The sequence below is a fragment of the Dicentrarchus labrax genome, unplaced genomic scaffold (genome assembly GCF_905237075.1).
Source record: "Dicentrarchus labrax unplaced genomic scaffold, dlabrax2021, whole genome shotgun sequence".
Lineage (NCBI taxonomy): Eukaryota > Metazoa > Chordata > Actinopteri > Moronidae > Dicentrarchus > Dicentrarchus labrax.
The window spans coordinates 21,466,144-21,537,384 of NW_026136705.1; the positions used below are offsets into that span (position 1 = coordinate 21,466,144).

Below are 71,241 nucleotides of genomic sequence, written 5' to 3' on the forward strand. Positions count from 1 at the left end.
TACAGTAAAAATATAAAGTATTATAAAATTAAAATACCTCAGAACTTTATAATGTGAGAACGGAGAAGGGAACAGGAGCTACAGATGGACAGCAGTTACTGCTATACCTTTGTAAGAGACATCCATCACACTGGCCTCAAGTTTCCAGAGAGTAACACAATCTCACTGTGTGTGTGTGTGTGTGTGTGTGTGTGTGTGTGTGTGTGTGTGTGTGTGTGTGTGTGTGTGTGTGTGCAGACTGCAGCAGTAGGTTGGTCCTGAGCTGGTTTGGCTTCTGATGATAATAGAAGGTGACTAATAGAGAGCGCAGAGCTGTCTCCCTTCGCTCTGGTCACATTTTCATTTGTTGCTTCTGGCACTGGATGAATTATTGAGTTCGAGGTGTTTGGGGCTCCCACCCCTCCCCTCACATTCCCTCACTCTGCTCCCAAGAATGACAGCCACCCTGTATGTGTGTGTGTGTGTGTGTGTGTGGGAGAGAGACACTATGGGTATATATATGTGCATGCATATAGCAATTAAATGGAGCCTCATTCTGTCAAAAATGGTCTTCCCTGCATGAAAACATCTCAAGCAAGCACACACATCTCTATTTTTCTCACACCGCTCCTCTCTCGTTCTCTCGCTTTCTCTCTCTCTCTCTCTCTCTCTCTCTCTCTCTCTCTCTCTCTCTCAAGCACTTTATCTCCTTTTTTTAAAAATGTTTGATTCTTTTTCTCTTTTTAATTTCCACTCTCTCTCAAACCACTCCCAAGCTCCTAAACTCTGGTTATTCACAGTTGTCTTAACTGCAAATCAATTTGCATAAGGTCTGATTCAAAGCCAGTTTTCATATTAAACATAATGCACAAATTGGCCCAACACACCTCCATTATTGCACGAGAAAACGCAATATACCTTTCAGCTGCTGCTGAATAATTGAAGTGCCCTCAGTCGCCAAATGCTGCAAACGCTCACAAGCCTCCAGCTCAACTTACCACACAGCGAGCACGTTATGATATCAATACGGGGTATTACAAAGATCAATTATTCACACGGCGACGCTCATTTTTTTTAACCTTACATTTCTACACTTCATTCAACACAAACATGATGCGTTTGAGGGGCCTTTGGCTGAACCAAGTCAAATATTTCATAATAAACACGCCATGAAAATAATGTGATACCGTTTTAGAAAGCTTCATGACAATTATTATCCGCAACATTTTTATATCCCCTTCCCCTCCCCAAAAAAGAAAAAAAAGAGACATATTTAACGCCATAAATTAGTCTATGGACTGTTATTAATTGCCTCGGCATCAAAGAGAATATTAATAAGAGCCACAAACGTTTCCGTGTAAAGTATTGATCCCCTGGCTGACAACAACCCGCCGACAGTCTCACTGGGAAAATCACACAACCGCAGGGTCCTGTTTGACTGAGGGAGGATTCCGGTAGAAGCTTTTTTTATTTATTTATCTATTTATTTAAAGAAATGTTTGGTTAATATTAGGAGAAAAGTGGCCACGGCTGTGCGCGCATTTTACGCAGAGCACATTGTGAATACAGTTTTATTTTAGCAATGTGAATAAAGTGGGCCTCGAGTGGATTCACTGAGACAGGCGGAACAATTTAAATGCAATGAAGAGTCACACTTATTTTCAATAATAATAATAATAATAATAATAATAATAATAATAATGATAATAATAGCGTGGTATTTTTTTGTTAAATAAAGAATAAAACAGACATTATTCAAAGTGCCTCTAATAAAAAGTCAAATGAAATCAAAATAGCCTATAATATTAAAACATACAACACATAATAACATCATAAAGGAGGAAAAATACTCACTTATTGAAACGAAAAAACAACAACTATAACAACAACATAGGCCTACTTTAATTTCTCCCTCTTTCCTCGGTTAACCTGTTGTGTCTCCAGTTCGTCTCTCCCTAGAGTTCCCAGTCAGACTTCTACTCCCAGCTCCTCCACATTACTTCGTTTTATACCAATATATAATTAATATTGCATCGTCATTACTTAATAATTTCAAACCCCACGCACGACATAACCCGGTGACATGAGGGCATCCATAATTAAAAACTGCACTAATTAAACGGAGGAAAGGGGCCATTAGCAGGCGTGTAGAGGAGGCACATTCTGCGCTCCTCCGTGTGAGAATTGCTGTGAAAATGGAGGCCCTTTTTATTTTCTGTGGTGCTTATATCATGTACGACAATACATATTTAATCCCAGCAGAGCTTTGGGGGGGTTTCATGAATAAAACAGACGAGCGAGTTCCCCGAAAAACAAACAAAGATTTGATCGCCCATTGGATACGTTTGGAAATGTATTAGACAGTTCATGAAAAAAAAAAAGAAAGAAAACGATAGTTAAACAATTTGTATTTGTATGCCGAGTTTATAGGCATTAATTAAAAAAAAACACAACTTAATAAAGCACAAAAATAAAGTCGCTGCTTCAGATAATTTTCTTTAGAAAATAACCAATAATTTATTAAGTTTAATCTTCACACATTTTTTTTCAAGTGAAATCAAGAATGACAAAAAATTAAATACTTAAATTAGGTGATGTAGGCCTGTATATACTGTATATATATCTGGGCTATATAATAATTATATAGCACACCTGTAATGCTCCAAAACATGTTCACATCAAAATAGTAAAATATAGCAGCAGCTAAAGCCACACACGGATGTGCCTCATATATGACGGTGTCATTTCCCATTTTTAAATAATTCAAGATAAACCGACTTAGTGTATTTATACCTTGTGAAAGTATTACGGTAAATACTCATATTTGTGCGCAAAATGACTATCACACTGTTCACGAAGAGGGCAGATTCGTTTGAAAAAAAAAGGGGTTTTAAAGAGGTGGGTGATTCTTTTTTTTAACCCCTCAACATTGAACTCACATTACTCGGAATTAATAGGGAAGAAAAGTGAAAACACATTTGATATGATGGTGTACTTCTGCACATGTGAGCCAGTGAGGTGGAGGATAAAACGCTGATCTCAACCAACATTACAAAAACAAATGAATTATCTTTTCACTAAATACTAATTTCTTTCTCTTAACACCGCTGACAATTAAACAGCACATAAATGTAAGTCTCCACACTGGTGGTTTAAAAAAAAAAAGAAAAAAAAAAGAAAAAGTGAGTGAATATCCCTGAATGTGACAAACTGTCAGGGTGGAGAAGTTCGTTAGTGTGTGCAAGATACATGATCAACAACATCAAAAATCAGCCTCCCCCGCAGATCTATAACATTTATCAGTCCCATATTAATAACAAAATCGAAAAAAAAGTGCAACAACGAAGAGTGAATGACACGAAATGAAAAGTGGAATTAAAAGTCTTTTTTTTTGTTTGTTTGTCTGTTTATAATCCCAGACGAGACGTGAAGAGCTGTTGATAAAATCCCTGTTAGTTAGGCTACTTAGGCTATTATTAATCACTCGATCAAAAATGTAGTAGGCTATTTTATTCATGATGTGTGAAACTCAGTGCACCGCAGAGTATTTCATTCGTTTCTGTTTTTGCCGCTGGTTGCAAAACCACACTCGAACCACATTCTTTTTCAGGTCCAGTTTTTCGGCGATGGCCGCAATTTTTTCCGAGGAGGGCCGCGGCTGGATGGCAAAGTAAGCCTCCAAAGAGCGCTTCTCCGGCGCAGCGATGGAGGTGCGCTTTCTTTTCCTCTCGTTCCCGTTGAAAAGGTCCGGCTTGCTGCTTTTCTCCCGGTACGCAGCCTCTGCTTCCTCCAGCCAGGCCTGGAGAACCGGCTTGAGCGCTATCATGTTGTTGTGGGACAAGGTGAGGGACTCAAACCTGCAGATGGTGCTCTGGCTTAAGGACCCCACTCCGGGGATCTTGAGGTTGGCCAGCGCAGACCCGACGTCCGCCTGGGTCACTCCGAGTTTGATCCTCCTCTGCTTGAACCTCTCGGCGAAGGCTTCCAGCTCTCTGGGATCCGACTCCACGTCGTTGACGCATGCCATGCCGCCGTGCACAGACAGAGAGTGGGGGTGGGCCATGTTGGCCATCGCCTGGTGCAGCTGCCCCATGGTCTGCAGGTGGTGGTGAGGGTGCTGGTGGTGATGCGCCGTCGTGGTCATCCCGGGAGGCTCCGGAGCGCCCATCCCGGTCACGGCCAGGCTGGTGGAGAGGTGATCCAGGAGGTCTCCGGCCTCCAGGGTCTGTCCGAGGTGGTGGTGGTGGTGATGGTGAGAGGCGATGGTGGAGGGGACGTGGGAGATGGGCACGGTGGTGGAGGAAGAAGAGGAGGCTGAGGTGCAGGGGACACTGCTCATGGTATGGTAAGTCACGTCTGGTTTGAACGGGTGACTCTTGCCGTGAGAGACAATGCTGTCAGCAGCCGCCAGAGCCTCTGCCCGTGCCAGCAGGCTCTCATCAAAGCCTCCGAATATATTGCCCTGCAGCTGCAAGCAAGAGTGCGCATACTGGAGTCAGTGGGGAATTGTGTCAGGCAGCTCTCAGGATCTAAAAAACATTTTCCAAAGGCAAGCAGCGCCGAGGAGAGGAGAGAACCCTCCTCAAAGCGCAGGTCATAAAAATTAATATGAAAGGAAGAGCATTGCTTGAATAGACATGTGGATGAGAGAGGGGGGAGGAAGAGGTGGAGGAGGGGGTTTGGGAGGGAGAAACACAGACAGAGGGGAGAGAGAGAGAGAGAGGGAGATAGCGGATAGAACAAAGTCCTGTCAAATCAACTTTACAGACATTTCTAGTGTGATATTTTCCCCCTCCTCTAACTCAGTATACTCTAAAGCCATTCTCTCTCTCCCCCCGACCTGAACGTACCTGCGGGGCGGGCAGACAGACTCTGCGCATGCCCTCCGAGCCTGAATGCAGGCCGGGATACTTGGGCTCGTGCAGAGCCGGGTGCATGGAGAAATGCTGCTTGCCGTTCATGGTCATCATCCTCCTCCCTGCAAGCACCTCGCGACCAGTGTGGCCCCTGACATGAAAGCCGGGGAGCGGACAGCTACAGAGCTCCTGTGCTCTCCTTCACCAGACTGAGCTGTTAACATTGGAAGCGCCTCCCGGCGTCCCTCTCTTCCCCCCTCTTCCTCCCCTCCTCCTCCTCTTCTTTCAGCCTCCCTCCTCCTCCTCCTCCTCCTCCTCCTCCCCTCCCACCTGCTCCTCTGCTCAGCTTACTTGTTGCAAAATGTAGTTGTGCGCAAGTGTCAAATAATCCCTATATTAGTATAATAAAACATTGTTTATTGATGAGATGTTGGTTTAACAATGAGTTAACCGTTATTATGTGAACCTCTGTAGCCTATATTATTATTTCTGTTTAAAAAAGGTGCTCTGAATCAGGATTACGCACATCTCGCCTCACCTTTGTAACCCAGAATGGGTTAAAGGTGCCAACAATGGACTACAAAATGACACAGCGTTAAAAGCCTTTGTTGAGCCAATTGCATTTTCACGTATTAAACAGCATGAAAACACCAACAGCGACCACACATAGTTCAAGCGCCATCACTACAGCACCATGGACAGGGCCCAGGGGCCCCGCAGGTTGCTGACCCGGGGGCCCCTTCGCCTTCCTCTCCTCCCATGTGAGAACGCCCAAATCCTCGGGGCCGCCTTACAGGCTTCTCATGTGGCCGCCCGCCTTAAACTCATGGAACCCGGGGTTGGACGGGCCGAAAGAGGAGCCAGGCGGGCAGAGGTGCGCTGATGACACAGCGGGTCCATCCGATCCTGCCGGCCGCCTCTCTGGTTCCCCAGACTCTGAATAATTCAGCAGCGCGGTGGCAGGCATCCATTACCGCGTTGGCATGTTCTTATTCATTACACAGATTAAAACAGCCAAGGTCTTTTTTTTTTTCTCACCATGCAAAACCTGTTGCAAGATTGGGGAGCGAAACTTTTGAGAGCATGCATGTAGGCTGGCTATTTGCACGGCGATATAAACACATACGGGCTTTGTGCGCATGTTTCCATGACCTAACACACACATATGAAGACACTTTTTTATAAAGTTTGGTCGTTTTGATTTACCTGTTTAGCCTACATAAGAAATGCAACCACACGCATTAATTGCATTAATAATAAAATGGCCTAAAGAAACAAGGTGAGAAGCTGTGCAAGGATCCCGCTGGATTTAAGATGTTGGAAGTCCCTTACCTCACCCTCACACCAGCTTTCCCCCTTTTTCTCTTAATAGCTTTTGTATTGCCGGGGCCATTCATCATTTAGTGTTCATTGTTTACAAGTCTGTCATCTCTGTGCTGTTCATATTCTGAAGATTGCATCTGACATGTCTTATGGAGAGTGTTGTCATATCTGTGGCCAAATGACAGGCTTACACTCCACCAGGATGCCCTAACTACTGTCACTGCATTCATTCTTTGACCCAGGCTAAAGAGTCATTTCAGTAAAAACTGAAGCCTGCTTCTCTCTTGTGTTTACAAACTTTTAGAAAAAAACTGTTTTTTGTATTTCTTATAATGGATCAAAGTCAAAATTCAATTGTTTGATTACCTCTGCAAATATGTGGCCCACCTCCCCCCAAAAATATCATGAGTTTTCATGATTAGAACTCATAATTGAGATGATTTTGACTTGTAATTTTCTGAAAAAGTTGTATTATTTAACTCATATTAGTATTAGAAAGACAGCTCATTATTATTATTTTTTGGTCAAATTACTTTTTAATTATATTTCTATATTTATACCAATGTCAAATTTTAATGGAGCCCAGTTCCCCCAGTACTTGTTTCTTCACTTCCCAGTCACCGGTCCGCCACAGGACCTGCCACGAGCAGTGTGCCACTCAGGCCCCAGTTTGAAATCTCTTCCCTCTGGGAGAGCCGGAAGTCCTTGCATTAAACCAAACAGACTCTGAGTGTTTTCACTTGACTTCCTAAAGTAAGAAACGCTCATGCATTATTCAGTGATATTTTAATATGTCGTAGTCGCTGGGTGCTGTAATTAAACTGAGCATTGGAGGTCTTTTCCTGTGAGGTGGTGGGATTTGTTTGGGGGCATGGGTGTCAGTGTGAGCGCCTGTGAGTACAATGATGGGCCTATTCTCCTACACAGCATAGACACAATGGAGGGTGTAGAATTATGTTAACTCTCCAGTTAGATTTATCTTATATGTGTGCCCATACCCCACACAGAACCCCACACATACTTTGTTATAATTACGTTCATTGTGATTCAATGTTGAGAATCATTAAACCATGAAGAGGTCCTAGGGGAGAAAACACTTTCCAAGTATTGAACCCCATTAGTGATTACAGCAATTTTAGAAAACCTCTCATTTCTCACGTTCATAAAATACAGAATAAGGGATGTAAACTAAAGAATTAGTGATGGAAAATGAACAAATAAATCTTTTTGAAGAACTCTTTTGTACCAGGTCATCCTGTCGAACATACCGAGTGCTCACTGCTTATGAACGGCCTACTTTTCCCACTCGTACTGCCTACTCGCTGTTATTGCAGGGTACCGCTGTCACTGCCTGCTGGTGGTGCAGTCGCTCAAAACATAAGAAGTGGGACACCCAATGGATGAGAAGAAATCATGGACGTCAGTGACAGGCCTTTTCCACCAACGGGGGAACCAGCTCTGTTCCAGTTCAAGACCTAGTTTTGAACAGATCTGAGCATTTGGACCAAAACTGAATTGGTTTGAAAAGTTGGTTTCCAGTTGGAGCCAAAAAAACCAGCAGGTTTTCCTTGGGAACCAAAGTGGTCGTGTCATATTCTACAGGCTGTTGTGCATTGTGAAGTGCCCTCTGATAATGGTGCATCTGATTACAATGGTTCCACTCAAAACCGGTGGAAACACGGGCTGGTTTACTTGTTCCACGAATCTTCAATCTTCAATAACCAGAACTACATTGGTGTAAAAAGGGCCTGAGTGATTTAAGTCTTGTCCAGCACTCCATCCAGAGCCTGGCAGTTACTCTCTGACACTGAGCAAGACTGAATGAACCATTCACTCGAACTGGGAGGGAGTGGGACATCTGCTAATGACAAGTTGATGCAGTCAAATCACATTTCTGTAACATCGTGCATTGGGCTTACACAGCCTACCTACATACAAGTGGGATGCTGAATCTATGCATTAAAATGAATAATTTATCTTTATTAATATAACACAACATGGTGACTGGTAATACATTTGAAGAGGTTTTGTGGGCCAGGCAGCACTACCATGGCGGAGTGTAATGGGAAAAATTGGCGCCATGTTTTGGGAAAAGTACCAAAATTCGAAAAAGGTTTAAAACATTTACGTGAATCAATTCGAAGGATTGGATTCTGTGCAAAGGATCGGTAAGCACATCATTACAGAAAATAAGTAACTTTTGAGAGTAGTAGCCTTTTCTTGGACTTCCTACAACCAGCCAACTCTGATTGAATTAGAATTTGAACGCACTGCTGTACTTGAGTATTTTGAAGAAAGGTAGAATAAAAGTGGCTTTCAGTTACGCTGAGCCTCGTTCCTTTCTAAAGCAATTGAAGATTAATTTCCCAGGTACAAACTTAAAATATTAAAAGCCAAAATGCAATTTTTATGTGACCATGTGTAAGCAAATGACTGTCTGAAGTAAAGCTCTGTAGTATATGTAGTAAATAGTTTTATATTTAGACCTGGGGACTATGGGTAATTGTGCTCATATCTGCACTGATGCTGTGTGACATAGTGTTCTTTCCACCCTTTAGCACCATCTAACATGTTTCTATCAAACAACATGCAAAATGAAGGAGACCACACAAGAATTTAAGGTAATATTTTCTGGAATGCTTTTGCTCGTATTTTTTTTCCCCCTTGCCAATGTTGACCTCTTTTTGTCAATTTTCTTTCTTTAACTTAAGATTTTCTTTTTTTTCTCCTCTCTCTTCAAGATCCAATTCAAATTGTATTTTTTTCTTTTCTTCTTTTTTATCGTCTTACAAGCTCCCCCATTCCTCCATCTTTATTGGCAAAAGCAAACATGCTAGTAAATTAGAAATCCATTTTTTACAAACAAAATACATGAAGAAAATACATCCACATCCTGCAAATATAAACAGTAACAAATCCAAAACTATTATTCAATAAACATTTTACATTTTTTTTTTACACCATTGTGTGATAGTAGCATACAGAAGTACAAAAAGTGGGAGACCTTCCCTGAATCCTCACTTACACAAGCAAGAACCCTGCCAGTATAGGTTTATCCTTTTTAAACTGCCAGTGACCTCATAAAAATAAAATAAAAATAAAATAAATCACATGAGAAAATCATATTTAAGTACTAAGTGCCAAAGGGAAAAGCTTCAGCTTTCCATCGCACACCTAAACCTCATTTTGACTGACACGGTGACGTCAAAGAAAAAAAAACAAAAGATTTTAGTGGGGACAATGAGGTCACTGGCAGGAGGCTTCTGAGTAATCAGTCAACAGTGAGATATGCAATCTAAACAAGAGAACCACTGACATTAGGTAGGTGGGAGGAAATCACGTAATGGGTTTCAAACAGTTCTGCACACTTTTAAATACGGCACTAGTACCAGGAAAAAAGGAGAGAATTACTGTTACAAGTTCTGTTACTGACTGTATAAACACACAGGCATAAATCTGCGTGTATATTTACATCCAGATTTGTATATGCATGCAGATTTCTGCCTGTATGTACAGCATGTACAGCTACAAGTTAAAGTCTCTCCTCCTCTCTCATATTGGTGCTTCTGTGTGACCGGTTATGTTAATGGATATGATCAGTTTAGTTGATTTATGATAAGCATACATCAAATAACACTTAATTAGGCTGCATGTAAACATAGTTATTGGTTTCAGAAAAGCAACAAAAGTAAAAACTTTAACTTTCAAAAATGTATTTTCTTGCATCGAGCATATTTCCATATGAACTTTAATGAATTTCTTTCCTCCCACCTTGAGGATTCTAAAATACATGTAAAGAAGGCAAAACGCAAAATCAAATGTGATCTCATGAAAGGTGCACATTGTGGCTGCACTTGTAGAGTGGGTTTAGAGCATTGCCTGACAATACTCAGATGCTGGCAAAGCTGCACTAATGCACAAATAATATTGTGAGGGGGTGTGACTCCTTATGCCTTTCAGTGTCTTCCACAGCAGCTCTGAAAGTGTCTTTAAAAAGAAATGCGCTACTCAGATGACAAATTTAGTGAAATAACAACATGGACTGAGTTGAACACAAATGCACAACTCTTGTGAATAAGCAGAGACACTAAGCACTCTTGCTTGACCTTTCCTACCTGACACACAACCTTGTCATCCATTTAAAATGACAGAAAAAGAAACTAAAAGAATTAAAAAAAAAAAAAAAGAATGTACAACAGTAATTTCTCTTTCAAGCATTTACAAAATTTACAAAAGTAAATCACAAATCTTGTAAAAATTCAGCCATCCGCTGATTGTGTAAGGCAAAGAAATTATTTATACATATATATTAAAATCAACTGTTCAGTATTACATTCAAACACCTGTCTATGGATCTCACATTTTTTTTTGAAATAGGTGATCTGATCCGTGTCCTGTCAGGCCCTTTGGACGGCCGGGAGACAGAATTAAACAAGTGAAAAATGTTACACACTCTTAGAAAATGTAGAACACCCATGTGGGTGCTTATATTTACACAGAGTGGCACTGGACACTTTAGGGAGCAACGAAACACAAGTGGGGAAAATTTGAATATTTACTACGAGGACTGAATCTGACGTGCATGGACATGGCAATTTGTAAACATAGTTTGGATTTATCTATTGCACTGGTATCCTTCCGTACCTGCACTGGCTCTAATATGGTTATGGTACAGTATCAGCACCCTTGGGTGCTGGGCAGGGGAGGCTCTGTTTATTTGGGAATACAACATGCACAAACTAGCATGTGTTCATGCCAGGACAGAGAGCCACAGTTAAAAATATTTGAATCCTTTTTGGGCAAACCCATACCAAAACAAACTGAATGAAATGGGAAACCACACCATACTATGCCAATGTAGGTAATGCACAGTGCATTTATGCAGTGGAAAAATAAATAAATATATCTCTGGTAGCAACAGAGAACGTTCTATTGGTGAAGGAATGGCTGCCCCTGAACTGAGGACAAGATTTTTCAAAAACTGGTGAGAAAAAGAGCTTAAATACAGTATGTATAAAAATACCTATTCACAGTAGACACAAATGTTGTGCATTACTGATATTTATCATCTGGTAAGCACACTGAAACTTACATAGGTTTTTCTATCTATAAGAACAACTTAACATTTTTCTTTCTCAGCAAAAGTGAGATGTTTTAAATAATTGTTTAGTCGAGGGATACAAAAAAACGTTAGCCCTCTAAACTTCTTTTCATGTACAGTAAAGTAAAGATGTTTTTACTTTGATTAGAGTCTAAAATTACTTCGTCTGAAAATACTGGAAAGGAAAAAAATGAGTTCTGTATTGATTTTATGTGGGGGAAAACAACGACTGCGGCTGCAGAGCAGGTAATGACCAATCACAATGCCTTCATCGTCTCCAAGATCGGCTCTCGTACTCGTCATCTTCATCGTCATCCTCTTCCTCCTCCTCTTCCTCCTCCTCACCAGGCAAGTAAGAGCTAACTTCCTTCTGTTTAAGTAAAAAAAATTAAAATAAAAACCCACAAATCTCCTGTTTAGCTGTGAACACTTAAACTGATGAAGTGATGGGTTTTTTTAATACATTTTCTTTACACAGCAAAGGGTCTCTTGTCAAATATGACTTCTCATGTAGATCATTGTCAAAGCTGTATCACACACAAGAAGGTTTCCGAATGAAAATCTTTCATTTCAACCAAATTGGCCCCCACCATCTGTTTCTAATATTCTGCTGCCTTCATGTAAATGTGAGTGAACAACAAAAACGAACATTATAATCTTCAAAAGAGAGGTCATAATGGCCTGGCTGTTGTGCTGAATGGCATTAGATTGTACAGGTGAATATTATAAAAGAGGGGACTATTACATATTTTCATGTACATTTTACAGCACAAAATGGAAGTGCAGACTGGCAGCATGGTAGACTACTGAGGCTTTCTGGAAGATATTTAATAAATGACCACCCCCACACACACACACACACACACACTACACAAAACAGGCCAATTATATAAAAAATGTTGGTGTGAAAGGGAGAAGGCCTCAAGTTAATCAGCTTTCAGAGAGACTCTTCAAATCAAATCATTTCTAACTTTGCAATAGACATATTTTCAAAATTATACAAAGCATATTGAAGTAATGGAATCGGCGCTTAGATATAAAAATTAAAAACTTACTTGAACACAAGGAAGACTGCAACCTCAAACACACAACTCAACAGTAATGCAGTGTTACTCAAAGGGCTAAAATGCTCTTAGTACTGAGAGGCTTGCCCTGATTTTCCACTGGGAGCTGCAGTGAAAAATTTAGAAGCACTGGAAACAAATGTACAACTAAAATCTGTGAATATAACTAAAACTTCCAAAAGTTTCCCCACTTAGGATTTCAGTTTGTACTGTACATGGATTCCCTCTCCTGGTTTCTGGGTGGCTATACACTACTAATGGTTACACATGAAGCCATGGTTCCACATAAGGTGCCTGGGTTTGTGTGTGAGGTGTCGTACCGTATTGTCCTCATCTTTAGCCTCTTCCTCTTCTGGCTCTGTTGTAACAGAGGGCATCTTGGGCTTGTACCAGGAAATCTGCAGCACGCGCCCTTTAAACTTCGCTCCCTGGTTAGCTGCCTAGAAAATAAAACAAGACAACTTCAAATTCTGCTTACAACTTTCACTGATTTTTTTTTATCAGTGATGTCAAAAAATTATTGTAAGAAAAAAATCATTTGAAGGATTTTTGGTGATGAGGGAGGAAAGAAGAAAGAAGAAAGAAAGAGTAAGAAAGAGGCAGAGCGAGACTGGTCTGATTGAGCCATGTGACTTACATTCTCTGCTTCACTTCGTGTCTTAAAGGTCATGACGACACTGTTGGCGTCTTGGTCACGGACATCCTCGACCTCGCCAAATTTCTAAGATTAAAAAGTAAAAAAAAAAAAATAAATCTGTTTGAATTTCTGTGTAGTTGTTTAATAATTAAATTCAGTGTAACTGCTCTTTAATATTTAATGTTCTTTAACTAAATAATAATTAAAAAAAAGAAAGAAAGAGTAAAGCAGTTCTCACCACAAAGTGCGGCATTAGCTCTTCCTTCTCCTCCTGACTGACCCCCAAAATAGCCAGGGCTCTGGGTCTGTGGTCAACCACCATACGGTTCACTGACCCACTACGAGCCATCATCTCCCGGCTTCGGCCCCTGCCACGGCCCACATGCATCGAACCGGGCTCCAGCGCCATCTTCCCTCGGCCACGACCCCGACCCGCTGGAGGCCGGATCAGACCCAACCGAGTTGCCTAAAAGGAGGACAGATCAGGAGGTTTAATGCAGTTCCCGCTGTTTTTCAATACACACCGAAGAATAGATGGGCGACACCTGGCTGTGTTAAAAAAGTAATTACGAACAGATGTGGGAAACAGATTGCGCCTCAGTGTTTGCTGTTGTGCTTTTCGATGTGAAATCAGACATGCCAGGAAGCTACAGTATGCTGATTTATCATGTATCTAGGAAAAAAAAAAAAAAAAAATCTAGCATGACAAAATGATCAGCTCTTAAATTTATACAGTGAGTTTTCTCTACACGCTTGACTTTAGTCTCCTCCTCAGTCACTCTCTGCCCTTTACCATTAGTTTGTCACTCCTCCATTTTTAAAGTGACATCTCCTCGCTTCCTAACCACTCCACAACCTCACAACCACTCTCTCTTCCATTTGTCCCTCCCTCACTTCTCCCTCTAATTGTCATCCTGCGATTTTCTTACAAGGACCAGCGGCTCAAACTTTAATGAGACGCGGCTCCATCTGCGTTGGACCTGTGTCTGATTTGGCTTCGTTAGCGGCTGTTCCTCTGGGCTTGCTTAAGTGGCTGCAGTTTAATGTGCAGAAGGAGGGTCGGGTATGCATTTTTAACAACTAGCTAATTTAGGACCCACAGGGGTAGAGGGGAAAAAAAACATGCCAGGGAGGGTGTTGCTAACAAAAGCTATGTTCTTGTTCGGCTGATCTTGTGACACAGGCGACCTCGTCTGTGTTTGTGATGCCGCTAGTTTGGAGGGGAGAGGAGATGTTGGCCAAGTCTGAGCTGATTAACAATGGTGGATGCAGCTGAGAGCAGAACTTTTCTTTTCATGAACAAACTAGAATTACTGCACGATAGTTGTAAGCATCCGCCAATAAGTCATTGTTGCAGTTCACATCCATCTCTGTCCAGACTCATAATATATGTGGTGAAGACTTAATAAAGTGTATTTTTTGGCTAAGTGGAAGTGGATGTTGATGGTAATTTAGAATCTATGATTCCGGTAAATATACATTTTTAAACACATCATCATAGATGTATTGGCTAAACAGGTACACATGTATGGATTCAGTTATACACAATGTTCTACTTTGTTTTCTCCTGGCATTTTAGATGCAAAGCCTCTCTCCCATGCAGGTTCACGTTTGGCTAGGCGCCCTCTAATACGCTGTTGGCAGTCACTTGTTTCTGATTATGCCTGAAGGTCAGTATGAGGGAGTAAGGTAGAGGCAGAATGGATGAGATGGAAAGATGAAAGTCCATCCTGTGCTAACTATTGTTTACTCATTGTGTCGTCCCAGTCAACATGTGTGTGAAATCTAGAATCACCCAGTTCATTCTTAAATTACGGCTAAAATCCTATTTTGATGTCAAAACGACCTTTGTTTTTTCCCCCCTAAGGATATTACAATGTCAGTGACCCTAACCTTTGACCACCAAAATCTAATCAGTTCATCCTTGAGTCAAAGTTGATGTTTTTGCACAATCTGAAGAAATTCTCTCTGGGCTTTCCTAAGAAATAGCCCTAACAAGAATGAGACAGACGGAGGGACAACCTCAAAACATATTGCTGTATTGTTGCCTCCCTTTGCAGAAGTGCTTTTAACCCAGAACCTATGAGAAGTGATTAGGGTGTTCACATTACTTTGCACTTTTCTACGTACATACTATCAGGCAGTGCTGAGTGACATATGTGACTACTATCTAATCTGCTCACTTCCTCTTAGGTTTTTCTTGGTATTACATCCTCAAACTCACCCTTAAAACACCCCAAGAAAAATGCTGATTGTGTGGGTGTGCGGTGTATAGAAACCTAAAGATAAATCCTGAGACAATTAAATTGCAGTGCAAATAGGTGATGATTCAAATTAGTAAGATAAAAAGTTAATCGTGATGCCCTTTTTAAAACAGCGAAGGACATCATCTACTTTTGACTGTGCTCGGTCGTTGTCCTACATGCCTTGTGTCAGTAGCTGTATCAAAGCACAATACATCAGTTACGCTTTTATAAAGAAAAAGAATTACGCATTGTTTTGCACTTTATACCTTACCTCGGAAATAAAAAGGAAATATAAAAAGATAATAATTTTGTCATATTGTTAACTCGTGAATTGTATGAACTCGTGAGTTAAGTGCGTTGTGACATTCCTAGTGGTGTCTTTATAGACTTGTTTGTTTTTCGCTGGTTACTGTGTGTGTGTGTATTACCTCAACTTGTAGCTGTCCCAGTTTTCTCTTGAGGTCTGTTGTGTCCTCTCCAGAGCTCATTTTCTTGTGAAAGTCTAGCTCAGCATCCAGCAGTTCCTTCTGTGCCTGGCCACATGTTATGTAAAATGAGAAAACATTTTGTTCACTGAATACAGAGAAGCAATGGAAAAAAAAAAGTGACAAACCAAGATGAACAGTGAACACAAGTTTTGTGAATCCTCTGACTAACAACAGTGTATAGTGAGTGTTAAAATGTACCCACAGCTTACATAGTAACATCATCTATGGTGCAAATGGAGGGAAACACTTGACTTTTGCTCGACTCTCTCTGTGTAAAAGATATGATGCACTTTTTGTCACGCTCTGGGCCAAATGGGCCCAAACTTACATCAGTCTTGGTCTTGGGCTGGCTGTTGTTGGGTTTGGCGCTGGGGACCTGCAAGGCAGGGTTAGGGTTCATTTCGTTCTGCAGTTGTGCAATCTTCTCTGTCAGCTCCTTCAGGGTCTTCATGATGTTTGCTCTCTCCTCAGGTTTCATCCCTCGGTTTTTCTCCAGGCGGTTTATCAATGCCTGGAAGCAGAAGCACAAACAGTGAGAGAGAAGAATGTGTAGACAGGGAGGGGAGAAAAAAGGAAAGGAAAGGGTAATATGACAGAAAAGAAGGGGAAGCGGCAGTCTTACCTTCTGACACTCAATCTGTGTCTTTAACATCTCTTGCTTCTTCTTTCTCATGTCTTGCTGTAGTTTTAGTGCCTCCTAAATAATAATAAAAAATACAATAAATAAAATACATTCAATGAGGTTGAAAACACTATTAGCTGTTCATGGAGATTTCCTTTCTCAATGGTGGCACCTGAGAGAAACAAATGGCTAACCCCAAACCTGCTATTCTCCTACCAGACAAATATGTATTACAACATTAGGCAACGTGCCTGTTTCTTCTTGAGGACTTCCTGTGCTTCAAGTGCTTTTCCTGTTTTCCCAAGGCTCTTTGAGGAGGACTTGAGGGCTGCGGAAGAGTATGGGCCCTTCTGGGTGTTTGTCAGTGCAGATGCCACCTAAGTGTCACAAAGAGAGAGAACAACACATTTAGGTAATCAGAATGAGTTTGTAGACAAATAATTTAAAAAAAACATTAAGCGCCAACCCTTCATAAATATCACTCACTCACTCACACACGCACACACACTTAAGACTAAAACATACAGTGACGAGGTCTGTGTTTGGGTTCAAGCTGTCCGGCTTGGTTGTGGCTGTGATTCCAGCCACTGCTGGCAGGCGATGCTTGGGTACAGTGTTGTTCAACACGTAGGCGGCTGGACTGTGCTGCTTGATCCCCTGCTGATAAAAGAAAAAGGGAGAAAATTTGATGAAGGGTTTCAGAAATGTGGCAAGACTACGAGATCAGCATGAAAAGATGAAGAACTTGTATATGTTTCTAATATTGATACTAACCTTATGCATGTTGCCGTGTTGCGGCCCCTGGCTGGGCACTGACCCGGCCGCCTGGCTCCCTGAGCTCTGCTCCTGCTGTTGGAGCCCTGTGGCGTTGGTGCCGGGCTCGCGGTGCCAGTAGACACGAATGAAGCGGTTGTTGAGGACTGCCTCGGTGCTGGATATGGCCCGTCTGGCCTCTTCATTCTTTGTGTACTGGATCAATGCCGCCTCTGGGTCTCCGCCAAACACCACCTGGAAATTTTACAGGTTAGTTAAGTTTATATAACGAAACAAACTCTTCTCCAGAGCTGAATTATGGCATCATCCACAGTAGCACAACCACTATTCAATCAGGTGATATTTATGTTACACACTGTATTCTAGGATTCACATTATATCATGTTCAAACAGGCTTAACAGGCTTGTGATGGTTAACTCGGATTATAGGCCTACTGGTCATTTTCCCAAGTCGTGTTGAGAGTGTAAACACATACGTGAACCATGTATAGAAAATATGACAATCTGTTACATTTTGTCCTGCACAGTTTGTCTGCCGTGTGTGTTAAAAAAAAATGCACAGTAACAAGTGATGTATTTTACCTGGATATTGACGATGGTTCCAAACTTGCTGAAGTGCTCATTGAGTTTGGTGATGTTGTTGAGCTCACGTGGGATCTTACGCACCTCCAACTTGGTGTTTACATAGTGATACCTCTTGGGAAAACTGCTCTTATGTTGGTTGTTAAAGTTTGGCCTAAATCAAGAAGAGAGGACAAGCTAATCAACATTTTGGGCAAGATCTTTAACAACAATAAACAGTGAAGAGGGACCCAGATTGATGGCCTGAGGTTTGAGTTTCTGTCTTCAAACTGAACATCCATAACAGCTGACCAAATATCAACCTGCTTGACACACAAGATGGATTACAAGCAGAGGCTTTGCAATGGAAGCATCCTTGTCATGAGGATGATTGTATGCACCTGCGTCCCACAGCTGAGACAAGAGATAGGCTTCTGACCTATGAGTCACCTTGGCTTGAAACAAGGCTCCCTTAGCAGTAACAGGAAATGGCAGTGGAGGGACCAGTTTGTTTGATCGAATTTCAACTGGCCAGCTAGTTTCTTCACCAAATAAGAACCTGTTCACTGAAGGTATTAAGTGTCTATGGTCACTCAGAAGTCTACATGCCATTAAGGCATTGATAACATATCCAAATATGTAAGACTAAATGCAGTAGTGCAAAATCCAAAGTTCAGAGCTTCATTTAAAATTAATCTTAATAGGCAAAACTTTTCTCCCTTTCAAATTTTAACATCTTATTTTGGAGTGAAACTTTACAAATATGCAGATGTCTTTGAATTAGGGATGTCATTTCATATTTTTTTTTATCTGCCAAGTCCTGATTGGATACTTATTTAGATAATACAGTGCACACGTCAAGTTCATTTAGGTTATTAAAATCAATCCAATGTATAGGCTTGACAATTTGATAGCACTGCATTGCATTAAGAAACAAAATGACGCTGTTCCTTAATGTTTTTTTCCTCTCTCCAGTGAAACTAAGTAGTGGGTGGGGCTGCTCCTGCTTTCACACACCCACAGAACAGAGTGGAGGAAAGAAACAGCAAGGGAGTTGACGATGGCTGCACCATGCACGAAAGCTTTGTGAGTAAAGACAGCTGACGTAAACCAAAAGATTGGATCAATAAAGATTAACATAGCCGATACGATCAGTTAAAAAAAAGCCTTGATCGGCGCCAATACCGTTCGTTGAGATTGGATTGGGCCATTCCTACTTTGAATTCTTACTTTTCCATCCAGGGTTTTTTAGCTGCTGGTCCCTCAGCTGTACTGGGCCCCATGGTTCTCTTCCTGCTGTCCTGATCTGCGTTGAAACGGGAGACATTACTTCCAGGAGTACTGGCTACAGTGGCAGGCTCCGTCTGGATCACTATGTTGGCAGCTGAAAGACACACACGTAGACAAAAACACAGAGAAACACTGATTAACACTAGGAGCTTTTGCATTTGGTTATATCCACAAAGCTGTCCATCATCATACAGAACATTTATCTTTGGACCCTGTCCAACATTAAAAACTTAAGTCCAATAGTTCCCACTGCCCATGATTAGTGAGCGGAAGAGTGTCAGTACTAAGAAGGCCAATAAGTGCTACCTCTGGAGCCTTGTCCTTCGTTAGAGGTGAGGCCGATGAGGTTGGAGCGCTGGGTCTGCACCCGGGGAATGAACTGACGGTACTGGTTACGACTTGCTGCAGTCAGTCCTGGAGATTCTGGGTTATAGCCCTCTGGATCATAGTTATCTAAAGTGTAAAAATGAACACACACACATACTAAATATAATACATTTTTGCAGTCATAAAAATGTGAAGGAAAAACATAAATACCAAAATATTGACACACAATAAAATTAAATTACACAATGATACCAAGCAATCCTACATACATAAGTAACGCTTGGCCTTTGGTGACTTATCTAGCACAACAATCTTTTATAGATTGTGATGAGTTTAAATGTGTCCAATAGAGTGACAGAAAACTATCGCATGCTATGTTAAATACAGTTCCGAGTAGTTATTTAAATAAATAAATATGTAATATTGGCAAAAATATAAACAAATGCACAAATGAAAAAAATAAATAAAGTACAATTATATCAACAGAAGAAAAATGGTAGAATATAATTAACAAAATGAAACGCCATAATATAATAATTCTTATCCTGAGCCAGTTTACTGTAACACAAAGGCAAAATTTAACATTTAACAAAATGGGAGCTTTCGTGGCAGTTGAGAATCTAGGTCAAAAACCTGAATTTGTAATAAACTAAAAATAGACATACTCCATTTGAACTATGCCTTAGCTTTTTTTATAGAACTGCATAATTATTCACAAGGTGAATTATGGGGAAGCACACACAATAACATGAAGCAGAGTTAATGTTAACTGCTCATGGCCACATTGTCCCTTAGGTTAATAAACAGCGCAACCCTCTGGTCAACAGCTGTTACTGCAACATGAAGAAATACATGTACATTACACACTACATCACACCAACTTAAAAGTGACAGAAAACAGAAAAACAGTGTACTTAAAAGTTCACAAAAAGCAACTTAACAATCACTACAATTATTGTTCAACTTTCATTTATAAAGTCCTATCTACAATAATTAATTGAACAAAAAATAAAAGCAGAAGGTGGAAAGTAGAGCCACAGCAATGTCGCCTCCAAACAACACAGGCCCAATCTGAATAGGAAAAGCATCGCTGCTTACATTCAGACTGGACATATTGGGGACGAAGAGACACAGATGAGGACGAGGAGGGAGGAGGTGGAGGAGGAGGAAGAGTAGGCGGCAGTCCCACACCAGGTGGTCCGATAGGAGGAGAAGAAGTGATTGCAGATTGGTGGTTGGGGGTATCAATCCCACTGGTTGCTATCAGTGGGGGTCCTGAGGGAGACACAAGCCCAAGCTAATGTCTCAGGTATATTGCAGGTATGACAGAGAGTCTTTGGTTTCAACTACTAAAACTTTTATGTTTGACAGTGAAGGGTGAAGGTGGAAGGCAGCAATAACACCTGTTCAATGCAATGCTTCAGCTATAATAAACAATACATTGTGCAACTGATTTACAGAAAATCTGAAAAAAATCCTAAAGCAATGGGCAGAAGAAGCCACAATCTGACTGCAGTGTTTTTATCACCATTTCATTTTAAAAAAATAAAGTATATTGGAGTGAAAAATCAGTATGCTCATTAACTTGTATTCATGTAGCAAGAACAAAGATTCAAATAATAAGTAGTATTATTTGTATGCACAGATTTGGATGTAAAAACATAGTTGACTGAAGCCGTCATTGGTAATCACATAACAGCTCACTTTCAAATTTAAGATGTACAAAAGAGAACTTCTCTGGTTAGTGTATGTGGAACAAGTGCAAACTGACATCTCAGACATAATCCAGCCTCAAAACAGAGAAGGTCACACAACCAGTCTTGGAAAGAAATGTAATAACTTCACTATTTAGATCCATACTGTTTTTGTTTTATACCTTCCACTTACTTTGCCTCCAAACCAAGGTTGTTTTTTATCCATATGAGCATGTTTTAAACTGCACAAAACAGTCATAATCAGGAGACTAGGGCTGCACAATATAGTAAAAAAAATAAAAATAAAAATCACACTAAAATACTTTTGATAGATGTTGCAACTGTGATATGATTCACTGTTAGAATGATAACTTTTGCAACAAAATTTCATTTTCACTGAAAAGTGCAATTAAAATCAGGAGAATGGGACATGTTTTCTTATGTCTGGAGAACACATTTTGTAGACCAGGGCATCTCTGCAGCACAACATTACTTCATTATAATGAAGCTTCTGCAATTTGGTTATTACAATTTTCACAACATTTTGATTAATTGTTCCACCCTATTTCAGACATAATGTAGTCTCTACTGATAAATACTGTATACAGCAAAACTTGATTTCAAAGAAATTATGTTATGGATACAGTGTAACATAAAATCAAAATGTAGATTCTGTCAAATTTGATCTGTGCAACACTTACAGCAGTTATAACATATAACACAACATACAATCACAATATTTAACTTAACTGGTGGTGAAAACCAGAAAAGAGGTAGTCACTTAGAGATAACCATAATCTATGGGAAATGTTTTTTCTAAATAAAATCAACTATATCCACTTTGTGGAATTAATAAGGGATTACTAGATGTGGAGGACAAAGTCATGGTGCAAACTAGCTCTTAAAAAGGAAAATAACTAGCTGCAGTGGTTTGTAGAAATGTAAAGTTATCAGTCGCTTTCACAATTGGAAAAAGCTGCTGTATATATGTAACTATGCGATTTACACATTGGTGTGGCGGTAGTACTTACCAGTCATGGGGAAGATGCCCGGTGGTGGTGGCTGGCCAAAGGGTGGCATTGAAGGCATCCTAAGAGGAGGGGGTGGCTCAGTGATCGGGGGCATGGGCAGGCCAGCGGGGGGCATCACAGGTGGGGGCGGGAACGGAATCATGCCCGGTAAATTGACATCATCAACGATGAGAGGGTCATTGCCATGGTCGAATGGACAAAGGTCTCCACGGACACAAAATCCCTTTTCTGTGTGAGGGAGAGAAAAAAAAAAAAATAAATCATAAGCAAGATCTTCAGTCTTCTCTGCACTTTTTCTTCAAATACTTTTAAATATGTATTTGTAATCTGCTATAATACATACTACATACATACTATAATAGATACTCTTGAATATGTATTTCACAACCATACTGTATGTATCTTCTACGCACAAAGATCTTTATTGGGTGTGAATGCTAAAAGCATGTTTTTATTATTTTTCAGCGCTTAACTACTTCCACATTTCCATACTCTCCGAAATATTCCAGTTTTTTTCCAAAGATGTTTCCCAAGTCCATTCCTTATTGAGAATTCCCAGTTTTTCTCTTAACCACTCATTCATACTTTCAGCTAGAAACCTTTCTGACATTTTAGCTATCATTTCAGTTATCTCATCTGCAACCTGTTGCCACAAATTCATACATTCACTTAAAACGTTCATGTTCATTGTTCATCTTTGTCTTTATGAGCTTCCAAGACAGGAGCACCGACCATCAGAAGAAATTTCAGGAGTGAAGCAGAAGCAGCCACTTCTTCCAACAGCTAGTGTGGTCACATTTTTGACTCTACACACACACACAAATCTCACCAAATGTGGTAAGCAGGCTCTCGTCTCACGGATAATATCCCAATTTTGATGACAGGAGTTATGGTCTGGGCTGTATAAGCATAAACATGACAGTTGCGCCGCAGCTAAAATCTAAAATGAAGCCTCTAAGCCAGGAGACACTCAGAGCAGGCACCATCACCATGGCAACCCCTAATTGCAGTTGGCAAGGCACAGCTGATTGAGATGACCTGATTAACCCAGTTTAACAGGCAGACAAGCAAAGACAGATTTTCAAGTATTCTTCACGTTTTCTAATATTCAAGATCTTGACCACATTATAACATTTAATCAACTTTTCAGTTCCATTCAAAGCAATTTGATACTTTCTACTTATACAACTACTTTTCAAGGTATTCAGACTAATTTCTACACTTTGTCTTCTTATATATCTAATCATTCAGTCGGAAACAATATTAAACCTTATGAGATATATAACATTTTTTGTCCCATTCATAGTAATTACACTCTTTCACAGTTTTCCAACTCCAATACTCCTTCAGTTACTTCCAACAAATTAAAGCCAGTGATTCAGTATTGACAGCTTTTCAACACACCCTTAAATCTTCCACCTTTTATACATTAATATAATTTAACTTTTACAGCAAGCAATTCGGCCTGGTGTAAGTCAGCATTAACACTCGCAATTTCTTCAGAAATTGCATTCTCTAGTTGAAAATAATCTTTCGAAGGGGTTTTGGAAGTCAAATTCATTCACAAAAAAAATGGCAGAAAGGAAAATAAGAACAAATGAAACAGCAATGAGTAAAAATAAAGAAGATGAAAGATTGTCCTAGTTGAAAGCAGCTAAGACGGACAGGGCATGTATTTACCCTGCATCTCATTAAGGAAGTGGGTCTCCAGTGGCTGTGTTTGAGCACTGTGACAGATAGCAGTGTGCATCAGGGACATTGGGTAAGTTTAAACCCTCTTGTGTCTCTGGAGAGGAGAGGGAGTGCTAAACAGTGGTCATTAGTGATGTGACTAAACAAGGCAATCAATAACCCTCCTGGGAAGATAATGGTAGAGTTTACACAATAGCTAGAGCAAACTTTACAATGACCACGTCTTACACTGGAGAAATAGGCTCAATGTCAATAAGATGAAGGAAGGAATGTTTCATAGTAAAAATTGACAGATAGCAGGAAATCAAAAGAAAGGAGGAAGATTCACTGTTCCTACCATCATAATCCCTGCAACGCTGTTTGAGTGAAGGGCCCTTGTTGCTGAATGGTTTGCCGACACCGTCTTGCCTCTGGGTGCTGTAGTAGCCTGACCAGCTGTCTGTAGTGCTATCGGGCAGGTGAGCCGGTGTTGCTATGGGGACACCTCCAGCTCCTGAGACTCCAGCAGATGATGAGGAAGAGGAAGAAAAGGGATGTGGAGGTGTAGGCAGGGGCAGGAGCGGCGGCGGGTGCTGCTGCTGGGGGCCGGATGTGGTGGAAGAGTTATAGCAGTCGGTGTCCTTCCTTTCCAACTCAAACTTTGACTTGAAGTCTGTTAAAGACAAGCAGAAAAAAAGGCACTTTAACAAAACACACATACATAGGTATTGCAGTAAAGTAGCAGACCATGGCAGACATTGAAACCCTGTGAGTTTTAAGCATTTTAAAAACCGCTACTTATCATGCCAAATGCTTAAAGATGATTAACCTTGGAAGTAAGGCCAATTCCAGCCCATGTTGTTGAATCCCCACTGATATGACTGCAAAGCTGTCCACATTGTTCCTTATCGATAACACCTACAAGCAACACTGACCAACAATCCAACAGAAAATAATACAAACGGCTATATCCAGAACTCCATTCAGTCTCTTCTCTGTCCACATAACACTCAGGATGTCTCCAGCAGCACTTCTGCATCACTAATGCACTCGACTGTGCTGACAGGAGCTTCAGGAACTTCTACTCTCCTGGGTCTAGTCCCCTGTGCTGTTGTTATTGGTTTTGGAAGGTGGGAAGGGGTGGAGAAACGTTCTCACCTCTGCCTCCTCTGTGCTCCCTGTCCCTGCTCTTTCCTCTGCTGCCACTCCTGCTCCGGCTGCGGCTTCTGCTCCGACTGTAGCTCCTCCCGCGGGGGCTGCCCCTGCGCCGCTCATGGCGCTCCCGCTCACGGTGGGAGTCGCTGCCGCTTTTTCCGTGCCGATCAAAGTCACGCCGCTTGCGCTCATCTCGCCTCCTGTCATCGCGGCTCCTGTGTGGTTGAGTTATATTTGAATTACTATCTTTATGCCAGTTTTAAATGCAAGAGGGTTATAGCTGGATTGAATCTTAAACCAGTTAAGGCACATGGGTCTTAATGACTATATCAAATAAGGATACATGGTTCATATTTTATCTACATCTATTAATATGCAACTTGAAATCAGTTCTAGTGGCCTTCGTCTAGAGAACCATGCTTTAGGTTGAGACAAGCGGTTTTCAAGAAGCATTTATTTCTAATTTCCTTGGTTTTATAAGTATATTTGATGATATCAAAACACGGTGTTATTTTTGATCTGCTCCAAAGCACTGTGTTAATTTGTTGTTGCTGCTGCTGCTGCTTGTTGTTATGAAACCTCAATACTACTTTCAATACTGTATCTATTTTACATTTAAACTACTACAGCATTTCTAGATGCATACTCCCTTTCCTTCAATTGTTGTTTTGATTGCATTTTACAGTTTCTGTTTTGTCCTACCTGTTATTGACTAGGAGAGTTATAGACAAGGGACAGACTACTTGACACCTGGGCTAAAAGGAGTACTCGTGGGATTTCAAACTAACCATGCAAATGTAACCACGTTAAGATCTCTACACAACTCTACTATGCAAAATGATGTTTTTTTTTTTTTTAAATCAGCAGTAAGTGCAAGGTACAACAGGGTCCTGTGCATTGAAAATGTCAGCATGAGACAGGGATAAAAATGTTATATGTCTAATGTGTCAGAACAGTATCTGCATAAGCCTTGGGCTTGGTCATTAAGATGAGGTGAAACATATCCCTGAAGCCACAGCCATACCTGGACTCATTGAAGTCAGAGCGGTTTCTCAGAGGACTTCTCCTCCGCCTGTTTTCTCTCTCCTCCTCTGGAGTTTCAGCCTTGAGGGAAAAAACAATTACTTGACTTAAACTCTTCTCCATTTTGTTTTTAAGACATAAGATTCAGAACTGCAAAGATTTTCACAGTCTAGGGAGAATGGTTTTGAGTCAACATACCTGAAAAAATGCAGCATCCTATAACACACAATTAGATTTCTATCAAATTCTTTGATCCAAAGTCCCATACACTAAGAGCATCACCATTTTTTGAGTTAATGCTCAACATACTTATCTACAATATATAGCTAACTCTTCTTACCTCAACAACGTCAGATTTGACAGCAGGTGGTTTGACCTCCTCTTTAGGAGCTTCCTTGGCAGCGGGAATTCCCAGGTAGTTCTTGGTTGTCAGACATTCAAAAAGTTTATCGACAAATCCATTTGTTTCTGCAATAACAAAATTAATTAAAAATGTGAACTGGTCAAAAATGGCCACTTGAACTATGTGCAGTTTTGCCTATTCCACCTCAAAGAGCAAATTGGCCCTGAGGCAAGAAATGTTCCGAGATTCCTCTTGAAATCACACTACACAAAATAATTCTCTGATTCTGGCTGTGCTAAATATATTGTTTAGTCTAACACAGACCAAATGAATAACACAGAAACAGCATAGACCTTAAATAGGAAAAAAAATATGACACAATATAATAAATACTTATACAATATATTATTTATGAAAAGTACATTCAAGGAAGTAATTTAAACCATTTATTTGACTGCAATCTAAGTATTATATGTTAAAAACTACAGGTTGTGATAGTTAAGTTCTTTAGTAACTCTCTTTGTGTGCTGTGCTTTTGTGCAGGAATGGTAAAAGGGGCTAAGGTGGTGTTGCAAAGGCAAAGAACTAAACTGTTTTAAAACCCTGAATTGACAACATGTGATTGTAATTGCTAGAACATATTATTGCTTTTCTGTGATTATAATGAGGGTTAACAGTGATACCATTAAATGATGTCAACCATTCAAGAAAAGAGAGAACCACTCAACTCAAGCTAAACAAGTCGATGCTTCATGTTACATAGGCTGGAGACATTAGAGGGGGAAAGTAATTTAAAATGCTCTAACACACCCTCTGGTGGCCATATTGGTGACCAAAAAGTGGTAGATGGTTGTTATGTAGAGCTGATTGCCTAATCAGACATATTTTTTCATGTTTCTGACTGAATCTTCTTTCTCTTTAAAAAAATAAATATGAAAAATAATGTCTAATTTACTTCGTTTACAATCTATATGTTTAGCTCTTTCCTCATAAATGTGTCACTATTTACAAATAATCAGTTCAGTGATGGACCTCTATATTGCCACCGGCTGTGATTCCAAGAGGATTTGTGACATGTTTGCAGAGCCTCTATTGTCTGTGGGAGGCATGAGGGGAGTAAAAGCAATGTTTTTCCCTTCATAGCTGAACTATAGAGGAAAAGCCTTCTGCATTCACTCGCACTGGCAGAGCAGCTTTGTGTTCATACCTTTTTGTAGAAAGACATCAAGCTGATCAGCACACAGCGCTTTCAGCTCTTTCTCTGGTTTGTCCTTCTTCACAAGAGCCACCACATAGTTAGCTAATGCAGACGGGTCAGCATCACATCTGCAGGTTAAAATATACGTATTTTAGATGATGAAACAGGGGAGCATGAATTAAATCAACTGCAATATACTGTAGGTCAGTGAGGTGCACTGACCAGTGAGGTCAAAACAAAGTAGTAGTGAATAGTAAGTAAGACCCTTTACAATGCTTGCAGAGCAGAACATTACTACAAAAACTTCACAAAACAGCTTCGAAACTTTTAAGAACAAATTAAAGAAGGAATTGCAATCATTTGTTCCATTTAACAAAACCTTTACATGCCAACAGATTACACTAAAAAGTCCTCTCAGCCACAAAGAGGTGTGGCTATCATAAAAACAATACAGACACACAAAGCCCCAAGATATTGCTCTTGACAACTCCAAGCTAATATATAACTAACTACATAGCTAAATGACAAATATATGGCTATAACTGCAAACTATCAAAACTAACTTTGCTTCCATTTCACGTTAACAAACCAATGCAGTCAGTGTACCAGAGAATATAAAATAACAGACCAAAACACTGTGATCACACATTAACAAGTGAATGAACACAGGAATTGCAAATGGGCTTAAGGATTTGTTGAATAGGACATTACTGCGCCTGAATCTAAGCTACTTGTAATGAGAAAAAAGTCAGCGAGAACTCTCTCAGTAAAGTTAATTCAACTAGGTTCAATATAAAAGGCAACACTCTCCCTTTTCTTAAGAGAAGTGCAACACCCTGGCAGCACGTTCAAGAGCATGCCTTAATATATGAGACTATTACAGTCTCACACTTTCTACTCCTCTACACAGCAGAGCTCCTTTTTAACCACTGTTGCATATTAAAATCCACAAAAAAATGTAGTCATGCGCGTTCTTTGGCAACATCTGCAACCCTCAAAGCAATCTGGTGAATTTACATTTGAAACAGAGGGAGAAAGAGTAAAACAGTGTGTGTAACTATGGTAACCCAAAGAGAACAATCCTCAAAGTTATATTTATAAAACTGTGTTTAACTTAAGTTAGTAGCGCAATGCTCAACACAGTCTAACAGATTCAACACTTCTTAACTCTTTTAAGAGGCGGCAGCATACAAGTTTTGGCTGTCTGGTGCAGCTTGGTGGCTCGCTACAGAGCTGTAACAAAGTCACATTATCGTTGGCCAACAACGTGCCTAACTAACGCCACCCTCAAATAACAGTGCAACAAACGTACTGTATCGCAAACAATTTAAATTTCTTCAGCGCTGGCAAGTTAAAGTAAAGTCCTACTGCCTCTCTGTGCCATGAAAAGCCAGCTAGCGGCAATGGTGGTCAGCTAACTCGTGCAAGAATTTGCCACCAGCTTCAAGCAAGCACCCCATTGATGCCTAGCTAACGTTAGCTGGCGTAGCTACGTAGCATGCGAGCTAAATGTCATTTCAATTCAACACTCACATTGGCTCCAGGAGTTTTGCCAGCCACGACTTCAGGGCTTCAACATTCTCTATGATCATCGTGAGGAAGACTAGAATACTGTCTATAAAATGAAAGTGCGTTTTGATAACCCTACTTTCATCGTCTATAAATTTATAAGCTTTTAGGCCGTATGTGTCTCTCTCTCTCTCTTCACTGGCAGGTCGCACAAAGCGCTTTACGGCATGGCAACACAAATCGAGTTGTCGTAACACAGGGCCGGACGACGGACGTTATATCCCCGCCGTGTCTTTATTCAACTGCGACACATTCAATTCATATTAGCGGCCCTACCGCGGTGTATTAAATATATATGCTTGACAAAATTATTAATAGGCGAATAAAGACCCTGGTTCGTTAGATATTTAAAGATAGGACGGCTGAAAAGTTATACGGACTACATTTCCCAGAAAGCCATGCGGGTGTCATCAGCCAGGCACCGGTGCTGCTCGGTGGCGTGGGTTTCCCTTGTCAAACTGGAAACTATTTCTCCTGTGTCGTCTGTCTAAACAATAGAGTAGTTAATAGCTCGTAGTTTTGGATCAAAATGACGGTAGGTCCAATACTCTAATTATGTGTAGTTTGAAATTGTTCATGCTGGTTTAGAGGCTGTGGATACGTTTTATTTCATTAACTTACTGGAGCTATTAGCTAAGTTAGCTAGCGTAAGCTAACGTTAGTTGTCAAGCCGTCTGCAGGAATAGACTTGAAAGAAATCTGACTCAGACGGAGCAGAGGTTACAGCTGTTCTCTCGTGTAACACGTGTTGAATCATTTTTTTATTATTTTATTATTATTATATTCTAGTCTCGTGTATTCAAGTGTGTTATATTATATTCGCTGGTATTTAACAAGTATAGTTTTTGTTATGATGTGTAATCGGTTCGCTTGCAGCTATCACTGCACTGGCTTTTCTCTAATGAACCATCATCCTGCTCGTCATTGTATTCCAGGAGCGGAAGGGAACAGCAAAGTTGGACTTTTTGAGAAAGATTGAGCTAGAGATCCAGGAGAAATGGGAGAAGGAGAAGGCATTTGAGCAAGATGCACCGACAACAGTCGGGGAAAGCACAAAGTGAGTATCTTCTATATTCTGACCCTATGTTATATTCCCAAAATATAATTCCTCTCTTTCCTTGACCCGGGAATAGGTCAATTAAGACCATCTGTGGAGAAAGCTATGTGCATAATTTGCTGTACTCAGGAATGTCAGAGCAGTTTCTGCAGGTGTACTTCCTTCAAGTGATCTCCTCCTGATGCAGATATGAGCACCCATTGTTCTTTATAAGTATTTGGCATGTAAAGTAGTATTTCTCTTGTTGTTGTTGTTGAGGGAAAAAAAAGTAATGACAGTGTGACGCAACAAACATACCCATGTTATTTCTTAGTGCATGTCACTTTGCTTGTAAAAACATACCAGGTATGAAATCTATTTTGGTCTCGGAACATATTTTGATTAGCCGGTTTCTTTTTCCTTCCAGCAAAAACAAGTACTTTGTCACCTTCCCCTACCCTTACATGAATGGCCGATTGCATCTAGGCCACACGTTCAGCTTGTCAAAGTGCGAGGTAAGTTTTCATACAAAAACAGACAGAAATGAACTTTCTCAGTCTAATATCAGTCTAATAGACACTTGTGATTACAACATTCAACAACAATGATCCCTGTTCTCTAAGTTGCTGCTGTTCAACTTCTTTCTTGTAGTTTGCTGTTGGTTACCAGTCTCTGAAAGGAAAGAAATGCCTCTTCCCATTCGGGCTGCACTGCACAGGAATGCCCATCAAAGTTAGTGTTGTTTCTTTTTACTTGTTCAGTCCATCACATCAGTCCTGTATGCAATAGCATATATACATAACATATTGTTGGTATTGCCTTGGAACAAAATTCAGTGTTGTTGTTTTTTTTTTTACCTGTGATCTGACACCACGTTTTATTCAAGAAACACAATATTAGATTCTAGTACTCCATTTTCATTAACATTTTGCTTTATCAGCGTCTTCATAATTCATCCATGCCTTCAACCCCCCCTCACACACACACACATTGCCTTTTTTCTTCTTTCTTTGTATTCATACATCCATGTTGTATCCACCAGGCCTGTGCAGACAAGCTAAAGAGAGAGATGGAGCTTTATGGAAACCCTCCACAGTTTCCAGACGAGGAGGAAGAGGAGAAGGAGAAGCCAGAGACGTCTGATGAAATCATCATCAAGGACAAAGCAAAGGGCAAGAAGGTCAGGATCAGACTGATTGACAGACATTTTCCACATAGGAATGAAAAAATAGTACATTTAGTGAATGGTTTTTAAGCTAGGGCTCAAGTTCTCTTGTTCAGCAGTCACAAGGGTCGTTTGAATTAACATTATTTTTGTCTCTTCTTTTACATTTCTCTGTTAGAGTAAAGCAGTGGCGAAATCCGGAACTGCCACTTTCCAGTGGGACATTATGAGATCTTTGGGTCTGAATGACAAGGAGATTGCCGGGTTTGCCAGTGCTGAACACTGGCTGGAGTACTTCCCTCCTCTGGCTGTGAAAGACCTCAAACAGATGGGAGTCAAGGTGACTAATTATAATAATGAAACTCTATCAAATAACTGTCTTGAGATGTTTCTGGACTTCTTTTCTATACCTATGACCCTTTTATGCATTGAAATATGACAGGTAAATCTATACTTTGATTTACATTGATTTTAGGAATGATATACAATGAACCACTGAGGGTTCTTGCAGTGTCATGGGGATACATTATCTCAACACTTGTGTTAAGAGTTACACACTAAACTCCAATGACATACCTGTTGTCCTCTTTTTGTTGGTACCTAGAATTCACCACAGGTAACTGGCCCAGAGGATAATGAGATCTGGTTATTCATTTTAGTCAATTTTGCCTAAATCCTGGTGTCACTTCACAGGTGGACTGGAGGCGTTCATTCATCACCACAGATGTGAACCCCTTTTATGACTCCTTCGTCAGGTGGCAGTTCATCACTCTGAAGGAGAGAAAAAAGATCAAGTTTGGCAAAAGGTGAGGTGGTTTGGCAGTTTCTATGTAACTGTTTTATACTTATTTTATTATTTATTTTATTGTTCTGTAGCACTGACCTTGCAGTAATATAGCGAAAGGTAAACAGTATAGGAAGTGCCCCACAGTATGTAATATGTTCATGTCTTACACTTTATGCTTGTTGCTATCATTATCAGTATTATAGTCTAGCCTGAAACAATGTCCTGTAACAATGTCACATCTTTTCTTATCTATTAACTTGCCAAGCACAACTGTTTTTATTTTTTTTTTCCATTTTGCACAATACCTTGTAACATTGCACATGTGCAGTTACCCATTTCAGTTATCCATCTGGACCATATTCCACTGTATTGTATATATTTTTTAAGATTCTAGATTTGTATTACATTTTTCATTATTTTTATTTTATTACATTTTATTGTATTTTACCCCTTTTTCTGCTCTTTGATAAGAATAGATAAGAGGTTTTATTTGTCACATGCACAGTTATACATAGTACAATGCACAGTGAAATGCATTCTTTGTACCTGCAGCCAGTAGTAAAGAAAAACAAAATACTACTACAGTAAAACAGTAGTGCTTGCACATACAGTTGTGACCAAAATTATTAGCCCCCCTTATGAAATTAGACAAAACTCTTGATTTCTCCATGGAAATGGCCATTAACAACACGTGTTTGTTATTTTGGAAACAAATACACTACAAAGACAAAAGTTGACAAGGATTGATTAGGATATTTTATTGATACAATGAGTTAAAACAAAAAAGGGCAAAAATGAGAAATCCAAAATGATTAGCCCCCTGGCTATAGTAAATAGTGTACCCTTTCTGAGCCACAACTGACAACAACCTCTTAGAGTAGTTCTTTACTAGGTTGGCACAGGTCTCCTGAGGGATTTTGGCCCATTCTTGCATTGCAAATTGTTCCAGCTGGTCCAAATTGCGTGGTTTCTGAGCATGGACATTCACTTTGAGCACCCGCCACAGATTCTCAATAGGATTGAGGTCTGGGCTCTGTGCGGGCCACTCCAGGACCTTGGTTTTGGTATCCTTCAGGAACTGTTGGACCAATTTCGACGTGTGCTTTGGGTCATTGTCTTGTTGGAAGACCCAGCGACGACCTAAGGATAGACTACGAGCAGATTTCTGCATATTATCCCTCAAAATGTCAACATCATTTTCTTTTTTCATGATGCCATGCACCCAAACAAGGCTCCCTGTGCCTGAGGCTGCAAAACAGCCCCACAGCATGATGCTCCCACCACCATGTTTAACTGTGGGAACTGTGTTCTTAGGGTTCAAGGCCTCTCCCTTTCTTCACCAAACATAAGCAAGATCCAATTCCAGTTTAGTCTCATCAGACCAAAGCACCGACTTCCAAAACTCATCTTTACCTATCAAATGTTCACGGGCAAACCTCAGTCTGGCTTTGATGTGCCGCTCATTAAGTAAAGGGGTTCTTCTTGGACGATGGCCCTGAAGCCCACCACGATGGAGAGCCCTCACAACTGTGCTCCTTGAAACATCAACTCCAGAAGAGGCCAGGTCAGCAACAATCATCTTGGCAGATGTCCGGGGATTCTTGCTGACATCTCTGACAATTTTCCTCTCTAGAGTTCTTGAAATCTTGAGCTTACGACCACGCCCAGGTTTGTTTCTTACAGAATTTGTCTCCTTGTACTTGGCAATGATGCAACGTACAGCGGTTCTAGACACTGTGAAACGCTTGGAAATGGCAGTATAGCCTTCCCCCTTATCATGATCCTCCACTATCTTCTTTCTGAGTTCAAGACTGATTTCCCTTGTCTTTGGCATGGTGAGTAAAAGTTGTCCCTCTCAATAATGTGTTCAAGTGCCCTGTTCCTTGGAGTCCTTTTATGCTGATTGAATGTTCAGGTGTCGTGAGGAAGCCAATTGACTGCACAGGTGTGGTTTGAAAACTGATTGGTTAATTAGGTGTGTTTTTGAAGGCAAGAATTCACATGGGGGGAAATATTATTGACATCCCCTTTTTTCTCTATATTTGATATAAAGCAAGCCTAAAATGTTATTTTATATTCCAAAATGTACCAAAAGCTACTAAAAAGCACTGGTGAATGTTTGATTACATCGAGTTTTATCAATGCTGCAAACATTGGGAAGAATTTTAGGAAAATGTTCCATAATTCCTGGGGGGCTAATCATTTTGGTCACAACTGTAACACACAAGGTAAACAATACAAGTGTAAATATAAAACCAAGAATAAAATAAAATAAAATAAATATAGACTGTAATATAACATATAAAATATAGACTGTAGACTCCAAGTGTAACACTTAGAGGGGGGTAGCTCGTATATATACACACACACACACATTTACAGTATTGAAAGCAGCTATGTGAGTAAAGTACAGTGGTGCAGTGTGTTTTGTTTTGCACTACATTTTCCCTGTGCTGCTCTGCCAAATTTGAATTTCTCCTACGGGGGATCAATAAAGGAACATCTTATATTATCACCTTATCTTTCGATGGGGTAAAAGCAAAGTGAACATTTTGAAATGAAGACTTTGGTAGATAAATGATGTTAAAGTTTGCCTTTTAGTCTCAGGCAATTTAAGCTGATGTTATGACACTGCATGTTCTTTCAATAATATTATGTGATTGTCCCTGACTCATCTGCAGGTATACCATCTACTCCCCCAAGGATGGACAGCCATGCATGGACCATGACAGGCAGACAGGAGAGGTACACTTACCTACCTGGCTCAATGACATAGTGTATTAGTTTTGGGAAATTGTCATATGATTATGTATGATTGTGTTATTATTTTGATGTTTGTGACTCCTACGGCAAACAGTAAAAGGGTCCGTGTTCGCATAATTTTGTCACAATTTTGAGTCACACACTGCATTTGAAATTGCCATTTAGTGTACTGCACATTCACCACCCTACCTCACAGGGCCATTATCGACCATTTTTCCTATTCCTACAGTCTTGTGGGGATGAAGAAACTTACTTTGAAATGAGGCGATCTGAGAGCTTTATTTAGTTATTTTTCTTCCAACTACCATTTTTTTTCAATTGCAGGGAGTTGGACCCCAGGAGTACACTCTCATCAAGATGAAAATGGTTGAACCGTACACGGCAAAATTCAAGTCCAAAGTCTTTTATAGCAGGTAACAAACGCTGAATATTGAACTGCCAACACTGCAGGCAAGATTTACATGCACTTAAGCATAATCCTCATCTTGAGACAGAAGTTAAGTGCTAAAGCTATCCTTCCCACAGTGGCATGAAAGGCAAAAACATCTTCCTGGTGGCTGCCACTCTGAGACCAGAGACTATGTTCGGTCAGACCAACTGCTGGGTGAGGCCAGACATGAAGTATGTTGCCTTTGAGACAACCAGCGGAGACGTCTTCATCTGCACCAGTAGGTCTGCCAGGAACATGTCTTACCAGGGCTTCACCAAAGAAAACGGAGTGGTGCCAGTAATCATGGAAATACTGGGACAGGTACTAACTTTGTGTATTTCATGCTTCCATCTGCACATAAATTCGAATTAATTTAATTCAGTTGACTTTTACTTAATTGAAGCTAATGGTATAAGCCAAACACTATTAAGATGTATATCTGATATGATTTAAAAACAGTCAAGCAGATTGCATTTACGGAAGATTAAGATGAGGCCAATTAGCAGTGTAAATATAGTTGGAGGGACAAGGTTTAATGACTGTGCATTGATTCTGTTAAATGTATTACTTCTGTTCTACTTTCTGCTTTGCATCATTATTGTCTCTATCTAGGATATCCTTGGCTGTGCCCTGAGTGCTCCTCTGACCTCCTATAAGGTCATCTATGCCTTGCCCATGCTCACCATTAAGGAGGACAAAGGTACGAGTCAAGAAGTCAGGAAAAATAGCGAGATACATTTATTCAGAGATGTTGCGTTGTTTAATTCTTTTCAAGGCAGAAATTTATCACATTGGTTAGTGCATTTTAGTTGTCAAAAGGCTCCTGCAGTCAGAATAACCTTGAGTGGGGGGGGGGCACCTTACTCTCTCCTTTTTATGTGCCTGAACTTGAGTGAAATGCATCTGATAGTTGGTGAATAGTTCAACATAAACTACTCAAAATGTGTCGGTGTGTTTTATAGCCGTCTGCATTTTAAATAGGGATACTTTATTCTCGCTCATGTTGCTTTAGGTATTACTTTCTGCAGAAACTGTGCACCCAGCTGTATCCCCTATTCCCCCTTGTCTTAGATTTTGTTTGGTGCAGCTTATGGAAAGCCAGGCCAAGGTCACCGTATAATTTATAATGTGCTGTACGGTGATGTCAAAGGAAGAAAGTAATGGTTGCTTTCTTTGCCCAGAGGGCGAAAATTTGTAAACATATAAAATGGATCTAATTGTGCTCACACTGCAGCACCGTCTATTTTTTCTGGTCTGTGGTGCTCCAGGGGCATAGTTTGTCCGTTTTGTTTCTTGTGTATTTATGTAAATAGCCTTAATTGGAATTTCTGAATGACAAGGTTGAAATGTCAGAATTTCAATCTCCTGTGCCGCGTTTGTCATTGTGTTTTTGAGAGTTATGGAAAGAAGTGAGCGAGAGTGAACCTGCAACGACCTGTGACATTTATCAGTTTCCAGTTCATGTTTGTTTGTTCTCCTCCTTCTTAACGGTTTGTTAGTTGCTCCAGTGTAGCTGCTGCACAGTTGAAGAAACGTGGTGGCAGTTGACATTTAATAATTTTTAATGTGTATAATGTAAATAACAGTATCACTGAGATACTCATCAAATTTGCATTAATACAGTTTATGTGTTGACCTTTTGCCTATTCTGTGATTTCCTCAGGTACGGGGGTCGTCACCAGCGTACCCTCTGATGCTCCTGATGACATCGCTGCTCTCAGAGACATCAAGAAAAAACAGGTGACCTTGTAACTACATTTCTGCTATACTGCTATTCAAGGAGCCTTTTATACCTGAAATGAAGTCTGCTGCAGAGAAACTCAGAACACAGAGTCCATCTGAAACTTCAATGCAATTTAGAAATTAAGCTTTTGAAATGTTTTAGTTTGCTGTGCTATTTGCTTATGTTCATGGGCTGCCTAAACCATTGGTTATTCAGCAAGAAACATGACCATTTAAAGATACAGCTGCTATTTAACATCCACTACATTTATTTTTATTAATGTTGCTCTTATTCTCTGCATTTCCAAAAGGCTCTACGGGAGAAGTATGGAATTGAGGACAAGATGGTGATGCCTTTTGAACCGGTAAGCTGTTCTGTTTGCATTGAACACACCAATGCTAGTGAAAGATACACATTGGAAAACATGTTCAGTCTATAAAAGTTGCTAAATGTGTGCATGTCAGGTCCCTATCATAGAGATACCGGGCTACGGGAACCTATCTGCTCCTCTGGTGTGCGATGAGCTGAAGATCCAGAGCCAGAATGACAAGGAGAAGCTGGCTGAGGCCAAGGAGAAAGTCTATCTGAAGGGATTTTATGAAGGGGTGAGTCAACTTAATGGTTAATGGGTAAAAAAAAACAACTACATAGGTCAGCAAAATGCAAGCTCTCTGCAAACTCCCTGTGGATTTAACTTTAAGTTGGAAGCTTGTATGATTTATCTCCCAGAAACAAATCAAGTGATTCACACCATAAGGCTAGACTAAATGATTAATTAACTGGCTATTGGCTGCGTGTTGCCCTCAGACACTTTGGTTCTGTCTACTTCTGAAAAATTGCCTTATTTGTAACTTTTTGCTAAGCTCCTGTTTTTTCTTCTGTGACATTATAATATTAGTAGTGCTGTCAAATGATTAAAATATTTAATCGCGATTAATCACATTAATGTCATAGTTAACTCGCAATTAATCGCAATTAATGGCACATTTTTATCTATTCTAAATGTCCCTTGATTTCTTTTTGTCCCATTATTTTTTTCTCATTTTAATGCTCTTATCAACATGGAAAAGTGGATCGGCTTGCTTTGTGCAAATGTTGTTTTTATTTAAAACAACATTGGCATATACTGTAGTGGTCAATTTCACACTAACATTCTCACGTGGATCAAATAATCTCTCACACAATGTAACACTGTCCATCAATAAAAGGGTGAAAAAAATACTTTGTCACACAAACAGCCCCTTCAACAGCCCTTTCTAAGGGATCAAAACAGGACGATACAAAATAAAATTACAAAGTGCTCATGTAAGGTAAACTAGGACTCAGTCTATAGTGCAGTTAAACCATGGCTTAATACTTAATTGACGAGGGGGCGGAGAATTCGCATCAGCTGTGTGCTTGGCCACCAAGTGGTATTTCAGACTGGACGTGCTGCGATGATAGCTCAGTTCACGACAAAACACACAGATCACTTTGGTCTTTTCAATGGAACCATTTGGCAACTTTTTTAAAGTAAACTCTCCATTCAGAATATTATTGACATCCATTTTGGCGTCTCGCGCTCGCCATCCACTCAAAACATAACGTCTACCACTCTTAAACAAGTGTGTGCGGCGTGCCTGTTGTTTTGTTTCCAGTCTAGCTAGATCCGGTGTGGTGGTGTAGTTTTTCTAACGTTACTAGTTGTTACAGCATGTGAAAAAAACTAAAAAGTACTAGGTCAAAAAGAACGTTGATAAAGCGTTAACGCCGTTAATAACGTGTTTAACTGACAGCACTAAATATTAGTCATGTTTAAAATGTACAAATTCAGCATCAAGCAGAGCACAATTCATACGTATAGTCTGAGAATGTGTCAGTTTATGTGAATTTGCGACTGGAGAATGCACTGCAGAGACAAGGCCCACTTCTTGTTGACAGAACTACCAGAATAGTGAAAGAAATGAATGAAATGTTTGTTCCTGTGTCAGATCATGCTGGTTGATGGTTACAAAGGGCAGAAGGTCCAGGATGTCAAAAAACCCATCCAGAAGATGATGGTTGAGAGGGTAAGACATTCTTTTCTAATGCAAAGAAGTTAAAATAAAGGATATTCAAATGTAGCAGAACAACTTTAAATTCTGACTGTGTCGCGGATTGTGTAAGTTTATTATGTCTGTGCACTTTGCATTGCTTATAGTTCACAATATTCCATGTATGATAGATGTTTGATCTATATTTGCCTGTAATAATGTTTGCTCTGATCTAGGGCGAGGCCATGATCTACATGGAGCCAGAAAAACAGGTCATGTCGCGTTCAGCTGACGAGTGTGTGGTTGCTCTATGTGACCAGTGGTGAGTGCAACATGAATTCTGATCACACGGATCTTTATATTATAATAAGTCTGTTCATTAGTAATGGTAAGAATTTATTTGACCTAAGTGGATCTGAAGCTGCATGGCAGTGTTATAGTAGTGCAAGGGAATAGACATGAAAATAACACGGTCAAGATGATTGTAGATCCTCCTTATTTTGGAGTGTAGAATGTTTCATGCCATTTTGGCTTTTTTTGATTAGCTGTATGCTGACGTGTCTTTCAGGTATTTGGACTATGGGGATGCAGAGTGGAAGCAGCAGGCCAATGAAGCCCTCAAGCCCTTGGAGACGTAAGACACTAACATCTAATCTACCAAGTTCCCTTACCCTGTCATATTTTGCTTTGTGCAGTGTTTGTCCTTGCTTGTGGGTGTTCCTGTGATTGCCTAGACAATCAAGTATGGAGTGTAGAAAATAAATGTAATTACTTTACTGCCTGTAAATATACTGAAAACTGATAACCAGTCTCATCACGTCATGTCGAGTCTAAAAAGATAGGTAACTGCATTTACTTTCTGTGATTTAATGTGCTCTATTTTGCATAACACTACACAGATTTTGTGAGGAGACAAGGAGAAACTTTGAGGCCACTTTGGCTTGGCTACAGGAGCATGCCTGCTCACGTACCTACGGACTTGGTGAGCGCTTGCCTCTATGGTTTGTGTGTTTGTGTGCGTGTGTGAATGATTGTGTCAGGACTGCAGTAACTGTTAATATAGGATATAAATTTGTTGTTACTGCATTTTTCAAAGGTAATATAGTTTCTTGTACAGAGATTAAATGTGCCACCCTGCCAAAGATGAACAGGACTTCAAGTTTTGTAACCACTGTATGACTGATGGTTTTGGTCTATAGATGGAGACAGAGGGCTGGTGATAAAGCACCTAGCAACAGTCTGCCTTTCTGTTCATACCGGAATAGATGCCGACTGAAGGCCAGCTGGCACACAGCACAGGCGAGCACAGTACAGTCCAGGCCTGTTGTAGACTCCTACTGTAGATAAATCTCCCCACACGTTTTCAGAATATGAAGCAAAGAGGTTTTACTGTATGGTGCAGGTTGTGCAGATTCCTTTTACTTGTGTCTTACTTGTAGAAAGAATATATACATTTATATTTTCACAGACACAAACAAACACAAACATTGTTCATACACTGAAAGCTCAAACTTAAAACATTTGCAAGTAATGTCTGTAATTTGATTAACGTGGTCACAGAGAAAAGATCGTTCATACAGAGAAGCCTATGAGCCATAGAACCCCACCACAAAGTATATGCTACGTAAAACTACTAAAACCTCCTTGTGCTGTCAAAACTTGTTTTTAAATGATGTCATATGTATGATGTTTTATTTCTCTAAAGTCTAAAAATGTGTGCAAGAATGGATGCATTTATTGTTTATTTGATTATATCAATATTTCATTATTAATGTTGCTCATATTCATGTAGCTACTGATAATGAAAATTAATTACAGCTCAAGCTTGCAGTAATTTTATGTTTTTAACCACTGAGAGCTGGTAAAAAAAATATCAATAGGCATTCACTGAAAATATTTGTGTGCATTTGTGTGTGCATTTGAGACTAGCACAGGCACACACTTTGCCCTAAAAAATACCAAAATAAATGTTTTAGGAAAACCAGTAAGTGGTGGCTGGTATTTCTGTCAAAGCAGCAGGTTAGGAACGAGTTTACTTCAGTTTATTTGACAAAAACATTTTTTTTTTTTTTTTTTTTTTTACATCTGAACTTGTTTGCCAAGGATTACATAATAAAGCCCAGGACTTATTCCATTGTGTTAGTGTTTTTCTTGGCACCATAATGTAACCAGCTTGACAAGATGGCAAATGCAACAAAAGATTGTGTCAGCTCAGAGGAGACAACAATTGTCTTTCTTCATAATTTTTAGTTCACTTTCTCCCCCATGGCTGTGTCTTTCTCTGGATTTGCGCTTATGTGTGTATTTATGTGTGTGTGTCTGTGTGTGTGTGTGCGTCTGTGTATGTGTGCGTGTGTGTTGTGTGCGCGCACACTCCTGGTTACCATAGGAACGCGGCTGCCTTGGGACGAGCAGTGGCTGATTGAGTCACTATCGGACTCCACCATCTACATGGCTTACTACACTGTAGCACACCTCCTCCAGGGAGGTGTGCTCAATGGACAGGGAGCCTCACCACTGGGCATCAAGTATGGACACAATAAATATATATATATATATATATATATATATATATATATATATATATATATATATATATATATCACACACACACACACACACACACACACACCTGTACACTAGAATGAATGAGCATTAGTCTCTTACTAATTCATTCTGCCTCCTTTTTTGCTGCCTCTCATTTTCTCGTCCTTCTCTGTCTGCTTTCAAGCAACTGTAGATGTGGTTCACCTGAGGGAGAAAAGACTTTGATTTAATAACTAAATTTAATCATTTCAAATGACAGGTGTTGCTTTTCAGGCTTTTATATTTATTTTTAAAGTCAATTTGTTGCCCGGTATTCATCCGTGAAATAAAATAATAAAATGAATAAATGAAACGTCCGCTCAATGACAGATGTTGCCTTTCAGAAACATCAATTCATAGCTCAATGTTGGTTTAAGTACCATATCTCTTCCTCAGCACTAAGATGAAAGGGCAAAAGAGAAGTGAAACACTCTCACACAAGCATTTAGTTGCTTCTTTTCACTTTTCTTGAATCTAATACATCCCTTGTTCTACCCTTAAGCATTCTTGTCTCTTTTTTTTCCCCACAGGCCAGAGCAAATGACCAGAGAGGTGTGGGACTTTATCTTCTTTAAGACGTCTCCTTTCCCGAAGACAAACATCCCTAAAGAGCATCTACAGAGGCTGAGGAGGGAGTTTGAATACTGGTACCCTGTGGACGTCCGTGTGTCTGGCAAAGACCTGGTGCCTAACCACCTGTCTTACTACCTGTACAACCATGTGGCTATGTGGCCTAAGGACAGGTGAGTTTGACCACTTGATTGACCAATGCAGGGAGTAGGAGATTGTGATTTTATTTATATGCTTATTTATTTATTTTTTTTTAAAGAAGGGGTCCACTTTGCTTGTGTTTCCTACAAGGTTGATGGACTAATCTTAAATCTTACAAGCCACACGCTTTCATTTTGGGGCAATTACACTTCGTCTCCAGAGAATGTGAACCAGGATTATCCTTGGAGATGTGCTGGCTCAGTGCTTAACACAGCTTTCTATAATATGCATAACTTTGTATTCATTAGTGTATAATCACCTGAATATAAGAATTGTTATGTTTTCATTACCTTTTAAATGAGCCGTTTAGTTTTTTGCGCGTCTGCAGCCCCTGTAGTTTATCCCTAATGATTAGAAGTGGAGGGTGAAACGAGGGACTTGCAATCTGCAAGGATAACATTAAAGAGAACATTCTCTCTCGTCCACAGTGGGAAGTGGCCACAAGCAGTGCGAGCCAACGGACATCTGCTCCTCAACTCTGAAAAGGTGTGTCAAATAATACCAATAATGGAGGGAAATTGCACTACCCCTCAAAAGTTTGAGGTCACCAGCCACAAAAGCCTGATTCAGTACAGTCAGATGGCTTTTTCTGAATTGTCTTTCATGCTTTTAGGTTGCAGAAAGTCCTCTATACAAATAGATGTTATTTTGTGGAAAGGGTTTAAAAAATATATTTTGTACATGGAGAACAAAATGCTGTACAATGGTTCAACCAGACTCACAACTGAAAGGGCAGAAAGAAACAAAGATCCCTCTGAGGAACAGGTAAATAAGAACATAAGATGTCACCAGTCATTGGTCTTGTTGCAGTGTGAAGTGCATAATAATGCCTATAACAAGGTAGAATTAACTTCAAAATAGAATGTTGGTCTAAGGTTAGCACTGTTGAATATCAGCTGAACATTATTATTATTATTATTATTATGACAAATCACAGTTTAAACCTGTTCAGTCTAACCACTGAGTAGACTGCAGAGGACCAGAGGGAAAAAAAGGTTCCCAAAAAATGTAAACCCAAGTTGCAAGCACTGTTGTGGTTCAGTAATGTTTTAGAGTCACTTGTGCTTTTTCTGGGCTGGAAAATAAATTCAAAATTGATGGGTATTTGAGGGATTCTCCCTTGTCATGCAGCACTGTGGGGACATTCACTATAGAAGAATATAAGTTTTAATAATTTCATTACTTATCATTTATTTATTCTTCTACATTGGGGTCAAAATTATTTCAAATGTAAATAATACATCTGGTGTCTGAGTTCTACTGTTTCTCAGGAGAAATGGTCTGGTCCCATCTAATGTGGTCTTTTGTCTGGGTTGTTGGACAGAATTGAAACATTATATAACAATATCAAGATTGTTATATTTTACAGCACATTAACTACTCTTCTTATGCCAGTAATTAACTTGTGTTTGATGCTGTTACGAATTTAAATTACTGTGTGTGTGCTGTTGATTTACACTGCAAACACAGACAGTCTGTGACTCACTGGTTTTATTCTACTATTCTTTTTAAGGAACTTGTGTGTGGGTGGGCGTACTTGAAAGATTCTGCCTAACATCTGTTTTTCTATTCACCAGATGTCCAAATCAACTGGAAACTTCCTCACTCTCACCCAAGCCATTGACAAGTTCTCAGCAGACGGTACACTTAGTTTCTTCTTGATTTATCACCCTCCTGTGTTCTGCTTCTTTTCTTTTACTCTTCTCCTTTCTTGTGGCTCTCTTTCAATATCTCATTGAAACATTGCAGAAAAACACATCAGCTGTACATCTAGAACAGATTACAACGTATTCTCACAGTGCACGGGCCATTACACTTTACGATATATACCATAAGCATCTTTTATCCTGTGGTGAAGATAATGAGAAAACACCCCATCTTCATAAGATAACTGAGGAGTTGATATTGGTTGCTATGAGCTATTCTATGTGTATCAGAGCCCTTATACTGCACTGTAAGTAATAACCTTCTGTGTAATAATTTATAATGTATGCTTTGTGTTCAGAATGTTCCAATCAATCATCAATTATCATGTATTCGCCTGCTCATCATTCCAGGCACAGAAAAAGAAGATGCAGTGGGAAGAAGAAAGTATAGTCTCTAAAATCAAATATTTATCGGAACATGAGAGGAAGACAAGATTTTCACTGTTGTGAGACCAAGAATGAGACTTCTGCACAGAGGAGAGAATTTCTTTCTGAGGATTACATTTGAATCAAAAGCCTTGTGTTTGTGGGGGTCCTTTTTGGCATAATTGATAAGGATGATCTTATGTTGTTTATTTTTACATGTTTATTTGGATCTTTGCCTGTTTTCTATGGTTCTATCTGATCTTGTTCATATATACCTGGTAGAGACATAGATTAGTAACCTACCAGGTATAGATGACCCTGGAATCCCTCCTGCACTCAGTATACCCTAGTTGATCTGTTTTTTATTATTTTTTATTTTTTTATTACTACCAAGTGTTTTTATGTTCTGAACGAGCTGAATAATAGATAGATGTGTCTGTTGTGTCTCTGGAAGCTGTCTTGCCGTGGAAGTAAAGAACTCCATGGTCTGACAGCAGATAGACGTATCAAGTTGACTTCCTGTCTCAGAATTTGAGAGTGATGTCTTCTGGGTATTTGAAGTTTTTTCGCAGACTGTGGAATTTTCCACAAAGCCTCTGAACATATCCTGGTTGTCGAGAAGAATTTTGCAAAAGAAAATAGAAGTGTTATGTTTAGTGTTTGCCCCAATATGATTAAGGGTACTCAAGGTTGGATATCTGATTCAAGCAAATGACAAAGGCTGTGGTGAGAATGGAGGCGTTAACCATGCAAGGTTTTTGCTCTAGAAAGAAACTACAAATCAACTTCAGACATGTTAATGTTGTACTTCCTGCTGTTTTTAACACGCCTCTCCCATTTCCTCTATCAGGTATGCGTCTTGCTCTCGCCGACGCCGGGGACACGGTGGAGGACGCCAACTTTGTAGAGACCATGGCTGATGCTGGCATCCTGCGCCTCTACACCTGGGTGGAGTGGGTGAAGGAGATGATTGCCAACCAGAACAACCTGAGGACAGGACCTGCTGACACTTTCAACGATCGGGTCTTTGCCAGGTAGATGCAGGAGTTCATTTAGATGTGGTGGTATGGGTTGACAGGAGGATTTAGCGCATACATTGGTTTTTTTTTAGGGAAAAATATCAAATGGCCATATGCATGACACGACTGAGTTTCAATTTGCAACTACACTGCTTGATGCCACTAAATCATACACACTGATCCTTTTTTAAAGTGCAGCGTAATGCTGTGAGCTTTGGTGAATTGATTTTTATATTGAAAGGTAAAAATAAGATGTACTGTTGCCAGTTAGCACTCAAAGGCAAAAAATGAAACTGGACAGCTAGAAGAAAGCCAGTCCTTCAGAACTTGGAAGGTTCCTGTTGAGAATCCTGACCTTTTCGCCTCTGTAGTTTCCAGTGCTGAAAAGTGATTGGTAAACTGACTTTGCAGACTGACTTAAAGGATTTTGTGTCCTGTCTAGTGAGATGAATGCAGGGATCTTGAAGACAGAGCAACACTATGACAGGATGATGTACAAGGAGGCTCTGAAGAGTGGCTTCTTTGAGTTCCAGGTAAATATATTTCCTTTTATAAAAACTGCTTTCTAAAACTCTCTTAATCCTCTTCATAGCTTTAAAAATGAGCATGCTTTTCTATCCTTCCTAAGCATTTAAGGATGATATAATGGATACTTCAGCGACAGATTAAAAAGTAGATGGAGCATAGTATCACTAAGGATTCAAATATTATCCTAAGCATGCAACGAATTTACAGAATTGAAAAAGATACTATCTGGTATAGTTTAGGAATTACATAACAACCAGTGATGATGATAATGACCTTTTAAACTGTTTTATGTATGTATGCAGGCAGCCAAAGATAAATATCGCGAGCTGGCTATCGAGGGCATGCACAGAGACCTGGTCTTCCAGTTCATAGAGAGACAAACTCTGCTGCTGGCCCCCATCTGCCCACACCTTTGTGAATACACCTGGGGTCTGCTGGGCAAGGTAAGAGAGGGTTTCATGTTCTGTGTTGCCTGCGTGCTCTGACTGTAGGTTCAGATGTGACTTTCATCCTCTCATCTCTTCTGTCTTTCATGTTTCCCCCCCAAAACAGAAAGTATAAAATAAATATTTAAACTTCTTGTGTTATTTCCATTCATGAATGCACCTGGGAGCAACAAGCTAAGAAACCTACTTCACATATGGAGTACTGCTGGTCCCACTGCTCATTTACTTGTGTGAAATGGCTACTAACACACTATTTCACACACACACACACACACACACACACACACACACACACACACACACACACGTTCTCTGTGTTGTATGTCCACCAGGAGTCTTCACACTACGGGCTTCTTCTCTCCCCCCCCCCATCGGTATGAAAGGAACTCACACACTGTTGCACGCTCCCAACAACACAGAGACGAGAACATTTTTAACACTCAAATTTATGAATATGAAAAAGTGCTGCTGCCCTGGAGATTGTTTTTTTTCGGTTGTCGCTTAGCAACAACAAAAGCCCCACAACTCCAATCATGTGTTCAGCGCCGCCAGCTAAACAGCTAAGAGGCACTATGTGGACACAGAGGTACACACATCAATCTAGGATTCTTACACATACCCAGTTAATAGGGTGTGTGCATAGTTTTGTTTGCGAAGGTGGTGTGACCTCTGGCTGTGTAGTTAATAGGATTCTAAGCCTCTGGTGGACCCTCAAACATTTGTTTTTTTTCATTCTCCACACAATACACTTCTTGATACCAAAACAAGAATCGTCCCCCTTGACTCATCCACTGTGCCTTCTTTCCTCTCTCTCTCTCTCTCTCTCTCTCTCTCTTTTCCCCCCTCATTAGACCAGTTCTCTGAGGAAGGCATCGTGGCCTGTGGCGGGTCCAGTTGATGAGATTCTGATGCGTTCCTCTCAGTACCTGATGGAGACCGCACACGACCTTCGACTGAGACTCAAAGCATACATGCAGCCCCCCAAAAGCAAAGTAAGAAGTGTGTCTGTGTCGTTTCTCATGCTTCACTGCTGTAATGGCTTTTTTAAAATAATTGTGAAAATGAATATTGATTTCAGAATTGATTGCTTTCTTTTTAATAATCTTTTTTTTTTTTTAAATCTAGCTTTGTCTCGGAGTGCATTAAGTGTGGTAATTAAATCAGAGGCAGCATTGTGTCTTTACTCTTATTCTCCCTCGGGTGTTGTTTAACAGTTTTGTGATTGTTTGATGGGAAGCACAATGAGGCAGAAAATAATAAAAACTGCACGGTAAGTTTGAAAGTAGAGTTGTGGTTCAATCTAATTTTTATCATATGTGGTTCCAGTATACAATCAGCTTATCAAATCTGAAAGTCAAATTGCGTATTGAATCTATTTAGGTTTATAAATAACTAGACTAATAAACCCAAGGACTTATAGTCAAGCTTTGTTAAATAACATCTTTGCTGGTAAGATAAACAATTGTACTTCGCTCTTTGCTAATTAAAAAGAGAGGAGCTATTTGTTTGACTCTGACCTTAACAAATCTATATATTTTACCTGCTTGGAGCTGGATAAAAAAAACCTAATTTATTTCAAGACAGAGTTACCTTCAGTGTATTTAATCTGTTTTTCCATTCCCAAGCTAGACACTGTGTTATAAAAGTAAAATACTGAATGTAGGAATCACCTTCTTAATGTTACTCACCCCAAAGTTATAGGATTTGTAGATTTTTGATGTTGTCTCCCCTTTTCTTTGCCATGGCATCCTCTATACTGAGGGTCTAAGGATAGAGGGCCGTCATATGCTGTGTAGAAGCCCCTTGAGGCAAATTTGTTATGTCATTTTGAGCTATATGGATAAAATTTACTTTACTATCCCTTTGGATACACTTGAAGATTTAAGCCTGCGTTGTGTTCACGGTACGAAAGTTAACCTATTGTTTGTTAACAGTTTGGCACTTCAATAAGTGGCTGTAGGCAGGTGGGAGAAAAGCTAAACAAGTATTGACAAGATTTGAGACAGCCGATATCTCAGGCCTCCAGACTGCCGTCATTGATTTGCTGCAAATGTTTTGTTGCTATGGAGGCAAGATGGAGGGACGATCGGGACAGTAAAATAATCATCTTTTCATGTCAAGGATTTTGTGATTATTTTGTGAATGTGCAAAAAGTCTATATTTAAAAAGTAATTGAGAAAGAAGTAAAAGTCAGAGTGATTGATTTTTTAATTTTTAATTTTTTTTTAGAAATGGCATTTTTTATATGACCTGTGGACATAAAACATCCTTCACCAACATGTTACTTGAACACAACACACAAAGGTTTTTTTTCCCCCTTTTGAATAATATGTCTATTAGGCTGTTTTATCTAATTTTCATGTTTAATTTATAGTGGTAATATGCTGTCACATCAAGACTCATTTATGGAAACACATACAGGCACACATACAGTACAGGACAAGAGTAGACTTGACAGCTGTCACATAAAATAAGTTCACAAATCCCCATCTTCATTTTATAAGATCACACACACACACACACACACACACAAAAAAAAACAGTTTGCTTCTTGAATAATCCAATACACTGCTTCCCATTGAGACTACCTGCCTTCAAAATATGCTGTCACTGTACTGAATAAAAGCCAAACCATCAAAGTCCTATGTACCTGACTGTATGGATGAATGTGGTGAATCTGAAATGCTCCTTTTCTATGCTATTTTCCTCCAACAGAAAGGTGACTCAAAACCCCCAGCCAAGCCCTCCCACTGCAACATCTACGTTGCCAAGAGCTACCCTCCATGGCAGCACAGTGCCTTATCCCTGCTCGGCAAGCACTACAAGGTGAGAAACAAACACACAGCATAACATTAATACACAGAAGTAATCTTTTTGTATTAACACTTACTTCTGTGTCTCAAATCATCTCATACCATGGTCTGGGTGGATACGCCATTCTGATTGGCTGATAATGGACACCTTGTCGGACATTATCCCTTTACATGTAACCTACACTGTGTTTTCCATCAGCTACACAGTACATCTATCTCTCTCTGTTCCTGTTTGTCTGTGTCTCTAAGCTGTCTTTTGTTTTTTTGTGTCTCTGTGTCTGTCCAGAGCAACAATGGGGCTCTTCCAGACAACAAAGTGATAGCAAGCGAGTTGGGAGCCCTGCCTGAACTGAAGAAATACATGAAGAGAGTCATGCCGTTTGTAGCCATGATCAAGGTAAATCTGGAGGAAGTAGGGGTGTCAATGTGTCTGTGTATAGGCACATCCTGTCCCCTCTTCTCCCTTCTATACATCTAACGTATACATATTTACCCTCATAGTTCTATTTTGTGTTTTCTTTTCTCTGCATTGTTCGGGTTGAGTTTGTTTACCGCGTAAGAAGCTTTTTTTTATTCAACTTGTCTGTAAGGTGGCTTATCTTTTTGTTTCTGCGCGCAGCTCTGCCTCTGATTGGCCTAACGTCTGCCCTGGTAATTCTATTGAAAGATTGGAGTCTGCATCTTCAAAAGCTGTTATTTTTTTTTCACTCCTCTTTGTGTTGAACAATAGCAAAACTGTAGCCAATACGATAAAACAATTTGAACAATAGTGTTGCTTTTGAAATTTCAGGAATACTTTGTGTGCAGAGTTTAATGTGTTTTATTGATCGAAAAAGTACATAACACACTTTTGACGGACTGTCTCAACTTGTTCCTATGTTTGTTTGCTACATTCATTATTTTTTACTTTTTAAAAAAAATCTTGTTTTGGCTTATATTAAATTGCTATTTTATTCTCCTAGTTACAGTGTTCTTTTCATCTAATTGGTAAATACTTCTGGGAATGACACGTTGGTAAAAATGACAACAAAAAAAAACATTTCAGTGTCGCTGCAGTTATTGTTTCTGTTATATCGAGCTATACACTTAAGGTCAAGTTGCTAATAAATGATCAGCACAATGCTTATTAACGTCTAAGTTGTCATATCTCCCAGGTGCTCAGGGCTTTGTTCAGGTGTTGCCATTTCACTGCTGGGATCAAACAGAATCAAACTAATAAATAGTCATGATAAGCTCTGTATTCATCCATGGGTTGTCTCTCAAGCTGGTCCTTTAGCTTTCAAGTTGTTTTCTCTCCCAACTCTCCTTGTTTGATGATTTGTTTTGGCATCTATTGTTCACAAAGCTTTTTTCTCTTCGTAATAATCTCATGGTGGCAGCATCAGCATAACAATGAACTCTCTGCGTAATACCAAATTATAAGATAAAACCTGATTTCTTCAGTAGGTGGATGAAATGATGCATTTACTCCTATTCTTCTAACTGCTGGCTTGTCAGAAAATGTAGCTAATTAAAATGGAATATGTTAACTTCCTGTTCATTCCTCAGGAGAGTTCAGATTACTTACTCATTCATGTCAATCATTCATGCTTGTGTTGTATGCTTGTTTCTGATTATTTCTGTTCTGCTTTGTGTTTCTGTAGGAGAACCTGGAGAAGAATGGGCCCAGGGTCTTGGATCTGGAGCTGGAATTTGATGAGCGGGCAGTTCTGATGGAGAACCTGGTCTACCTAACCAACTCTCTAGAGGTATGTTTTGTGATCCAACATTCCTAAAATCACACATTTAAGGCTGACCCCACTCAAAAAGTGTCTGTCCCAGCTATCAGCTAGCAACATGAGGAAAACTATTCATAAAGTCAGTCTAACGTCTGATCGTGTGGTCAATATATAGTCGACTAAAGTATGTAAACCTGTAACCGTAGGAACAGCGGTTGAATAACCTTCCTAACTACTCACAATTTAACTGTGTTTTCATCATAGATATGCTCTGGCACAAACAACACCTCTAGTCCCAGTTAAAAACACACTCCCACACATCCCAGGAGCCTCTCAAATTTGAGCAATAAACTGAACAGGTTCACTTGATTAGGTTCTGTCTGTCTTTACATAAATGTCCATCTGTGAAATGCAGTAGTTTCCTCAAAAATAATTCTGCCTTATAGCTGACTTTCACTACATCTGCAAAAGTCAGCTGAGACAATCCTGAGCTCAGCTGTCAGTCAGACAAGCCCTTAATACTTTTGTCTGCACAGGAGTTTAGCCTAGTCAAACCCAAGCCCCCTACAATACTTTTGTGAAACCAGCACAGAAAGTTTTTTTTTTTTTTTTTTTTTTTTTTTTATACATAATCTACGTCAAACAACCACTCTGAATCCAATTCCCATGTTACTGATTGATCATAGCGAAAGATAAGCTGCTACGGACTTGAAAGGGATACTTCACCTTAAATCTCTCTTGAAAGGTGGCTGTTTTTATAAGGATGGTCAACAGAGAAGTGCTTTATGCTACAGATGTAGTTTGAGAAGTTTACAGAACTAGTTCACAATCTTGAAACTGAAAAAAAAAAAAACGAAATACCATCCCTGATTGGGAATATGTGACAGATTAGAGTACAGCAAGATGTTAGGTCTCTGATCATCGCAGGAGCCTGGTTTAACACCACAAGTGCTTGCCAGTGTGCATACCGAACACACCTGTGTACACACTATCTGGTGGTGGACCGATGTGGACTGACAGCTGATTATTGCTCTTTTTCAAATCCTTCCTCCTCTACAGTTGGAACAGATAGACGTCTTGTTTGCATCCGAGGCTGATGACAAAGTGAAGGAGGACTGTTGCCCAGGGAAACCGTTCAGTGTTTTCAGATCAGAGGTAAATCCTTTCGGCTGTGTGTTGTCTGCTTTCATGCAAGCTGTGTGTGTGTCTGTGTGTGTGTGTGCGTCTGTGTGTCTGTGTGTTAGAGAACAGATGTAGGCTTCTTTTTCAGTCACCTATTCATCAGCTTTTGTTTGGATATTCGCAGTATGTTCGTGTTTGTGTATCCCTGATGAACAAAGTGTTTGTTGTCTTCTCAAATCAACAATTTAATTGTGTTTGTGCATATGTGTTGTGCCTCTGTCTCCCCAGCCTGGCGTGTGCGTGTCCCTGATCAACCCTCAGCCGGCCAACGGCCTGTTTTCTGCAAAGGTTGACATCAGACATGGGGACAGCAGAGACAGCGTCATCCGTAGGCTAGCCAAGGTCAACAGACTCATCAAAGGTTAGTAAGATAAATGGGTACACAGCAGGAATTCATACACCATGGTTACGAGCCCAAAATGGGTCTGTTAATATACAGAAATGAATGTTACAATCTAAAGAGGATGAACGTTTGTATTTTTAACTTTTGGGACAAAGTTTAAAAGGGTGTGTGCATCAGCTGTGCTTTTCTTTGCCTATTGCAGTAAGAGGCTGGGCGACATGTCCTGAAAGTTAGCTCAGTATGGTAAAGGATGTAACTCTGTATTATGCTATATACCGTAGTTTTTCATTTTTATTGTAACAGCGTGTGGTTTAAATGCAAGATGAATGAGGGTTAGAGCTTTAGTTAGCAGATTTGCTCTGTAGCCTTTTCTCCTTTACACTCTTAGTTCTGCCTATAGCATCTTACTGTTTCCCCCCACGCTTCTATTCCTCATCTTCTTGCTTACCTTTATCCTTCTCTACACTCACTCCCTTGCCATTATTTCATCCCCTCTGTTTCAACTCCACCATTTTCCCGACTTATTCTGCATTTCTTTCATCCCTTTCTCTCTTCCTCCCTTTTTTTGTTTCTGTCTCTCATCTCACCTCTGACTTGTCTGACTCCCCTCCAACAGATCTGTCCAGAGTGAAGTTGATGAGGTACGAGGACCCCATACTGGGGCCTCGCCGGGTGCCCGTCCTGGGACAAGAGGAACAGGGCAAGCTGCCCATCTCCAACAAATCTGTGTTCAACATCAATCTGGAGGAGAAGAGGGTCACTCTGGCCGACAATGGTCTCACTGTTGACATCGGGGACACTTTGGTTTATCTGGTTCAATAGAGTAACATTCACTCTCTTACACACGCAGGCACATCGGGGCACATTCAACAGTGAATCATTTGTGAGAGGTTCAAATGCATCATGAATTGTTACAATAAAATGGGTCACTTTGACTCAAAGCCACAGAACACAGACTCAAAAGTATATGTATGTTTTATAATTTCTCTTTCTGTACTGCACCGTTGGCTACTGCACACGGTGTTAGACTCATTGTTTTTCACCCTTTCACTGCTGAATGTGACCTAAGGGAATATCTGAAACTAATGAGACCTGAAGAGTTTGATTCTCTCTTCATTTTTAAAATACACATGCAGACTATTAGGTATTTAGTACTTAAATCAGGTTATTTAATGGTGTAACAAAAAAAAGACTACAATTTTGAAAATATCCCAAACCTTCTCTTAAGGATTTGGTATGAGAGGATAACGCCAGAATTTGTATTCCGTCTTTTCATTGTCTGTAAGATTAAATTACATTTTTCTCCATGGGCCACTCTTTCCTATCTGATATGATGCACATTAAATAAGCAACTATCTCTATAATGAAGCTTTTAAATAAAGTTTCTTCCTGAGAGCAACAAAACATCTACCACCATGTCCTATTTTGTTGCTGGCCGACCACTTATTTTATGTTATTGCATTGTGAGACTGCTCCTGCATCCTCCTGTTGTTCTCATATAGATGGTAATGTGTCTGCTTTGTCGTTTTATACATTGAGGTGAGGCATATAGTTCCCTCATGTTTTGTCAGCCTGTCAGACAGCTTCCCCTATTTTCTAGCCGTCGATGGTGCTTGTCTGACTTGTGCTTTTCCAGATAAATAATAAAATCTATGAAATATTCAGCCTCCTTGTTTATTGTTTTCTCTCTCTCTCTCTCTCCTCTGTGCTGTTTTATTTCCTCTGAGGACATAAATAAGACGCCTGCTCCCCGCAAGTATAAGATCTCGAGTGTGTCATGGTTTTGGCGAAAGTCATTGGATCTTTGCCCCTTCAGTGCAGATAGTGATGATAATCCTGCAGTGTGAGCAGTCTTCTGGTGAGGATGATGTGCACAATGCTGTCAATGGCACAAAGTGTAGCTGTGAGGGGGTAGAGGATGAAGTCTGCATCCTCTACCTGTATACAGAACTCCTACTGTATACAGAACTACGTCATGCAGGAGTTCTGCATACAGGCACCTGTATGTATTTGGGACTTGCAGTGGATATGCAAAGGAGATGGCCAATGAACTCCTTCCGATTATGATTTGGGTCGAGATTCTCCATAAGGGAAAAATGAGAAGACAAAACACTCATGCAAAGTCATTACTGGTAGACGGCCTGATTCTGTACAAAGGTAACCAAATCTGTCAGCCAGCAAACCCCGAAGCTCACTAATTAATACGTTATTTCTCAGTTGTTTAACCAGTGGAAAAACCGAAGCGTTAATACGAAAAAACGCCGTTTTCGCGCGGTCGGTCTCGGTGGCTAGTAATTTACTTCCTGGATTCTCCGCTGGTTGCCTAGCAACTGCTCATGGTAAATAATCTAGTAATTGACGACAGGAGAGCAAAGCGTTTCCCAAACTGTTTCCCAAAGGCGTTTTTCCTTTAACCACAAGGTAATATACCTAAGAGCTGGAACTATATTGTAAACTGACGTCTTACATGAAAGATGAAGCTTGCTGGAGCTCATCTTGCAATTAGTAAAGGTGAATCCATGAGGCCTGCTCCTGTCTCAGACACAGGTAGGACACCACCTGTGTGTTTAAAGGTGATGCTTAACGTTAGTGTCTAAATTTTAAGTTTCAAATGTGTTTTTTTTTATTATAGCACAAAATGGACTTTGCAATCAAGTCTCTCAGTTTCAGTACTGTTGCAGGGATCTGGCTGTGCTTGGTCTCTGTGGTTCCCTACTTCAAAGACTTTTGGGAGAATTACAATAGTGGCATCTCTGTTAGTCAATTAATTAAATGTAAATCAGCTACATTTTCAGAAAAGCACTGCATTGTATATTAAAGACCATGCAACAATCTTTTTTGATGCTATTTTCTGTGATGCATATGACGAATTAATGCCACTATACATTTTTATCATCCTGAAAAGGAGCTAAACTGAGTGAAAAAGCATAGACTTTTCAGGTACTGTACATGTTTCTCCCAATTTTGGGTTAAGACCTATGTGTGTGAACTATCTGAGCTTCCAAACCCATGATAGTTTCACTACGTGTCCTTCCACCACGTAAACCTGCGCTCACTTCTCTTTCTGTCACCCATTCTCTCACACTATGTAGATGTATAAATATATATATGACTAAATTTAAAGGTCAATGTCAGCGCACAGGAAATGCACGAATGCAGACAGTCCCCTCTAAAGATGAACCACAGGTGTTTCTTTGGTTCTAAAATGCATCTTTCACTTCCCAGCTCTTCACTTTATGAGTCTGAGCTTCTGCATCAAGGGTAAGTGCAACTGTTCGTCAATACATCAGTTTAACAGATACGATGAATGTCTTTGAATGTCAAACAAACTGGTAGAACTGATTTCTTGTATTCGTGCTTAACATCTATAATTTTGCAAATGTCTTAATTTCCCATATTTGTGCACATGGTTTAGATATAAAGTGTCTGTCACCTGTAATCATGTAAATAAATACTAAGATTCATTTCAACCTTTTCTGACCTGCTGGTGTGTTAGTGTTAAGTATATTAATGCATTCACATCTGATTACTTTATGCCAGACATTCATGTTCTGGCACCCTGATGTGTATCTGCCCTCTCCGCATTTGCTGTATTAGCGCGAGGGGGGGGGGGGCACAGTTAAGTCTCAGACAGAAGACAACTACAAGACTTATCTCTGTCACACAGCTTCTGGCCGAGCCATCTGACTGCTGGTTTATCTGCACTGGCACACACCCTCTCACTGGGGAAGTGTGACTCCACCGCCCCCCTCCCAACTCCTCATTCCTGCTGACTCCCTGCTTACCCTCTAGTCTTTCGCCTCCTCGCCTCAACCCTTTCTGGATGCCAGTAGCTTCTAGTCATGGAGCAGACGACAGTCACACACCAGTAAGTTTTTTTTTTTTTTTTTTTTTTTTCTCCCTACCACCACTGAACACGATGGAATTGCAGCAAACAGCTCACTTATTGTATTCTGCTTTTTTTATGGTGCTGCGTCTCCTCTGAATCTTTTTCTTCTTTTATGTCTCTATTATCATAAATGATAATAACAGGAACATTTCTTTCATCTGTTGTTGCTGCAGCTCTTGCTTTTGCGCTCCTTTCTGCTAAATTTTAAACTTATTTTGCCGTCACTGCAATTTGCTGTTGTTAAAGTGTTGCTGAGGGCCTAAAACAGTCAAGTGAAGGAATAAATGCTATATTGCATACAGTGCTAGGATAATATTAGTAGCATACTGGTGTAATTGTGGTGGCATGCTGCTAATATTTCATAGAGGCCAGCCGAGTACAAAACATGCCGCTCTGGGAAAATTAGCTGAATGAATAAAATTAATTAAATTCCTGTTTACAGGAGAACAAAACAAGACTCATTCGCTAATTTGAGACTATTTCTTTACCATTGAGCCTGCAGTTGAGTGTCAGTTGCACGTTAGAGGCTTGACAAGCCGTAGTGAATTTATCAACCATCTATATAAAGACCGATTCATTAAAAATCTAATTTCAGACCAGAACTGTCCATCACCAATCCCTCACCATCAGCGTTTGAAGAGGAGGAAGTGGGGGGCTTCACCGCAGGAAGTGAAGATAACTGCAGGTCATGCAATGTCCTTGCAGTGACAGACCCAGTACTCACGCAACCCGGCCTCGGCGTCACCACGACAACCGTCACCACCATCACGCAGACGGGAGGAGACTGGAGCACTGGCCTGTTTAACGTCTGTGGAGACAAGACTACATGTATGAAAACATAGCCAGATTCTTTGTCCTCATAAGCACAGTGCTCTCACACACCAATCAGAACTTGATGCCTCCCTTATTCTTTGTATCATGTTTTTAATTGGATGTTTCTACAAAATTAATTTTATGTAAGAACCCATAAATCATCATTCATTCATTCTTAGTCTTGCATCTGAGAGATAAATAGAATTTGGGATATTTGTCTGTTACATGCAAACACACACACACACACACACGCACACACACACACACATTGTGCTAACTTGTGATGTGTTTGCAGGTATTCTCGGAGCTCTGGTGCCGTGCTGTTTGGACCTGAGCTTAGCTCACCAGTATGGTGAGTGTCTGTGCATGCCTCTGCTACCAGGATCCACTTTTGCCATGCGAGTTGGGATCAGGGAGCGGTACAAGATACGGGTGAGTGTGTGTATTCACGTGCATATTCACATATTTGTCAACAGGAAGTGAAGATTTGTGCTGCTTGTTAGTGCGTCCTTGAACACACCAGCAGGTAGACTTTACAAAATAAAAGCATTACCACATATTGATAATATACCTTCAAAAATAGAAAATGAAGGTTACAAAATGTTCAGAGTTGTGATATCTCAAGCAAGTTTTAAGACTGGCCAGGAAACATTGTCTGATTTGTTACTAAATGCACTCATAGTTTCACTTTAAGTTGTGTGAGTGAATTTTTGTGTTTATGTTTTTATGTCTTTTTAATGGACACGTACCTCATAGTTCTGGATGTTGCATTGCTGTGTCTGCCTGTGTGCTTCTTCTATATGTGTTTGCATGTATGTGTGTACCTGCCTGCATGTTTATCCACAGGGCAGTGTATGTGAGGACTGGACCACAGTGTACTGCTGTTACCCTCTGGCTGTATGCCAGATGATAAGAGAGATGAAGCGGAGGATGAAGACACAGACGTATCATGTGTCCACTGCCCTCGAAAGCTCCTGAAGAAACTCTAGATAGTAAATGAGGCCTGTACTTTTACAATGCAACAGAGGCTGGTGAGGGCCAGCTGAGATTTCTGGTACGAACAGCACAAAGAATCAATACTATAAGGTTTGAACTTACTTTTAAATGCCACTGAGGACGCCTTGGCCAATAAATCAAGCCTATCCTACAACATTCAAAGAAGACTGGAAAGGACGAACTTTGATTAATAGCATAAACAGCAAAATGAATCAGAGCTTTAAGGTCTAAACTGCCTTGGAGGTTGTTAGATTCTAACTGAAACATACTTTTAAACTGCTGTTGGACCTCTGTTTAGAGAGGATATAATGAATAAACTTGAAAACAATTTCCTGCTTCTCTTGTAAAGGCAAGAACACATCAGGTAGATTTTGAGTTGGGTGACAAGCAGGTGGCAAGACACATGCTGATTTGGTTTCAGTAGCTGTCACTGTCAGCAAACATCTGGTACAACAAAACAGCCTAGTCACCACTAATTGTATCTAGGACTGCACTTTAGTGTTTTTCAGTTTTATTTGAAATATCAGTACTGGAAATTTCTGCGGCCTACCCAATATAATTAAGATAAATGGGACATTGTTTGTGCTGCTCACAACAATGAAAATGTAATTTGAAAAAGATGTCTTTCCAAAAACAATGTCCCTTGTGCTCTGGATAGTCAATTGAGCAGGCTAATAATGGTTCATAGGTACAATTTCTTCAAAATATACGAACAAAGTTAGAAAGGTGACTTGGGTGAACAGTCCCTTTAATTTTGTCTCGTATGCCAAAGGTCACCAGACACATTATCGTCTTCATTCCTCTCAGACGTCCAGGGAAGATGAAGTGAGGAAACATAAAGCTTTCTAGACCTTGAGGCACAAATTGTGAAATGGGGACATAACTCAACAATATCTACAAATCCATGTAAAGCCAGAGAGATGAAGAAAAGCTTAGTCAGTTCAGTTTGATATGAGCAGTCATTTAGTGCTTTAATTAAGAATACATGCTTATGAGATTTGTTTCATCCCACAGTCTGGAATAAATAAAACAAGAGTGCAAGTCAATTTAGTATGCAGAACCACTTGTCTGATTACCCGGAAAACCGTCCACAGTGTAGCGCCGATCACAGTCTACAGTCTGACGATAATAAAGCCTATTTCCATGTTTCTGATATTCTTTTATCCTTCTGTTCCTTGATTCACCTCAGGCATTCAATCATATTATTAAACCAGTCCTGATTGCTGTGGTTCCCTGAACCCGAAATGCCAACCAGCAAGAACGGATATGGAAGATGTTATTCATACACAAAGCAGATGGGTCCTCAAAGGGCAAATATGTAATTTGTTAACTCTTACGGATGTGGTCCCCCACCTGGCAGCTGCCTCAAATGAAATGGGGGGAAAAGGGAGAAAATGGGTTTGGTGTCAAGGAAAGAGAGATATGTGAATAATACAATCTAATCATATTTTACATACAGTACACTGCACATTTAAAGGAGTTAATCTACTGAATGAAAATACATATTTTTAAATCACTGCAATCCTTCATTTGTGTATATTTCTCTCTTATGTGATTATGTTTGTTGTTGGTTTTGAGTATATCGGTATAAGTTTTCATCCTTAACCAACAGTGTTCCTCAGTTAAAGAATGATGAAGTATCAGAACGAATAAGGCCTCTTGTGCAAAAGTGATCCACATGTGTCAGTGAGGAGAAATTTCCAGATTATAGTCCTTGCACCATGCAATGCCTATGAATGCTGCTTTAGCTTTAGACAGAAAATACCCATAACCGATTTTCAGTATGGGCGATTTCACCTGTCGGTTTTATATTCCACTGTGAGCACTGTGAATTCACGCTCTACACAAAAGACCAAGAACAGTCCATTGCTTGCTGCTGTGTACCATTTCACATCAACAAATCATCAGCGAAGAGACAAATGTGTTGCAATTCACTCATTCTTATCTGAAAAACATTTTTAAAATAATATGTTCACATTTTTGTGGACTAAAATATAGCATACTGGCATAGAATCTATCCATGTTCAGTAGAACTACTCCAATTGCTACTATCCCTGCGATTAAAACAGGAGTTGTTGTGTACAAGATTGTGACAGCTGTAACATAACTTGCAGATGGCCACGGTGTTAATAAGCTGTAATGTTATGAATTAAACCACCCAACAGTACAGCTTAAAGCTAATAGTTGATTCATCAGTCAGTCAACTGACAGAACATTAATTCAACATTTAATTATTCAACATTTAATTATTAAACATTTTTCTTGCAAAAACATCACATGGTTCATGCTTCTCAAATGCGAGGATTTGCTGCTTTTGTTTTTAATTATTTTAATGATGATAATATTGAAACCAGAACATAAATAGATTAATCAAAAAGTTATCAGCAGATTAATCCATAATGAAAATAAACGTTAGTTGCAGTCCTATACAAAATAATTAAATGGTAAAATGAGCTCTGCCTCAACCAACTACTTCAATATCCTGATTTTACATTAATGCATGAATAATAATCATAATCTATTGATATAATAGTTTAACAGTCACAGGGGACATTTTTCTGCATTGAGTACTTTTACTTTTCATACTTAAAGTACATCTTCCTAACTTATACTCAAGTAACATTTGAATGGAAGACTTTTTTAACAAAGTATTTCTAGAGTGTGGTATTACTACTTTTACTGAAGTAAAGTACAGGATCTCAGTACTTCTTCCACCATTGGCAATATCTGACTTATGCCTGCATTAGGTTCCAGTATTTCCTGAGTAGCCCTGGATGGATAAATCTCCCTGCAGCTCCACTCTGCTCTGCCTACTGGGGGTTGTTAGTGAGCAGGATGTGCCTCGAGCAGAGCTGCCCTCGGGCACTGTGGTAACATCTTTCCCTCCCTGTGCAATGACCAAATGTTATTGCTACAGCATCAATTGCTATAAATTGGGTTGGTAAATTGGAAATGTATTTGCTTTGCAAACCAAATTCATCCTCAAAATGTCCCACATTCTCCTCCAAAACTTATATCTATATTGACTTTTTTAAAACGTATGGAGCTGCAGCTTTTAACTGTTCCTTTCAAACTAGTGACTTTTAGGACATTGACATTTAACTATTCGCTAGCAACTTTCTCAAGCACCAATAAATGTCTATATTTTTAAAGGGTTTCCACTCTTTTGGGGTGAACTAAGCCTTTTATTTGTCTCACGTACAATTTACTGCTGTTCAAGGAACAAAACTCAAATGACTACTGCAACATTTGCATGTGGTCCCAGTAAAACCCCATACATGCTTACACTTTGTACATTTACTAAATCATCAAACACACACACACACACACACCCCCCCCCCCACACACACACACACACACACACTCACACAGTGTGGCCTTACGTCATCTCTACCAGATACACTTCCATGTCTGAACCGTTAGGGGGCAGTGTTGCCCCAGATCTGCCTCCCCCCGCTGTCTGTTTTCTATTCCCACAGCTGCTCATTGGAGTGAAATCAGTCTTAAGTGCTGATCTGGGGTCAGAGTTGGGATTTCTACAGCGGTAGAAGAGGTCAAGATCTGGAACAGTGAAGCCCCATCCTAAGTCAGCAGTCGGACAGGGACCATAAAGCGTCTCTGCTGATGTTCTTTCCTGCTGTTTCAGCACAAAGACAACTATCCCCACAGATGCATCAGGTGTAGAGCACAGGCTGTTATCGACAACAGCCCCTTAGGGAAGTGTGTTTGTATCTGTGGGTGGGTGTGGAAATGTGTGTGATATATGCAGATGTATCTGGAAGGGCGAACTGTTAGTGGTACAGAGAGAAAAAAACAGTAAACAGAAACAATACAAAACAGAACCAGAGAAAATAGTCATACCCTCCTAAGTTGAACATGTGACCGAATAATATTTAGCTACAAGTGGAGTGTTTGTGTTTTCCCAAACTACACACTGACATTTCTGAAATGTATATTTATGCATTTTACATCTCTCCTCCTTTCCTTCTCCCTCTCTCCATTCAGCAGATATGTTGTTTCCTCTTCATTGTCTTTTTCATTCTTCCCTTTCCCCTCAATAATCTCATCTCTTCTCCTCCCTTCACCTTTCTTCGTTGCCCTCTTTTATTTATTTCTCTCCTTCTTCTCTCCCTGACTCATGCTGGTGTGTGTTTATGAAAAAAGAGAGGGGGAGAAGGAAAGAGAGAGGTGTGGAGAGACCTGCTAAGCTGGAGCAGACGTCCCCCTGGTGAGACTTCTATCCAGGACAACAAGCCCCACCTGGGGATTACATAACACACACACACACACACACACACACACACACACACACACACACACACACACACACACACACACACACACATACACACACACACACGCACACTTCCTCACACTCTCTCACTTCACTTTCTCTCTGATACTCTTTTGTTTCATCCTCGCCCTTCCTATGTCTCCCTCTGTTTTTCATTCTGTTTTTCTCTCACACACACATCGTCATCATGGAGAGAGGGGGGGGGGGCATTCGGCTGCTGGTTAGCCTGCAGCTAGAAGCCTTGGCAGTTTGTACACTGCTCTGTGGACTGCTACTGAGCGGAGTTGTCTTGTTTTGGGTTGTGTGGGTGGGTGTGCGTGTGTGTGTGTGTGAGATGATGATGGAAGCTTGGAATTTGCTGCCACCGCTCTGCTTCTTAGACTAAGCAAGCGGTTTTATAGATTTCTTTTTCTTCCGAAGACAGACAGGTGGAGAATTTCATTGTAGGAATGATTTGACTTCAAAAACTACTGTCATACACAGGGATTATAATACTAGAGATTTGCCTGCTTTTGTAGTTTTTGTTCCTCTTCACGACTATATTCCTCTCTGCTAAAGACTTTATCCTTAAATTCCTTGCATGACAAGAAAAGGGAGGATCATTTTTAGCTGGTATAAGCTGTGTGTCCTTTGAGGTCATTAAACAGTGGCAGTTGCCAGAACTAGAAAACATGGCAGATGCCTTTTTTCCCCCTGCAGCATTAATCAAAATAATGAAATATGGGCTGGGTTTACAATTTAGTCATGGATAATGCTGAATTACATGGTTGTATTTAAGAAAATTAATGTTTCAAGAACAACAATATATTACTCATATAAATATTTGCATTTCTGTCAGTCATATATGTTAAATTTGGACACCCAGAGGTAAAGAATGAATGTGAACATCATAACTAAATGTTCAAGAACTGGTGTGTAGGATTTAGTGGCATCTAGCGGTGAAGTTGCAGATTGCAACCATTTGAATACAGCTCAACCTTCCAAGCAAGTAGGAGAAACTACGGTGGCTGTAAAAATGGCAAGAGGCCCTGTCTATAGAGCCAGTGTTTGTCCTTTCTGGGCTAACAATGGCGGTTCAAAATGGCGGATAAAAACAGCTCATTCTAAGGTTTAAAACCACAATTACTATTTTCAGGTGATTATACATATATGTATGACAACATACCTGTGAATATTATATTCCGTTTCTGCCAATAGATCCTCCTAAATATCACACACTGGAACTTTAAAACATCTTATAACTAAGCAGAAACACCAAATGGAAAGAAAAATGTAACTTCAAAGTTTAATTTCAATTAGAGGTACATGTCAACTTCAAAGGAGGTCTGATGTGACCACATTTATAAGCTGAGCTGAAGCAATATGAGGCAAGACACAGAGGTCACACTCGAACAGATTTCTTGCAGAAAAAAAAAATACTGTGGAAGGAGTGGAACTATGGAATATGCGCCACAGCAAGGAAAAATAAGATTTCACAGAGAATCAGGACATGCAAGTCACAAATAATGTACATTAATAAAAAATTTAATTATCAGGTTTGTTAATTATCCGCGCAAAAATTTTGCAGTTTCTCTAACTGGTGCACAAGGAAACTGGAAACATGTAAATGAAAGTGGTAACACAACAGTGAGTTTTTTCATTCAATTTATCATTTATTTAAAAAAAATAATGTTCAAACAGAAATGCATCTGTTGAATGTTAAAAATCTCACTCATTCTCATTTGAACATCCCAAAGAAGGCAGCAGATGTTAGATCAGGTGTTTTCTTGATTTATTCTTGCCCTCCTGCATAGATTCTTTTAATACTCACAGATGTGCCAGAATGCCGATTTATACATTTCTTGCCCTTCTGGTAGAGGTGTAATTTTCATTTCTTCACTTTTCTTTGAGCTCCTCTGGAGTTCCAATACAGAAACCCAAATTCTCACAGCACCATTGGTCTTTGAATCTCCCTCTTGCATAATGCATATTTTGATGTGAGCATGGATTATGAAATGATGGCTCCTTGGACAGGAATGCCTAAAATTGCTCCTTCTACTGCAACTGTGCGATCACATTTTCGATTTATCCCTGCAGACTCGGAGAACCCGTATTGTGTGATGTCAGGACGGAGCACTAGTCCTAAACGTCCAACAGAAAACCTGAGGGGATAAACACTCCCTTTGAAGATGTCATGATGGCTTCTTTCTTGTGACAACTTCAAAGTGAATGTTTAGGTCATTCCTTCCGTTCGCTGGAATAACTTTTTTCCCCATTTCACTGTGCAATGAGAAATCTTCAGTCACTTCACACAGAGACTCTTGCCTATAGGATCCGTTTGACCCCTACGGCCCGCTCTGTGCCTGGTAGGCCCATTGAGAAATCCCTCCATGGATTTGAGGGACACAAATATGAACCCATGAGCAAACAGTTATGCGGTCTGATGAATCATCTATTTCCCACTCGACACGTTTACATCTGCAGGTACAGTCTGTCTGCTGCGATATATCTGATTGTTTTGCATAATGGCCAAATAACTTCCAAACCTTTTAGAGAGCCAGGTAGATGTTTGCATACTCCGACCTAATAATAGCCCAGCGCACATACACACAAACACACACCACTAAACAATTCATGTATGGTGTTATAAACACCAGAGTGATGTCGGGTGTCCTTCATACCTTTACAGTCACCAGATGTCAACATAATTTTTATTTAAAATCTGTGAACTAGATCTCTTCCTCCTTTATTCCTCAAAGACCAAGACTTTTTGCCCTATGAAGATGGTCCAAAATCCCACACACAGATGAGGTTTTGTATGATATAAATCCAAGTAGACTGAAGATGTCCTCGAGGCAAATGCAGGCACAGCTCCTTTATACATGATACATTTGTGTGATATTTTGACGTGATCTTTTTTTAAAGGAATACTTCAACATTTTGGGATACATGCGTTAACATGCATAACAATTTCTTGGCAAACGGTGGCAGCGACTTCCTAGTTGTTTTTACAATTCTGTCTGTGTATGGTCTAAACTTGCCTCCAGTCTTTATGCTAAGCTAATCACTCCCTGGCTCCCTCCCCATTTTAAAACACTTTATTTTATTTGTATCAGGACAAGTTGCAGAAACAAATGCCACATACCACAGCATTTATAGCCTAAGCTAATATCCAGTGCCCATCCCTAGATGGTTCTTTTAAAATACCTAAGAGTGGTACTAGTGGAAAAAAGCTTATAACCCAAAATGTTGCACATATTCTTCTTGTTTTTTACATTTTTACAATTCCGTAACACATTATAAATAATTTATGAATATGATGTACAAAAACTGTAAAACCTTTTATGGTTGATTTTCACTCTTTACTTTTCAATTCACCTTTTTATTTGTGACAAGAGTTGTGAAAATCTTTTGTTGCAATATAGGACAAAGTTTATTAAAGAATGCTGCAGTGTTTGCAAATGATTATACCTGCATTTTTTTTATTTATTGTCATATTTTTTTCTTCATATTTGAGGTATTTTTCATATTAACAGAACAAGAACATGCATTCCTCCCGAAAAGAAGAAAAAAATTATTACATGACTCAAAAAATATTTTGTTGCACCGCATAACGCAGCACAAAGTGGCAGAAACTGTCATAGACGAGACCTAACATTGTCTCTAGAGATTTACTGCTCATTATCTACTCTATTTACTGCTCGATGATGTGACATAGGAGGGTAGATGGCATTCAGCTCTGACAGAATGATGCTTTACCTTAGTCTCTGGGGCTTCTGTCCTGTAATTTATCTGTACAGTCATTGGGCAACAGTAAAAGACTTGCTTTCTGGAAAAGGTCAACGGTGCTGCACTGAATTGAATAAGTAAAGGTAAAAAATAAACTCTGACAGTGTAACATGTGTTACACCAGTCAATATGGCTATAGGATAGGATTCATAAGGTTCAGGATGTGTGGTTGGTTTAAAAATAACAAAAATTTCTTGTGAATTTTGTATGTGATTCATTTCCATGATAAAAAAGGTAATAATCGATGCAAGGGAGACAAACATGTTAATAATTAGAGCACATTATCTGTTAGTTACATCATGATGTTGTCTTATTGTTTTTGTTCTGGACATTTCTGAAACATAAATCTCTTGCATGAGACACAAAGACATGCATCCACCATGCTGTCGCCCATCATCATCCTTTGGGCCGAGGAAACTCCTACAGGCCATTTTCAATCTGTCAGTCCTGTCACATTAGTTTTCCTCTACTGTATGTCTTCCATATGTCTTTCCACACAGATGAACCGAATATCATGTGACCCATAAGTGTATATACTGTATGAATGTGTGTGTGGGCTGCCTCATAGCTGATGACATGAAGGGTTGTTACAGGCTGGCATGTGTTGCATAATGCTTTTATCTCTACGACACACGCGCTTCCACAGTCCTGCCATTGATGTAGGTGTTCTTTCATCTGGCACCTCAGTCGTGTGTGTGTGTGTGTGTGTGTGTGTGTGTGTGTGTGTGTGTGTGTGTGTGTGTGTGTGTGTGTGTGTGTCTATGATTACTACATGTCAAAAGGCTGCAGTGCCTTAGTAAGTGTGGAAAAATGTGTAGGTGTGCATTGTGAAGGCAGCAATGGTGCAGAGAGGAAAAAGGGAGTGAGTGTGGGAACGAATGATGGTATTCATCTTCTGCAGCCTCTATCCTTCTTTGCCCTCCCTCCTTCCTTCCATCCCTCCCTCATTCCTTGCACTAGACTTGTGTAGCAGCTTCAGATGTGGTTCAGAGATATTTCTCATCTTAACTACAAACACATCAGCCGCAGAACATACAGTATAAGATTAAACCATGAAAACCTCTGACTCATGCACGTCTGGAACTGCAGGCATGATAATTATGTCACAGTAATAAAGAATCTACACTACAATAGCCTGCAAAACACATCTTGAAGGCAATTGGTTACACACATGAACACACTGAAATAGTTTTTTGGTGATGTATTCCTTCTGAAAATAACACACACAAATCATTGTCATTCTGTCATTCACAATTTTCAATAGTTTCTAAATTATATGCCACCCTAGATTAAAACATCACAACATGACTAATGTGTGAGTGTGGATGTATCTATCAGAAAAGCCTATTAAAGGTCAAAGTATGTGGGGGCATTTTTTTCATATTCTATTATCAGGCTATTTTATGGGTGTTTCACATGCAAAATTTGGCACTTAAAGGTTCAGTGTGTAACATTTAGGAGGATCTATTGTCAGAAATGGAATAGAACATTCATATGTATGTTTTCATTAGTGTATAATCACTTGAAAATAAGAATCATTTTGTTTTTGTTACCTTAAAATGAGACATTTTTATCTGAAGATGCTGTGGGTTGCCTTCCATGGAGCCATGTTGAACCACCATGTTTCTACTGTAACCCAGAACAGAAAAACCAAACACTGGTTGTAGATAGGGGCTTAAGCCTTTTCTTGCGGCCACCACAGTTTCTCATACACACTTCACAGCCAATTCTTATTCCCACGTCATCAAATAAAGATGCAAGCGGTGTTCAGCCACTTCGCTAGATGCCACTAAATCCTACACACTGGAACTTTAAGTCATTACTGGCGTTTTCATTTTTTTCACCCTGTCAGTGTGAACAGCCAGTAAGGAATACTTCAGCATTTTGGGGATTATAGTTATTCACTGTCTTGTTGAGAGCTACACGAGAATACTGATGCCAGCATAAAGACTGGAGGAAAAAAAACTAACCTGTCCAAAATTCAAGAACACACCTTCCAGAAAAACCTCACTATATACCATGCTATATCTTGTTTGTTTTAATGCGAAGATGTAAAAATTACCATGTTTGGTTTAGTTCTGTAACCATTTTTTTAAAAAAAACAACAGTTTACCAGCACTTCTGTGAAGCATCTTGTTGTCCAGCCATGTCTCCTATACAACTAGTTTGCAACTGCAAATACATTTTGAGGAAAATGTAATCCTGACTGAATTACATTTTCTAATAACATAATGAGGAAATTTTGTCAATTAACTGAATATTTATTACCTGGCAAGTCGCAAAAACGTTGATACAGAATGTATCAGTAAAATGTTTACTGACAGCATATTTCATTTGTTCTCCACCAAAATAAGCAATCTTGCGATACTATACTCACTTAGTAACAGTATTATTTAAAAGCAGTGACTTAAGAAATAAGATTTTTTTAGATTCAACCAAAATCACAATCCTTCCCTCACCAAAGTGCTTTTGTTTCCTAAATCTAGCAAAGATGGAGGCTACATTTGTGTGGGTGTGTTATTGTTAGTTGGAACAGGAGTTCACTTCAAGCCAATTATAAAGATCTAATTACATACGGCATGCATTGCAAAATGAATGAGGGGAAGTGTAACTGGACAATGGCTATGTTTACATGCACATAATAATCAGATTATAGCCAATAATCAGAGCAAGGCATCACTCCAATTAGGGTGGTTACATGGGTTTACTGTTCCATTAATAGTCCAGTTTTCCATGCTACAGACTGTGGTTGATAGCAGAAGATGTGTCCTCCACGTAATGTTAAAATGTCAAGTCTCTCTGCAGTACCCAACCCCAAACCTAATGTTTCTCCCATGTTGTCACAGCGGTATAACCTTGTGGCTACACTCGCGAATGTCACAAGATTGAGCTGTTTGTTTAAACTGTAGCTTCAACATAGTGAAACATGTACAAATATGTGTTTTTTCAGAGAACGACCACCACTTGTTAATTGGCACATAGCCCCATAAATGATGAAACGATGAAAGGGACAGAGTGAAATGTCCTAGCAACAGAACATCTTGTGCTTTTCACAAAATGGGGATAAACCTCTTAAAGTCATATTTGAATAAACCCAAAATCACCCTGTATAATTATACATATAAGTATATGCTTTCCTCTGTTCCATTTACCTTCAGTGTTGACAGTGTTAAAGTGTCTTTTTCAACTATTGCTTCATATTTGCTGATGTGGATTTTTCCAATCGAATATTCATACAGAGTGATGAAACCAGATTCAGTGCTTCTTCAAGGATTTTCTAAGAATTACCATGAGATAAAGCTGCAGGCTGCCTTTTCTGTGTTTTCAGAATAAGGTTCTTGTTTGTTGATTTGATTTTCCTCTGGGACTATAACTGGAACATTAGTCAATCGGCTGCCATGTCCAAGACATAAAAAATATTAATTAGCAACAAATAAAGTGCCTATGCATGTTTGTGCACACACAAAGAGATGCAGATATAAACAAACACTCAGAGACGCACATACAGCAAGCCCAAAAAAGAAGAAATGTGTGTGCTGCCAAATGCACTAGATTTCAATAGAATAAACAATAGAATAAAACATCAAAACAACAAGTAGCTCTGCGGAGCTCATTAAGACATGGACACACACACACACACACACACACACACACACACACACACACACACACTCAGACACACACAATGACAGATGGACCATGGCTTAATTCAAAGACTTTCAAAAATAAACTAAATGTCAGAAGCCCCTCTTCTGTGACAGGTGTGTGTGTGTGTTTGTTGTGTGTGTGTGTGTGTGTGTGTGTGTGTGTGTGTGTGTGTGTGTGTGTGTGTGTGTGTGTATTTCCCAGGTGGATTGCAAGAGAGGACATGAGGTGTGGATGAGAACTTGTGGTGTGAAATGTTTTGGTTGCATGAGTGCATTTTGGAGCATTGAGAAATGTCAGTTAGCAATTGTAAAAAACTGTAAACTAGGATATTTCAAAGCACAGAACTGTTTGACAATCTGTGATTGAATCATTACACCTGTCAACTGGCTCAAGAGAAAACATTTAACTGTTTATCTGTGTGGGGTTGAGTTTTCTTCTCAGCACCTACATATACTCATAAGCTGATTAATCCTTGAAATGATAAAATGTGTCTGCCTCTGTGTGTGTGTATATGTGTGAGGGAGAGTTGAAAGATTAAAGCTGGTTTCCATCATTCAGCATGATAGCAGGATACTAGCCCCCACCAGTAAATGGATTACCTTATCACACACCTCTATAAGTGTGTGTGCGCGGCGTGCTTGTCACAGTTGTCACTTAGAGATATGACCAAAGAATTTTCCTCACACGTTGGTGGGTTACTACTGTAGAAGGTGCTCTTGTCCATCTCTCTGACTCTTCTCCCTCCCTTAATCAACCCATGTGTCTCAAAATGCTCATAAATTATAAACTGTGTTCTTTAAGAGGTAGTTACAGCGCCATTTTTTAAAAGGTTGGTTCACCGGTTCAGAAAGTAGTTCACAATGAGGTCTGTCGATTATCCGGAGAGTTACATGCAGCTGTTGAATTATTTAAATGTCATTTTTCAATGCTCTGAGCACCACAAATTAGATTCCGTTCAACTTTTTTGCACTCTTTTTTTCTATTAGAGCTCAGGAACAGATGTATTAAAACTTTGCCAAATAAATCCAAAAGTATCTGCATTGCCACTAGGGGCTAAGTGAGAAAATTTGTTTTTGATGTTCTTTCCATTCCATCTATGTGTTGTTTTAATGTGGCCTACTTTTTCGTGTATGTTCTTGCCCAGTGCAATGTGGTGTGCTGTGATTGTGTTTAAGACTAACAACAAACATTATGTTCCAGCAAGTTTCTCTCCATGATGGAAAACTTTCCATAAATGATCTGACTTGTCCTGATTTGACACACCTCACAAATCTGCAAACATTAAAACAAATACTACAGATAACGTGCCACTACTGAGGCCCTGATCTCCCTGTGTGAGACGTCTAATCAAAACATAGTCTCCAGAGTGTGAACAAGTATGGGAGACTATAAATAAACCAGAACCAAACTGCCTGTCTTCCTTCAAACACAGCCCAGCCTGGGATCACGCGAGCGTGTCCAATCTAGAGTGCCTAGGCGATGCAAAC

General features: G+C 39.8%; 4 protein-coding genes across 12 annotated transcripts; 2 read left to right on the plus strand and 2 right to left on the minus strand.

The window, feature by feature from the left end:
- Positions 1–1,715: 1,715 nt before the first annotated feature.
- pou4f3 (POU class 4 homeobox 3) lies at positions 1,716–5,084 on the minus strand. Its single transcript, XM_051401199.1, has 2 exons — positions 4,830–5,084; positions 1,716–4,447 (listed from the first exon to the last, which is right to left on the minus strand). Exons 1-2 carry the CDS (start codon positions 4,947–4,949, stop codon positions 3,509–3,511), a joined length of 1,059 nt encoding a protein of 352 aa, XP_051257159.1. The 5' UTR covers positions 4,950–5,084; the 3' UTR covers positions 1,716–3,508.
- Positions 5,085–8,773: 3,689 nt separating this feature from the next.
- On the minus strand, positions 8,774–29,113 carry rbm27 (RNA binding motif protein 27). 7 transcript variants are annotated; one of them, XM_051399931.1, is made up of 22 exons: positions 28,917–29,113; positions 27,393–27,511; positions 26,183–26,310; positions 26,041–26,058; positions 25,844–25,923; positions 24,823–25,034; positions 24,023–24,337; positions 21,994–22,221; positions 20,367–20,543; positions 19,248–19,394; positions 18,882–19,035; positions 17,673–17,826; positions 17,091–17,324; positions 16,842–16,973; positions 16,568–16,693; positions 16,317–16,391; positions 16,023–16,205; positions 15,635–15,739; positions 13,199–13,426; positions 12,961–13,044; positions 12,644–12,763; positions 8,774–11,629 (listed from the first exon to the last, which is right to left on the minus strand). In XM_051399931.1, exons 1-22 carry the CDS (start codon positions 28,973–28,975, stop codon positions 11,528–11,530), a joined length of 3,180 nt encoding a protein of 1,059 aa, XP_051255891.1. In that variant the 5' UTR covers positions 28,976–29,113; the 3' UTR covers positions 8,774–11,527. The 7 variants fall into 7 exon arrangements, with proteins under 7 accessions (XP_051255891.1, XP_051255892.1, XP_051255890.1 ...); XM_051399932.1 differs by having other exon boundaries at positions 15,635–15,733; positions 16,842–16,976; XM_051399930.1 differs by having other exon boundaries at positions 16,842–16,976.
- Positions 24,952–54,010, plus strand: LOC127363473 (leucine--tRNA ligase, cytoplasmic). 2 transcript variants are annotated; one of them, XM_051399929.1, is made up of 32 exons: positions 24,952–25,041; positions 29,888–30,009; positions 30,416–30,503; positions 30,640–30,720; positions 31,031–31,168; positions 31,332–31,493; positions 31,847–31,959; positions 34,622–34,685; positions 35,028–35,116; positions 35,229–35,454; positions 35,746–35,833; positions 36,797–36,873; positions 37,167–37,220; positions 37,321–37,461; positions 38,827–38,904; positions 39,105–39,190; positions 39,437–39,502; positions 39,768–39,850; positions 41,258–41,396; positions 41,985–42,197; positions 42,654–42,711; positions 43,803–43,866; positions 45,148–45,331; positions 45,759–45,849; positions 46,147–46,287; positions 47,142–47,282; positions 49,006–49,116; positions 49,390–49,500; positions 50,747–50,851; positions 51,881–51,976; positions 52,232–52,364; positions 52,963–54,010. In XM_051399929.1, exons 3-32 carry the CDS (start codon positions 30,453–30,455, stop codon positions 53,166–53,168), a joined length of 3,390 nt encoding a protein of 1,129 aa, XP_051255889.1. In that variant the 5' UTR covers positions 24,952–25,041; positions 29,888–30,009; positions 30,416–30,452; the 3' UTR covers positions 53,169–54,010. The 2 variants fall into 2 exon arrangements, with proteins under 2 accessions (XP_051255889.1, XP_051255888.1); XM_051399928.1 differs by lacking the exon at positions 24,952–25,041 and adding an exon at positions 29,332–29,487.
- A 683-nt stretch (positions 54,011–54,693) lies between these two features.
- On the plus strand, positions 54,694–58,372 carry plac8l1 (PLAC8 like 1). Of its 2 annotated transcripts, none has more exons than XM_051399938.1 (6): positions 54,694–54,893; positions 55,572–55,607; positions 56,014–56,214; positions 56,831–57,063; positions 57,344–57,480; positions 57,895–58,372. In XM_051399938.1, the coding sequence occupies exons 3-6, from the start codon at positions 56,189–56,191 to the stop codon at positions 58,024–58,026; spliced, it is 528 nt and encodes a 175-aa protein (XP_051255898.1). In that variant the 5' UTR covers positions 54,694–54,893; positions 55,572–55,607; positions 56,014–56,188; the 3' UTR covers positions 58,027–58,372. The 2 variants fall into 2 exon arrangements, with proteins under 2 accessions (XP_051255898.1, XP_051255899.1); XM_051399939.1 differs by having other exon boundaries at positions 54,708–54,767.
- The last annotated feature ends 12,869 nt before the right edge of the window (positions 58,373–71,241 follow it).

What these genes read in the sequence shown, in the direction of transcription:
- plac8l1 (XM_051399938.1), top strand. Translation starts at nt 56,189, where the DNA reads ATGGAGCAGACGACAGTCACACACCA. An exon ending in CAGACGACAGTCACACACCA is followed by an intron (nt 56,215 to 56,830) that starts GTAAGTTTTTTT and finishes ATCTAATTTCAG; the next exon opens with ACCAGAACTGTCCATCACCA. An exon ending in CTGTGGAGACAAGACTACAT is followed by an intron (nt 57,064 to 57,343) that starts GTATGAAAACAT and finishes ATGTGTTTGCAG; the next exon opens with GTATTCTCGGAGCTCTGGTG.
- LOC127363473 (XM_051399928.1), top strand. An exon ending in CACCATTAAGGAGGACAAAG is followed by an intron (nt 35,834 to 36,796) that starts GTACGAGTCAAG and finishes TGATTTCCTCAG; the next exon opens with GTACGGGGGTCGTCACCAGC. An exon ending in CCTGGGGTCTGCTGGGCAAG is followed by an intron (nt 46,288 to 47,141) that starts GTAAGAGAGGGT and finishes CCCCCTCATTAG; the next exon opens with ACCAGTTCTCTGAGGAAGGC.
- rbm27 (XM_051399930.1), bottom strand. Translation starts at nt 28,975, where the DNA reads ATGATCATAGAGAATGTTGAAGCCCTGAAGTCGTGGCTGGCAAAACTC. An exon ending in CGAAGGACAAGGCTCCAGAG is followed by an intron (nt 19,036 to 19,247) that starts GTAGCACTTATT and finishes TGTGTCTTTCAG; the next exon opens with CTGCCAACATAGTGATCCAG. An exon ending in TGGGACAGCTACAAGTTGAG is followed by an intron (nt 13,427 to 15,634) that starts GTAATACACACA and finishes TCCTCCTTTTAG; the next exon opens with GCAACTCGGTTGGGTCTGAT.
- pou4f3 (XM_051401199.1), bottom strand. Translation starts at nt 4,949, where the DNA reads ATGATGACCATGAACGGCAAGCAGCATTTCTCCATGCACCCGGCTCTG. An exon ending in TCTGTCTGCCCGCCCCGCAG is followed by an intron (nt 4,448 to 4,829) that starts GTACGTTCAGGT and finishes TCTTGCTTGCAG; the next exon opens with CTGCAGGGCAATATATTCGG.